The sequence below is a fragment of the Bufo gargarizans genome, chromosome 1, assembly GCF_014858855.1.
Source record: "Bufo gargarizans isolate SCDJY-AF-19 chromosome 1, ASM1485885v1, whole genome shotgun sequence".
Classification (NCBI taxonomy): domain Eukaryota; kingdom Metazoa; phylum Chordata; class Amphibia; order Anura; family Bufonidae; genus Bufo; species Bufo gargarizans.
In genome coordinates, this window is record NC_058080.1 from 74027493 (window position 1) to 74099581 (window position 72089).

Below are 72089 nucleotides of genomic sequence, written 5' to 3' on the forward strand. Positions count from 1 at the left end.
GAACAGGAGACCGGCAGCTGCGCGAACAATTGGAGGAGGTGAGTTAATTTTTTATTTATTTTTTTAACCCTCATTGGCACTTCCCACTGCGCCACCAATGTATATTATACTGGGGGGGTCCGCACTGAATGTATATTATACTGGGGGGGGGGTGGCCGCACTGAATGTATATTATACTGGGGGGGGTGGCCGCACTGAATGTATATTATACTGGGGGGGGGGGTGGCCGCACTGAATGTATATTATACTGGGGGGGGGGTGGCCGCACTGAATGTATATTATACTGGGGGGGGGGTGGCCGCACTGAATGTATATTATACTGGGGGGGGGGGTGGCCGCACTGAATGTATATTATACTGGGGGGGGGGGGGCGCACTAAATGTATATTATACTGGGGGGGGGGGGGCCGCACTCAATGTTTATTATACTGGGGGGGGGCGGGACCTCACATACGGCTCCATGTGGATGACCTCATACACATGAACGAGCACGCAGGGTGAGTCATGAGGAGGCGTGGCCTTCACTCAACTGCCTGAGAACCAGGAAGTTATCAGGACATCTACTGCTGATAAGATTAAAAAAGCAAAGTGGGACAACCCCTTTAAGCTCATCCAGAGTGTTGGGTCTTGCGTCTCTCAACTTTCTCTTCCCAATATCCCACAGATTCTCTATGGGGTTCAGGTCAGGAGAGTTGGCAGGCCAATTGAGCACAGTAATACCATGGTCAGTAAACCATTTACCAGTGGTTTTGGCACTGTGAGCAGGTGCCAGGTCGTGCTGAAAAATGAAATCTTCATCTCCATAAAGCTTTTCAGCAGATGGAAGCATGAAGTGCTCCAAAATCTCCTGATAGCTAGCTGCATTGACCCTGCCCTTGATAAAACACAGTGGACCAACACCAGCAGCTGACATGGCACCCCAGACCATCACTGACTGTGAGTACTTGACACTGGACTTCAGGCATTTTGGCATTTCCCTCTCCCCAGTCTTCCTCCAGACTCTGGCACCTTGATTTCCGAATGACATGCAAAATTTGCTTTCATCCGAAAAAAAGTACTTTGGACCACTGAGCAACAGTCCAGTGCTGCTTCTCTGTAGCCCAGGTCAGGCGCTTCTGCCGCTGTTTCTGGTTCAAAAGTGGCTTGACCTGGGGAATGCGGCACCTGTAGCCCATTTCCTGCACACGCCTGTACACGGTGGCTCTGGATGTTTCTACTCCAGACTCAGTCCACTGCTTCCGCAGGTCCCCAAAGGTCTGGAATCGGTCCTTCTCCACAATCTTCCTCAGGGTCCGGTCACCTCTTCTCGTTGTGCAGCGTTTTCTGCCACACTTTTTCCTTCCCACAGACTTCCCACTGAGGTGCCTTGATACAGCACTCTGGGAACAGCCTATTCATTCAGAAATTTCTTTCTGTGTCTTACCCTCTTGCTTGAGGGTGTCAATGATGGCCTTCTGGACAGCAGTCAGGTCGGCAGTCTTACCCATGATTGCGGTTTTGAGTAATGAACAAGGCTGGGAGTTTTTAAAAGCCTCAGGAATCTTTTGCAGGTGTTTAGAGTTAATTAGTTGATTCAGATGATTAGGTTAATAGCTCGTTTAGAGAACCTTTTCATGATATGCTAATTGTTTTAGATAGGAATTTGGGGTTTTCATGAGCTGTATGCAAAAATCATCAATATTAAAACAATAAAAGGCTTGAACTACTTCAGTTGTGTGTAATGAATCTAAAATATATGAAAGTCTAATGTTTATCAGTACATTACAGAAAATAATGAACTTTATCACAATATGCTAATTTTTTTAGAAGGACCTGTATATTATAGTGTATTTGTATTGTGCTGCAGTTGTGTGCTGTTCTGCTACGATAACACAGCTATACAGAGGGACAAAGGCTATAGAAACAACAAATTGCAACGGGTGTGTTGCCCCAAAAAAAACTGATTGAGAGGTGTGATATACCTTCTTCCAAAAAATACTGATTGAGGGCTGCGATATACCTGTTGCCCCAAATAAACAGGGTGGTGTGATATAATTGTTGTGGAAAAAATAATAATTGAGGGGTCTGATATGCCCACTTCCACAAAATACTGATTAAGGGGTTCGATATACCTGCTTCCACAAAATACTGATTAAGGGGTTTGATATACCTGCTTCCACAAAATACTGATTAAGGGGTTCGATATACCGGTTTCCACCAAATATTGATTGAGGGCTGCGAAATATCTGCTTCCACAAAATACTGATTAAGAAGTTTGACATACCTGCTTCAACCAAATATTGATTGATGCCTGCGATATACCTGCTTCCACAAAATACTGATTAAGGGGTTTGATATAACTGCTTCCACAAAATACTGATTAAGGGGTTCGATATACCGGTTTCCACCAAATATTGATTGAGGGCTGCGAAATATCTGCTTCCACAAAATACTGATTAAGAAGTTTGACATACCTGCTTCAACCAAATATTGATTGATGCCTGCGATATACCTGCTTCCACAAAATACTGATTAAGGGGTTTGATATAACTGCTTCCACAAAATACTGATTAAGGGGTTCGATATACCGGTTTCCATCAAATATTGATTGAGGGGTGCGATATACCTGCTTCCACAAAATACTGATTAAGGGGTTTGATATAACTGCTTCCACAAATACTGCTCTTCTCTAGGGACTTAGGCACAGGGTCATTTTGAAAATGACAGGCAGAGGAAAAGGCAGGCTGTTCCGCAGGGGTGGTAGGGGTCAGGCAGGTGCACCAGGCCGGAGCCTAAGTGGGTAGTTGGAGAAGGCGAGTGCGATTACTTCAAAGAGTTGGTTGAGTGGTTCACTCAGCCTTCCGCTTCTGCACCCTCCTCATCCTCTGTATCTGCACCGTCCTCACTCTCTGCTGTGTGCACCGCCAAATACACCACCACCACCATAGCTCCTCCACTCAAGTCAGAGGAATTATTTTCCCATCCATTCCCAGACCTTACCGATGCGCAGCCATTCTTGACATCGGATGAGAAAGAGGAGGTAGCAATGGCCGCCAACCAGCGGTCCCACGACAGTACCCAGATCATCCCAAGGAGGGTGGTCCCCGCTTTTGCTGCCTACTCCGAGATCTCAAATGTCAGTGGTGGTGAAGGTGACGATGATGACATGTTGATGGACATCACGTGGGTGCCCACAAGAGAGGAAAAGGAGGGAAATTCAGAGGGAGAGACGGAGCAGCAGAGAGGAAGGAGAAGAAGCAGGCAGTGCTCGCAGGGCACAGTAGGCAAAAAGCAGACTGCAAATGTATCTGGAGCGAGCCATCCACCATGCACGGTCACTTCTGGCACTCTCAGGACGCCGGTACATAGCTCTGGAGTGTGGGATATTTTTTAACATGTCAGCTGCTGAAAATAGTGTTGCCATCTGCAGCCTGTGCTGTCAACGTATAAGTCGCGGTATGCCCAACACTCACCTAGGGATGACCGCCTTAAAATGGCAACTTGCCTCCCATCACCGAGCCCAGTGGGAGCAACACCGCCAGAACACACAAAGCCTCACTCCCGGCGCTCCATGTCCTACCTCTTCTCCTCTCTCCTGCCATTTGTCCTCCATTCCACCTTCCACCGTGAAGTTGTCGCGTTCATCTGGCAAAAGACAGGCTTCTGTGGCCCAAATGTTCGAGCGTAAAAAGTTGATGACGCCGGATAACCTACTTGCCTAATGGCTGAAAGCTGGTTTGTCGGAACTGCTAGCCTGCCAACTACTGCCATATAAACTCGTGGACTCAGAGGCCTTTAGAAAATTTGTGGCCATTGGCACATCGCAATAGGAGGTCCCTGGAAGGAAATATTTCTCCCAGAAGGAATCACAGAGCTATATGGCCACGTTCAGCGGCAAGTGAATATATCTCTGGCACACAGTGATATATCTGACCACAGACACGTGATCTAGCAAACACGGGCAGGGAAGGTACATAACTTTTACTGCCCACTGGGTGAACCTTCTGATGGCCGTCAAGCATGTAACCCATGGCACCCGTGTGGATTTGGTGTTACCGCCAAGGATTGCACGCAGGCCTACCTCTTCTTCTCCTCCTCCGTCTCCTCCTCGGCTGAATCCTCCTTTTTCATTGCTACCGCCTCTTCCGATGTGCAAAGCTCCCCAGAACCTATCTAACGTGCCAGGTGAGACGTTGCCATGCAGTACTGCGGCTGCTGTGCCTGGAAGTTAAGAACCACACCAGTCTTGCACTGCTTTCAGCTCTGCAGTCAAAGGCCAATCAATCGCTAACCCCGCTCAATTTGACAGTTGGTAAAGTGGTGTGCGACAACGGTGCCAATCTGCTGAGCACGCTGAAACAGGGCAAAATGACACATGTGCCATGTATGGCACACATCCTGAACTTAGTCGTGCAGCGATTCATTGCCAAATATCCTGGGGTCCAGGACATCTTGCGGCAGGCCAGGAAAATCTCTGGCCATTTTAGAAGATCTTACACGGCCATGGCTCGCCTTGCTGACATTCAGCGGCAACACTGCTTGCCCGTCAGACGTCTGATTTGTGACAGCCCGACGCACTGGAACTCCATATGCTTGATAGATTGCTCCAGCAGCAACATGCCGTTAACGACTACCTGTACGAACTCTGCAGCAGGACAGGTTCTGGTGAGCTCGGTTTCTTTTCACTGCGCCATTGGCTGCTCATGCGTGACGCATGCAGACTTCTGCGGCCATTTGATGAGATCACCTAAGTCAGGGGTGCACAACCTTTTTTGGTCTGGGGGCCGCATTGTCACATCGCTCTATTTCAAGGGGCCGCAAATAAAAAAATGTTGATCGGCGCTCATCTGCCTATTACACAAGCCAGTGCAAAGTGACTGGGGAGGAAAGATCGCTACCACAGTCGTGCTGCAGATATTCGGACATCTTTCATCCTGATAAAATATGCAAATCAGCCGACAAATGAGCGATTCCTTGTTTATCGACTGATCAGCTGCCGATTTTACTTGCCAGATATAAGATATGAGCGCTCCTTATGAACAATTGTTCCCAGTAATTGTGCCAAATATCATGCTGCAGCATAGCCCCTGAAACCGAAGAGTTATATTTACCTGCTCCCCGCTGCTCCGGTCCTTCGAACTGCCCCCGCTGATTACACCTGGCAGTGCATGGACATGGTCATACACCACTCCAGACAATGACTGGCTTAGGCGGTGATGTGGTCACAAGCAGCATGTCACTGCTGAAGCCAGTCAAGAAGCCTGTAAACAGAGCAGGAACCGGAAGATAAAGGGAAGCGCAGAGGACCAGAGCGGAGTGAAGCAGGTAATTCTGAATTTTCTATTTCAGAGGCCATGCTGCAGGAACTTGTTAAAAATCATTTTTACCGGAAAAGTGGTGACATTTCCTTCCATCCTGCCTCCTATTTAAAAATCTGCATTTTCCTTCACTGCAGAGGACGGAGCTCACTGGTTATCACCATCTCCTGCCAATCCAGTTATAGGCGTCCTGCAGTAACCAGTAAGCACATTACCTTGCTAGTGGGGAAGGCGCCTATTGGTTAACGCTTGATTGACCAGGCCCGAAAAGGACTTAATGACCAGACACATTTTTGCGATTTAGCGCGCGTGGTGGTTCAAACGATTGTAACTATCTTATTTGTTGGACTACCAAGATCATTTTTACAACAATTTTTATTTGGGGGAAACTGTACAAAATATTTTTTAAAAGTATATATTTTTTCAAACTATAGCTCCTTATTCTTTAAATTTGCAAACTGACACCAAAATAAATTATTATAATTAGTTCTCTATTTTGTGTATTTTGCTATATAATATGAAAAGTTTCACGTGAATGGGGCGGTAATGGTGACGGTTTTGATTGGTGTGGGTGTTTTTTCTTTTATGTGCCCCAAGAGGTCATAAAAATACCTTGGGGGACACTGTCACTTATTTAAATTTTGCACTTTTTCATAAAAAGACTGGGGAGGGACAGTAAACACTCTCTTTTATTAAGCACTTTTCCTTTTTATTTTTATATATTTTTTTATTTATTTAGTTTTCAAATTTTTTTAAATAACTTTTAAACTTTTTTTTAAATATATTTTTACCACATAATTTGTCCCCAAGAGGTCACTGAAAGACCTTTGGGAGATAATAAGTGACTTTATTTGTACTATTTCCACTGTAACTCGAGCATCCAAAGGAGCCCCAGTTACAGGGAAACCAGCCTGCTGCGGAGGCTTTGTACCAGGGCAGCGCTCACGTGATCGCTGGGTCTACACTGCAGAGCGCTCATAGAGGAGAAGGCAGAAGCGCTAATAAAGCGATTCTGTCTTCTCCTCGGCTTCCCTGCTCTCACTAATAGCCGGGGACCCTTTCTGCTCCTGCTACAGGGCAGGAGCAAAACCTGTGATCCATCTGCTGTGCGGCGCTCTGTGCAGAAACACAGCTGATTGCAGGATCAGCTGTGTTTCTGCCCAGCAGGGCGGGGGCCGCAAACCATGGCTCTGGGGGCCGCATGCGGCCCGCGGGCCGCAGGTTGTGCACCCCTGACCTAAGTGGTCAGTCGCAGCTCGGGCGCCATTAGTGACATTGTACCTTACTCCTTCTTTTTGGAGTGTGCATTGCATTGTGTCATTGATCAAGCTGTCGAGGAGCAAGAGCTGGGAGGAGATTAGGAAGTCGCTATGCTGAATGAATTCCCAGGGGGCGCAACTCCATCTGACACAAGTCAGCAGCAGTCTGAAGAAGAGTCAGAGGAGGATGGTGGCTGGGGGGAGGAGGAGCAAGAAGAGTAGGCTTTGGGGGGGACTTTAAACTTTTCGGAGATCTCTGGTGTTGTTCGTGGCTGGGGGAGGAGACCGAGGATGACATTCTCCTGGGTGATGAGCAGGAGCCAGGGCGCTCCATCGCTTCCAATTTAGTGCAAATGCGGGCCTTCATGCTCCAGTGTTTGAAGAGGGACCCTCGTATAAAAAGCATAAAGGGCAAGGACCAGTACTGGGGAGCAACGTACTTAACCCCCAGTACAAACACAAAATGGTGGACATGTTACCAGCATCACAGAGGACTGGCAGAATGCAGCATTTCCAGGCCGAGATGCTGCTTTCTGCTGTTGCGGGCAATGGCAGCGGAATTTCCACCCACAGAGAAACAGGTGCGGGTACCAATCCTACCGCGCCTGCAAGAAGAGTGCAGTTTGAAGATGTGTTGGTCACTTCGGATTAGGGCTGCAACGATTAATCGATGTAATCGATTATATTCGATAACTGGATTCGGGCGGGCGGGCGCTGCATCTTTATTTTACCTTTTTACAATGACGCTCCCGCTCCTGTAACAGCCAGGCAGAGCGGACGGCGGCGTAACGTCACTCACTCACGTGACACGCCTGCTCCGCCTCCTTCATTCATGAAGTGGGCGGAGCAGGCGCGTCACGTGATTGAGTGACGTTACGCCGCCGTCCGCTCTGCCTGGCTGTTACAGGAGCGGGAGCGTCATTGTAAAAAGGTAAAATAAAGATGCAAGCATCGGGGCCGGGGCTGTTAGGGGGAAGGGGGAGGGGGGATCTGTCTATGGCACTGCTATGGGAAGGGGGGGTCTGTGTATAGCACTGCTATGGGGAGGGGGGAGGATCTGTCTATGGCACTGCTATGGGGAGGGGGGTCTGTGCACTGTTATGAGGAAAGGGATCTGTGCACTGTTATGCCCATAACAGTGCACATATCCCCCTCTCCATAACTACGCCGTCCACAGATCCCCCTCTCCATAACTACGCCGTCCACAGACCCCCCTCTCCATAACTACGCCGTCCACAGATCCCCCATAAGTGTCGTCCACAGATCCCCCATAAGTGTCGTCCACAGATCCCCCATAAGTGTCGTCCACAGATCCCCCATAATAGTGTCGTCCACAGATCCCCCATAAGTGTCGTCCACAGATCCCCCATAAGTGTCGTCCACAGATCCCCCATAATAGTGTCGTCCACAGATCCCCCATAATAGTGTCGTCCACAGATCCCCCATAATAGTGTCGTCCACAGATCCCCCATAATAGTGTCGTCCACAATTTGTTTTAATATGGCCTTTGAACATAATTTTTCAAGTAAGATCATATAAACCTCTCTGTTTTGTAATTTTGTCGTTTTTTCCGATTAATCGATTAATCGTAGTAATTAATCGGCAACTAATCGATTATTCAAATAATCGTTAGCTGCAGCCCTACTTCGGATATGAGATCATACTTGCAGCCAACCTATCCACAGCCGCCCTCCGGATCCAGCCTCAGGGAACGCCTAGACCGACAGGTGTCGGACTACATCGGGTTAGCGGCCAATGTGGACGCTCTGAGAATCGAGGAACCCCTGGACTACTGTGTGTGCAGGCTTGACCTTTGGCCAGAGCTGACACAATTTGCCATGGAACTTTTAGCTTGCCCCTTGTCGAATGTCCTGTCCGAAAGGATGTTCAGCACAGCAGGGTGTATCGTGACCTATAAGCGCACTCGCCTAGCTCATGACTACCTCACATTTCTTGAAATGAATGAGGCATGGATCTCGGAGGAGTTCAACACCTGTGACGACCACGTGTAATTTAATTTCCTCATGCCAGCCCACACATATCCGCCACCACACAGAACAAAGAATGGTCCTTGTATTATGTATATACAGTGGCATAAAAGGCCTTTTCACAAGTTTTTTTCTGTCAGGTGAATGCCAAATTTTTTGGGCCTGTACTCCAGTGGCCTACAGTAAAAGTTTTATCCAGTGAATGCCTAATGTACCTCCAGCCACATCATTACAAGTTCTTTTCTGTCAGGTAAATGCCTAATTTTTGGGGCCTACACTCCCGTGGCCTAAAATAAATTATTTCTTGGCTCTAGCAGGGCACATTTTTGAGAGTTTCCCTTTAAGACGCATAAAAATTGCCCCTGATTAAAATACATATTTTTTGTGGAAATTTTTGCCAATGATCCCCCTATGGTATGTCATTGTCCATGTTGTGGAACTATTTGTGCACTTCTAGTAAGTATTTGGGGCCCACCGCCCTGCCCAATGTTCGTCCATCAGTACTGATGTCCCCCTAAACCGTCTCAGGGCCAGAAGCCTGATCGCTCACAACACCTGCTCCCACGTGACTCTCATCATCAACTACTTAGAAACATAGAATGTGTCGGCAGATAAGAACCATTTGGCCCATCTTGTCTGCCCAATATACTGAATACTATGAATAGCCCCTGGCCCTATATTATATGAAGGATGTCCTTATGCCTATCCCATGCATGCTTAAACTCTTTCACTGTATTTACAGCTACCACTTCTGCAGGAAGGCTAGTCCATGCATCCACTACTCTCTCAGTAAAGTAATACTTTTAAACCTTTGCGCCTATAATTTTAAACAATGTCCTCATGTATCCGTTTTTTTTTTCTTTTAAATATTCTCTCCTCTTTTACCTTGTTGAATCCCTTTATGTATTTAAGTTTCTATCATATCCCCTCTTCTTTCTTCCAAGTTATACATGTTAAGGTCCTTTAACCTTTGCTGGTAAGTTTTATCCTGCAATCCATGTACCAGTTTAGTAGCTCTTCTCTGAACTCTCTCCAGCCGACCGGAGGAAGCAGCGGATGTTTCCTCCAGATCTTGGCTGGGCAGTAGCTGCCGACTATGCTCTAATAGCTCGTCCTCGCTGTAAAGTGGAGCCCAGCCTATGGCATATAATACTTCTCGCGTTGAGGGAACTGAAAATGACACAGAAAGGTTCAGGACAGTGGGGGAACAGGGCCAGCTCCCAGGCCATGACAACTAAGCATCGTGTCATAGGAACCCACGACTCTTGGCTGGGGTTGTCTGATGTCACTTGCAATGAAGTCGAAGACAGAGTTAGCCATGAAAGCACTGCTGAGTTGCTGGTCCAGACACGACCACTAGATGACACCACAAGCTCAGACCTCTCGCTGCGACTCCTGCTGCCACTCCCCCTTCTTCTGCCTGTGACAGAAACATTTTGGCCACTGCCCGTTTCCTTTGAAGGGCCTGTCACCTGTCTGTCTGACATACTGATAATAAAATAATTAAATTAAAATAATACCCCCCAAAAAGCCCGTAGTATAATGTAACTTCACTGCAGAACGGTAATTAAGACGTATTATTTTTCCTATTACTACTAAAGAAATATAACAATCACTATTTACTGCAGAGCGTACGTATATTTTCTTTTAACACACCATGTAATAAACTGTAGTACAATGTAACTTCCCTGTAGAACGGCAATTAAGAGGTATTATTTTTACTATTAATAAACCCCCCCAAAAAGTAAAACAATGTAAAAGCAACGCAGAATGGCTAATAGGACGTACGTATCTTCCCTCTTTCCTATTAATACACTCCATAAATGGCTGTAGTACAATGTAACTTCACAGCTGAACGGCAATTATGTCATATCCCCCCCCCCCCAATTAATACACCCTAAAAAAAAAGTTAAACAATGTAAAAATCAACACAGAAAGGCTAATAGGATGTACGTAAACTTCCTATTCATACACCCCGTAAATGGCTGTATCACACAGAACTTGCACCCCAATAACAAGCAAGGTTTGTTGGAATTAGTGATGTATCATATAGTGCAAACAGCCTAAAAGCAGTATAATAACTGCAATTTGGATCCCCAATTAGTGCAGTAAGGTGTAATAGAATCGCTCCTATTACTCAGGCTGTACACTATTGCACCCTGTTCTCTTTTTATAGTGTAGATGATTCCTCCCTATCCTTTCCCTACACCTTGACTAGTCTTTCCCTGAACTTGTAAATCGTTTTTTTAGCACAATGAAGTCTTTCCTCGCACTGTCCCTAGCGCCTGCTGACGTCTCTCCCTGCACAAAGTACACTGGAAAATGACTGAATCCAAGATGGCTGAGGCTATTTATAGGGCTGTGACATCACAGGGCTGGCTGGCTGCTGATTGGCTGCAGGCATGGCATTGTGGGTGATCCCTCGTTCCCAGAGTTCTTTGCTCCATGTCCTAACACGTGCAGCAGCCATTTTAGTAAAAAATGTGATTCGTTACCACGAAGCCTGAGGAAATTCGGCTTCGGTGCGAATAACATTTTTCCAGAATTTCGGATCAAATTCCACTTTGTCAACTTCGATTCGCTCATCTCTAATGCCATTTTTTTTTTTTCTTACTGAGTAGGATGGAGTAGGCCCTGTAAAAAAACAAAGTGATCGGTCCACAGTATGATGGATGTCAACAGCACCCAACAGACACCACTGACTTATAATGGACCCCGTTGTGTCCGGCTTCGTGATGGTGTCCAGCGAAATACTGTTTCTTGCAGTGCTATTCTTCTCAACTAGTGTGCAGGATCTGCTGAAAGAGACTCTGATGAACTCAGTATGAAGGTACCCTACTAAACATATGCCCCAGCAGAGTACTCCATTTATTTATTTTTTTGCATGCTTCTATGTGTGCACTGTGTGTAAGAGTTTAACACTGGGTTTTAGCAAATTCTTTTAACATGGTACAGAGTGTTAGTGCTATAGATGATGGATACAGTGCAGGACAACAGAGATCTTCAGACTCCATGTACCGCGCTCACCCTGCAGGGGCTGCCAGCAGAATGCAATATTATCTGGATGCACTGCAGACACCGTCTATCGTGATGTGCTGACAGAAGATCATGACAGCTTGTATCTGCAGAGGCAGACACAGGATTAATGGTAATGGTGCCTGCTGCTGTGTCCAGCAGGGGAAACCCTGGGGATCTCAAATTCCTTAAGGATCTTAATGTGTACTTCAAACATGTGAAAAAAGAGCAATTCAAATGAGAATATTTTATCAGAGAATTGCTCTTTATGCCTTACTTTAAAATTGGTTTGTGAATGAAGCTTCAATACAATGTGCTATTTCCTCATTTTCTATCAACTCATTATCTAATATAATGTATATCTTCTATCTATATAGCTATCTAATATCCATCTCATACTATATCTATTTATCTCACATCTCTCTAATATTTATCATCTCTATCTCATCCATCTTCTCTATCATATATATCCATTTCCTATCTATCTTATACCGTATTTATCTTGTGTCTATCTCATATCCATTTATCTATCGGATATCCATGTATCATGTCATATATCTCTCTCTCTACCCATCATATCTATCCATCTAATCTCTATCTCATATCTCTCTCTCTATCCATCTATCATATCCATTTATTTATCTGATATCTAACTTCTCAATTTTTCTTTCATCTAGAGAAAGAGTCACATCTTGGAGAAAACTGCATTCTGTGATATTCTTTATTATGTAAGTTCAGATTACTTTAAAAAAAACAATTCATTGCTCAAAGGTTACAAGATGATTTTCAAGTACCCAATTTACTGTTCTCACATCAAATTCCAAATCTTTATTCATTGCTCAGGTAAGATGAATTTGACAACTTCCCAGTGCCACATGCACATAGCCTGTACTTCAGCACACAGAGTCCCTACTGATCTCAAAGCTTCTAGGGTAGAGTACTTCCAAAATACAGCATGGACCGAGGTACATTATGGGCCTTTGGCACTCTATGTGGGCTGTGTTGCAGATATGTACACCACAAATCCTGCACAGAACTGAGGTCAAAGCACTGAAAAATGTATATCAAAATTGGCAAAAATCGATTTACCCTTCATTTAAGAATTTTTACTTGCCTAGTAATCTGCAAAAAAAAAAAAAAAAAAAGCTACTGTGCCCTCTAATTGCTTCGCTTTTGGATATTGTCAGGTTAAAACCTTGCATATCAATCTAGAAACATTAAAGATGGAAAATAAAATCTAACAAGACAAATAGAAAAATAGTTTTTTTTGCAACAGAAGTATAAAAAAAAAATAGGATTTTGTTATATTCCAAAAATTATCGTTTATTATCCAAGAAAATCTATACAAAGAGTATTCACAGTTACAGTATAAAAATATAACTAGCTTATTTCTTCATATCCGAGTCCTTTCCAGAAGATGCAATTTATAAATAACTTATAGCTTAAATATTCTTATTAAATACAATGTAACATTTCTAAAAAAAGTTAATGTTACAACCTAACCTCTTATCTACATCCAATCGAATGTCCTCCCGACAAGCTCAAAGAATTTCTTATTGGGTTCATAAAAGTAGTCACATAGTTTCCCTAAAAGAACGGAGCTTATGTGTGGGTGAGCCCGTCCTTTGGACTCGTGTAAACAGCGCTCCCGACCACTGTCCCGTAAGCAGTAAAACCCTTTGGTCTTATTGAAGTAAAAATTGGATGCGTTGATTTGAGGGGAAAGGTTCAGAAACCTCTCTACCTTCTGAATTTCGGGGAACGGATCCTTAATTAAATAGTCACCATCAACAATGTGAATATTTCGGAGTGGGAAGTATTTCAGCCAGTTTTCCATATAACTGTAATATAAACTCCTGTTTATGGCTTTGTAGTCGATATTGAGTTCACCATTTCTTAGAAGTAGGCTCTCCACCGGAGGATAGGTCTTATTTTTCTGCAAGTGATTATAATAGACTTGGGTATAGTCTGATAAGACTCTCTCAATAGGGTCTCTTAAGATAAGCAAGATCTTAATGGTGCTGTTCATATTGTATATGCGTTCAGGAACATGAGTTGATGTGAAATAGGCTGGAGTCTTCTCCACTGTAAGTTGGTGAGAGTAGGAGAAAGGCATTTGGCTCAAGTACCAAGGTAGACCTTTTACATACTGGTTTTCCCAGTCGAAGAAATGTATTTCACTCTCAGCCACCGCAATATCGGAATGTAGGCTGAGCATTTCTAACAGAGCCCTAGTCCCCCCTTTACGTACTCCAATAATAATGGTGTGCGGCAAATGCTGGTAGGTGCCATTGAGATGAGAGGTGTCCTTCAGCTCGTAAGCTGGAGAGGGTGATGTAAAGATCCTTACATTAATAGAGGTTGGCCGAGACAATACTCCTTGAGGCTGAATAAAGAAGAAGCACGCTCCAAAAAGTAGCAAGGCCATGTCTAATTTCGAGAGCTTGTTCTCAGTTAAAAAGTTGGTTCTCCATAGGTCTGGAACTGTAGAATTAGTAAAGTCTTCCTGCTTCTTTGTGCCTAGAATCTTTTTGTTAGTCACCTAGAAGAAATAAAACATATAAAACATAAGAAAGCAAGAATGTTTATGTAACTTTTTTTTTTAACAAAGAAATGAAATATGGACACACTATTACTTTAAGACTATGTCTATAACTATGTGGTCAAATAACCATGTCTTGCTACTATTCTCTAAGGTCGGATGGTTACCATCATTACTATGGATCCAATGGTCGTTGGATTCCACAGAAGAGAAATGGGCAACAGGTAATGGAATGGACAACTTGTATGTTATGACTTTTTTTTTTCTTACAGACTGAAAATACAGTGTGACACCGATTTTAAGAAAAAAAGAGCACATCAGAAATCAACTAGCATATTTTCATAGTGTTATTCAAGTTTGTACTCTTACTGTATTTTGCCAACTATTTTTACATCCCACAGACTGGCAAAATTTGGTGTGTAATTACATTCTGTTGATTTTTTCATGTACGTAAAAACTGTGTTTCTCTTCGTAGACCTGTTTTTTGGGGTAGGATCACCACATGACTAAAGGTGCCTATACATATAAAAGGTCAAATCGGCCAAACTCGCCAATTTTGGCAGGACTGGCTGACCATTTTATGTATAGGGGAGTGTGTGCGCCAATGCCAAGCACATCACCGTACATTGTATAGTGGCTGTGCTTCGTATTGCAGCTCAGACCCATAGACTTCAATGGGGCAGAGCTGCAAATAGGCCAAGTTACCGATGTATGGTGACATCACTGGCCTAGGAAGAGGCAGAGACACTCACAGCGCGCTCGGGTGTTGGACCTCTGCCAATATGATATTGGTGACCTATCCCGAGGATTGGTCATCAATATCTTTTACTATCCACAGGACAGGAGATGTGTCTTCCCCCTTTAAATGGAGCAGCAGCCACCCATACGCACTGCTGCTCTATGGGACTGATGGAGATAGCCGAGTCGGTTATCTCCAGCATTCTCAGAGGTCAATGGAGCAGCAGTGTGTATGTGTGACCACAGCTTCATTTAAATGGAGGAACATGGGGCTCACAGTTCTCGTGTTTGGTAGGACTCCAGTGAATAACATATGCTGTATCCAGTGCATGGGGAATGTGTGTCATGGTACAACCTCTTTAAGGAAATGCACACTTTTTCTTCTTATTAAAAGTTATGCAACTCTAATAATTGAAGGATCGCATGAAAGAGTTGTCTGGTTTAGAAAACACATTTTCAAATAATCTATCATATTCCAGTATAAGTTAAAAAGGGAGGAAGACCTGTTCAGTATCTTCAACTATTAGCCAGAGTGGAGGAGAAACCTCTCACTTTGAAAGATCTGACACATCCATAAGCTACAGAGGCATCAACCGTTACCTTGTAATGCTTCATTTCACCTGTGGTGGCGCTGCAGGAACCTTCAGCCAGGTTTCTCTGCAGATTACAGATGGTAAATGGGGGTCCTGTAATCACCTAATGGTGGGGCTCTTCTAACAAACCTGATTATATAAAGCAAGCGGATAATCCTTTTAAGTTATATTTGTACCCAAAAAAGAAATATCTATTGCATGTAATGAAAAATGTAGCATAGCCATTGAGTTATTCAATACAATGTATCTATATAGCGCTACCCATTGATTGTTCTTTTCCATGTTTATTTGTCCACCTGAGGTGGTCCCGCATGCTCAGTTCCATGCTCACCCCCAGCTGCAACTACTGTTAGAAGCTCTGATAAGCTGCAGCAGAAAAGACCAGCCTCCTGAGAATGGACACGCCCCCTGAGCTGTGATAGGGAGACAGCTGCAGTGGAAAGGACACACCCCCTGAGCTGGCAGCCTGAAATAAGCTAGCAGATCAACTGGAACAATGAATGAGGAGATCTCTGGATGCATGCGAGGTGCAGGGCTGGTTCTAGTTTTGTTACAAAAAGATGCTAGCATGGTGTCATGTACTATATGATGTCCGATTTTTTTACATCACTCCTGGTAGGACCCCTTTAAGGTTTGCTATTTGTGCAGAGTGGATTTTATTATTTTTACAACAAAAGAGTCACTAATAATGAGCAATGTGTGGAATCCCGTAGAGCGGCTATTTTATGAACCGGAAATAAACATCTACTGTCAGAATGCCTTTTGGCGAGATATTTGAAATTCTTTCAGCTCTCTGATCCTTACATGCACAAGAACCACTCTATACATAGCTTGGTCTAAAGAATGGAAGACACCAGCAATTCATGCTTTTCATCATAAGATTAGACCACAGCTTCTTAAAAGAAAGAACATTTGAAAAGCAAATGTGTAAGTACTACGTTTACTAGGTCTAGATGTTCTAACACAGGGATCAGCAACCTTCAGCACTCCAGCTGCTGTGAAACTACAACTCCCAGCATGCAAACAAGCTCAGCTGTTCTTCTAACTTCCATAAAAGTGAATGGAGCACTCTGGGAGTTGTAGTTTCAGAACACCTGGAGTGCCAGAGGTTGCTGATCCCTGTTCTAACATGAACATGAGCAGAAGAAATGTCATCATCTCACCATCCCGCAGCATTGTGGATTAATGTCTTTATTTCATAACTGGTTTCTCTACTTGCTGTGAAGTTGTAACTTTTCTGAAGTTTATTTTGGTCAAATAAATTACACTGCAAAAACTAACAGATTGATGGACATGTATTTACATTTATTCATTGTGTTGCAAACGACAATAATCAAGGGAACCTGTCATCAACTTTATGCTGCCCATACTAACAGCAGAATAAAGTAGAGACAGGCGAGCTGATGTCAGTGGTCTGTCATTTATAAGTTAATAGTAAGTAGTTGCCGAGAACCAACATCACAATCATTGCAGACTGGGCCTGGAAAAGAGTCCCGGCCACCTGAGAAGAGTCCTGGTTATTCATGACTTCCTGCTCTCCTGCCCACCTGCTGATGATGGACGTCTTCTACCTGGTTTTCTCCCTTTCTCTCTAGGAGAGAACTGCCAATCATCAGCAGATGGATGGGAGAGCAGGAGATTATAATAACCAGGACTCTTCTCGGGTAGATCTGACTCTTTTCTAGGCCTGGGCTGCAATGATTATGGTGCTGGTTCTTGGCAACCACTTACTTTTAGCTCCTGATTGACACATCACTGACATCAGCATTTCTGTCACTAATTTATGCTGCCCTCAGTGAGGCTAGCAGAAAGATTAAGACAGGTTCTCATTATAAGGGATTATCCAACCCCCAAAATGTCCCCCCAAATGTTCGGGCCCCTTACACAGACTGTACTTACCTCGCTCCTGGCACCAAACGCACCTTCTGCTGCCCTAGCGTCACCTGCGATGCTAGGGAGGCTCGTTCCCGTCGCGGCCTGCTATTGGCTGCCCCCCACCGGACTGTGAGATGCAGCGGAAGCAGAAGTGACACGATTGCCGGGGAGCAAGGGAAGTACAATCTGTGTGAGGTTTGGTATTTTGGGGGTTGGATAACTCCTTCAAGTAAAGGGAAGTGTTATTAGAAAATGACCTAGTGTTTAAGTCAAGTTTTTATGTTACATATTATTTTTTGGGGGATTTTAAAAATTTACCATGTCACTATATTTAAAAACAATCTTACAATTGTGCAGTATTCACACTGGCCAATAGAACTAATAATATGCAAAGACTTCTGGTTGGAGATATGCTTTACAGCAGCCACATATCCCCTGGACACAATGGTCAGGATGGGACCTCTTTGACCTATCTGGGAGAGTTTTTCTAGGCATGCTCTGTGGCCTGTGCAGAGGTTAGGATGGAGCAGATAAACTGTGATATCACCTCTTGGGAATGGAGGATACTGTGTTATCTATGCAGAGGTGATATCTGTTGTTATAATTCTGCCTGTGATAATGAGCTGACTGCTAAAAAAAAGTGATCTTTACAGAATAGGAAGTCTTGACGTATCGTTAGGTCAAGTGGCCCTTTTCTGATGACATAATCCCTTTAAATCTAGGCATGCATCTAAGAATAGTTGTCAGCTGAAGACTTGTGCTCAGCCAAATCCTCAAAAGAGAGGGAAATAAGTCCCCGCTAGACTCCTATGGTGGCGGCATATCTCCTGTAAGAACAAAGGATCGGCATGTTGAAATGTAAAACGCAAGATCCATTGCTTCCCCAAAGTCGAGCACCCCATGCACATTCGATGGTCGGCTGAGGTCACTGAAATCACTGGGTACCACCTACCTCCGGCGCTCCAGCTGTTCTGAAACTACAACTCCCAGAATCCTCCTTTTACTTTTATGAGAGGTAAAAAGAACAGACAATAAGTGTACATGCTGGGAGATGTAGTTTCACAGCAGCTGGCGTGCTGAAGGTGGCTAATGGCAACTTAAAAGGGGTTCTCCGCTTTGTAAAATACCTACTTGTTAAAGGGGTCTCATGCAGGGGCGGATTGGCCATACAGGGAAGTTTCCCGGTGGGCCAATGCCCAGGGGGCCACCTGGATTTTGTGCTGCTGGCACAAAGGAAGGAAGGAAGCAGTCTCTCCCTCCCCCTGTGCCGCTGATGCCACCAATGAGAGGAGAGAGGGGAGGGGCTGTGGCCACTGCGCCAGAAATGAAGATAATTAACGTTTAATACAGATACAGGAGGCGGGTGCCGGCGGCAGAATGACATTGCCGGCACCAGACCTCTGACCGGGAGCTGCGATCAGCGGCAGTTAATACCTCAGGTTTTTTTGGTGCTTTATTTTTTTTTTGCATGGTGTTGAGTATCGCAATACTTTTTTATGGTATCGAAATCGAATAAAAATGTTGTCCTGTCCCAAGGATAGGTCATCATGATGATAATCCCAGAAAACCCCTTTAACCATTAAACCAGGAGTTTCCTAATGTTTCGGGGCTGTGAGACACTTTCAAATATGACAGGTGTTGTTGGGCTACATTAAATACTACTAGTGCACAATAGAATTCGGAGGTGCCAATAACGGAGGAGCCACATCCAGGGGCCTAGGAACATGTACTCCCAAAGAATAGTTTGGGGGAACGCTGCATTACTAAAGCCTATATAAATCAATGGGTTATCATACAGATGAGTGAATTTCTTGAAATTCGTTTCATGTCAAATTCAGCGATTTCAATACAAAAATAAAAAATTCTATCTGAATGAAGAGTGCCCAATTGCTCAGAAAATTGTTAGAAATTATAATAGCGGTCTCACTCTTCTCTCTCCCTTAGGGCTCATGCAAAGGAACGTATTGGCTTTCCATGTCCATTTCTTTTTTTGCAGCCCATATGTGGAACAATTCACTTTAATGGGTCCACAAAAAAACAGAAATGACAGTGTGCATTCTGTTTACACATGTCCGCAAAAAAATAGAACAGGACAAGGACAGATATTGTTACAATGGATCCGCAAAAAAAAAAAAAAAGGGATGCACACTTTTTTTATGCAAATCCGTGTTTTGCAGACCGCAAAATGCAAATTGTCCTGTTCATGAGTCCTTGCTCTTCTTATTCTCCCTCTCTTTTTCGGGGAATTTGTGACAAATTCCAAAACAGCAGAATTGATTTGCTCATCTGCAGCTTATTTGTAAAATACTGGACATAAAGAGCAGGAGACGGTCCAGGTGACTGCTCTCCAATCTGGCCAAGAGCTGAGGAACCTGAGCAGAAGGCTCCGTACATTATATATATCTAGTACAGTCCCCCTTACTACTGTAATCCACCCAATGATATAATTGAATGTAATTACTAACAGAAAACGGACTCTCATGGGATCGGCACACTTCAGTCATTATTTATGTTTAGTCCGGCCACACATATCTACCGCAGTGCCCACTACAGGGGAAATGTGTTATTACATCATGAACTCTCTTACTTAATGGCTCTCGGCCAGGGCTACTAGAAGGGGTTACAGGTGGAGGACCCTGTTACAGGATATGAAAATTCCCTAACCCTAAGTTCACACAACACATGAAAACCAATGCTTCCCTATGGCCCTGGTTCACACTTGAGCGTTTTACAGCGCGTTTGAACGCGCTGTAAAACGCCCAACGCATAAACAAGTTCTTGAGCTTTTTTGGGGGCGTTTGTCACGCGTTTTGGCCATAGACTCATTGGACAACACTGCAGTCAATCACACAAACGCGCGTTTACTATTGCAAAAAACGCGCATAAAAACGCGTGACAAATACGCGCATAAAACGCGCGTCTCAGAAACTCTCAGGTGTGAACCCAGGGTAAGTGCAGAGTTGGTAGAACTGCTCTGCCTTGATAAATAGTGCTTGGACCAAACCAGTAATTTAGACTACACACACTACGGCACACGCTCTCTGCTGGTATTTAGAATCTGAATAAAACTATGTGTCAAATGTCAAACACAATGGGGGAATTCTATCCTACTTTCCCCAGAAGTCAATGATTCTTTAGCAAAGAAAGTAAATATCAAGGCACTTAACCATTTCAAGATTGTGTAATATCCCATAGCGAAGCAGGCTCAAGAGCGCTCTGGTGAGTCACTAAAAGCTTAACCATAAATTAAAACTTTTTGCCTTCTAAATAGAAAATATTTCTACCACAATCGTGTCCTAAATAGAACCCTGTTAAAAGCTCTTCAGTTATGGAAGTCAAGTTTTAGATGAAGTCCCATAATACTTTGAGATGTTATCAGCGTCAAACTGGCCTACCATAGTACCAGAAGATCCTCCGGTGGGCCCAGGATGTGATACCTTAGTGATACAAAGGTCCAGGAGAAAAAAAATAATAATAAAAAAAAAAAATTGAAGTTGCCGTTGGAATTGGAATTAAGGCCCCAAGAATAATTTCCTCTCCCTAATCTGACCTTTGGTGTCAACAACATTGACATTAGTAATTTTGTATTTTAACTCCAAGGATAAACTAAAAACTCATGGTACTTTCACATTTGTTGACCTGTAAAGTTTCAGTGACTGTTGAGCTGTGGTCTCCAAGCTTTGACTTGCCAATTGCTAAAAAACAAAACCTACACTGAGCAGACAATTCCAGGCCGTGCAACGCCTGGAGAGATTTCAAGGGGCTATCCAACAATGTACGGGTGATGGCCTATTCTCAGGATAGGCCATCACTATCTGACTGGCTGGGGTCAAACACTCTGCCCCCGGGCTGTTTCTGAGCAGCTCTTTTTAGGACACATTGTCTAGTGGACGGAGCTGGTTACTGCAGCGCTGTTCTCATTCACTTCATTGGGAGCATCGCAGCAGTTACCAGCGCTGTCCACTACACAATGGAGGAGCCGTGTACTTTCAGTGCTTACTTTCCTGGCTTTTTTCCTAAGAACAAAAGGATCAAGCGTGTTGAAATCCAACAGCCCAATGCTTCTCCAACGATATATGCCTTTGTGGGAGGAGTTGGTAAACTCCCCCATACAAACTAGATGGTCATCTGGTTCCGCCAAATTTGGACTGGTGTGTGGCCATCTTTAGGCTTGGCATTGTTGAGGAACACATCTCTAGAGCATGGTTACTGGAGGCCATCATTGATATGACTTCTGTAGTCATGTTCCATCTGGTGACCTTACTTCCAAAATATATAGATGGGTGTAAATTATAATTATTGCATCTAATAACTGTAAAATGAACTAAAAAGTCTACAGAACAGTGGGAATTCACTTTATCAATGTCCCATAAGTTTTCACGTTCTACAGAACCAATTAATGCTTGACGACTTGGAGACATTCAGATCTCCGACTTTTCCTTAGTACTGTACAAGTGTACATCCTCCCATAGTCTTAAATTACCTTTAACATGTAGACAATCAATAGTGGAGAAACTTTGCCAGTGCTTTACTGGATCGAGTCTCAAAATTGATTGACAAATGACTCCATTGTACATCTCGGTACCGCTGATCCTCATACACATTAGTGAGCTACTTCATTAGAAAGGTTACTAACCTTACAAAAAAAGTTTACTAAGGCCTGAAATACATTTTACATCAACGCCAGTTTTTTTTTCTGTACATACACATTTACTGTTTTTATATGCCTTAAATATATATATATATATATATAACAAGAATATCCTTTTTGATCTGCAGTTCCATGTAGGTCTCCTTCCTTCTGAAATACTTTCTTTTTATAGTGGTACGTTATCTCAGGCGTGTCCGAGTCTCCTGTATTTTGAAGTGGACAAAGCTATAAAGGCCTGTTTCCTGGAAGATAGTAGATAGTTTGACAGTGACAGATTATGGTGCTCATGAACATTAGGTAAATGCTGATAAGTAGCCCCTGTCAATGGAATCACTAACACAAACCTCTGGCTACTTACATACTTGATCTTGAATATCTCTAGCTCTACAAGCCTCTAGAAATTGCAGAACATATAATGGAACAACCTCTGACCCAGCAATTGGCTGCTGTCACCTTAGAAAAACAATGGTTAGCCGTTTATCTATATAGGAAGGTAGAAAAAGTCCGCCCAGTTCAGAATAAAAAAAAAAAAAAAAAAAGTCACCCAGTTCAGCATTAAAAAAGTCCGCCCAGTTCAGCCTATTCTTCTGCCATGTTGATTCAGAGAAAAGTAAAAAAACAAAACAAAAAAAAACTAAAGAGATAGAAACAACCAGCTATCTAAGGTGTATGGCTACCTTAAAGGGGTTGTCTCATTTCAGCCAATGGCCTTTATCATGTAGAGAAAGTTACTACAAGGCACTTACTAATGTATTGTGATTGTACATGTAGCTTCCTTTGCTGGCTGGATTAATTTTTCCCATCAAATTATACACTGCGTGTTTCCATGGTTATGACCACCCTGCAATCCATCAGTGGTCGTGCTTGCACACTATAGGAAAAAGCACTGGCCTATGTGCGCTCCCACGGTCTTAACTGCCAGAGAGGCCGGCACCTTTTCTTATAGTGTGGAAGCACGACCACCGCTGCTGGATTACAGAGTGGTCGTAACCATGGAAACCAGCAGTGTATAATGTGATGGGAAAAAGAATCCAGCCAACAAAGGAAGCAATATAGACAATCACAATACATTAGTAAGTGCCCTGTATTCACTTTCTCTACACTATAAATGCCATTTGCTGAAGTGACAACCCCTTTAACTACAACATGTTCAGTGTAAAAAAAAAAGAAAAAAGTGATTAATACACATCGGATTTTGCATATCTTTTTCTGCAGCGTCTGGATGAAACTTGGTAAAATCCACTTGCCGGAATTACACGCCGGATCCGGAAAAACGCAAGTGTACTGAAAGCATTTGAAGACGGATCCGTCTTCAAAATGCTTTCAGTGTTACTATGGCAGCCAGGACGCTATTAAAGTCCTGGTTGCCATAGTAGTAGTGGGGGGGCGGTATACTTACAGTCCGTGCGGCTCCCGGGGCGCTCCAGAATGACGTCAGAGCGCCCCATGCGCATGGATGACGTGCCATGCGATCACGTCATCCATGTGCGTGGAGCGCCCTGACGTCACTCTGGAGAGCCTCGCTGGAAATTACTCAAGGCTGGTCTGGGGCCTACACGAGACCCCAGCCAGCCTTCACACACATCGGCTCGCCGTGATCGCATTTGATGAGTGCCGACGGGAGATGGAGTATTATCCTTATAATCTTTATCATTCATTATGGTTTAGCAATTTGTCAGTAAAATTTTTGGGATGTCTGTGATTTTTGCATAAGTTATCCAGAAAAAAGATAAAATTCTGGCTGGCAACCCTGTGCCCAAGAAGTAGTCAAAATCCCAGCAGAGACCATATTCATGTATCTGATGTCACTGACGTACGCGGCATTGCATTGCTACACAAGATCCACAGCACCAGCAGGGCTTACCTTAACCTACCACCTGAGATCCGGACAACTTACCTTAACCTACCACCTGAGATCCGGACAAATCCCCTTTCCTAGGACACAACACCTTTAACTGTTGGCTACAAAACACACGCTGCAGCTGGGACAGGTTTAACACTGGGTAAACTTGGCATTGAAGCCTCACACTGGGCACGGACCGCTTGCAGGTGTGGAATTATCGTTCCGGAAAAAAATAAAAGTAAATAGATTGATTTATGGGAAGATTTGTGTAATGACCTGAGTGCACACGGCTTGTCCTGTAACTAATCGACACTAACTGGCTCTCTTTTTTTTAACCCCTTCTCACTCAGTGCCGTAATAGTACGTGGCAGAGCGCTGCCTATTACAGTAAGATGGCTCTGAGGCTGTACCAGCATCAGCTGCATTATATTATATAGATTATGTCTGTATTATATAGCTGGCCATCCGCTGTCACCCCCAGGATCGGAGATGACTCCTTAGGCCCCTTTCACACGGGCAAGTTTTCCGTGCGGTGAACTTATTGCACCCGCACTGAATCCTGACCCATTCATTTCTATGGGGCTGTGCACATGAGCGGTGATTTTCACGCATCACTTGTGCGTTGAGTGGAAATCGCAGCATGCTCTATATTGTCCGATTTTCACGCGACGCAGGCCCCATAGAAGTGAATGGGAAACGTGAAAATTGCATAGCATTCGCAAGCAAGTGCGGATGCGGTGCGATTTTCACGCACGGTTGCTAGGAGACGATCGGGATGGAGACCCGATCATTATTATTTTCCCTTATAACATGGTTATAAAGGGAAAATAATAGCATTCTGAATACAGAATGCATAGTAAAACAGCGCTAGAGGGGTTAAAAATATAAATAAATAATTTAACTCACCTTAGTCCACTTAATCGCGAAGCCGGCATCTCCTTGTGTCTCCTCTGCGCTGAACAGGACCTGGGGTGAGCTGCTGCATTAAATAGAGGTTAAGGACCTTTGATGACGTCACTCCGGTCATCACATGGTCTTTTACCATGGTGAATCACCATGGTAAAAGATCATGTGACGTACCATGTGATGACCAGAGTGACGTCATCAAAGGTCCTTAACCTCTATTTAATGCAGCAGCTCACCCCAGGTCCTGTTCATAAGCAGAGGAGACACAAGGAGATGCCGGCTTCGCGATCAAGTGGACTAAGGTGAGTTAAATTATTATTATTATTTTTTTAACCCCTCTAGCGCTGTTTTACTATGCATTCTGTATTCAGAATGCTATAAGGGAAAATAATACAATCTTCAGAACATCAATCCCAAGCCCGAACTTCTGTGAAGAAGTTCGGGTTTGGGTACCAAACATGTGCGATTTTTCTCACGCGAGTGCAACGCCTGACAATGTTTTGCAACGCACCCGCCTCTTATCCGGGCAAAAAAACTGACGCCCGTGTGAAAGAGGCCTTATAGACTGTATGGCTGAATGTGTGACCTATGGATATTGTGAGGATTTCCTACGACCCACTGTAGTTTCAAGCACTGCTGGGATCTCCTCTCCTCCTCAGAGTACAAGCTTGTGAAAACCTAATGGTATGGCGAGTACCTGTGAACAGACACCGAGGGCAAGGATTTAATATAATTAGATTATTCCACCCTAAAGGGGTTGTCTCACTTCAGCTAATGGCATTTATCATGTAGACAAAGTTAGGCCTCATGCACACGACCGGAGTTATGGTCCACATGGCTCGGATGCGGACCCATTCACTTCAATGGGGCCGCAAAAGATGCAGACAGCACTCCGTGTGCTGTACGCATCCGTTGCTTCGTTCCAATGCCCCGCAAAAAAAAAATATAGCATGTCCTATTCTTGTCCGTTTGCGGACAAGAATAGGCATGTCTACAATGGGCCGCCCATTCCGTTCTGCGCGGTTTGCGGACTGCAAAAAACGGCACGGTCGTGTGCATGAGGCCTTAAATGCTGTGGATTTTTTGCGCCTCTCACTGCAATCCCATAAATATCTATTATGGGATCATTGCTATACTTCAATCCTGGCCATGACCAGTGTCGCCATGTAGCCGGAGCCGTAATGCTACTCGGAAGCCAAGTTGGATCCAATACCTGTATATGTTACTGACGGATGTGTGTAATTGCAGGACAGTTACCTCCTTGATTTGGATTAGTGCAGTATTCACACACAATTCATTGACTTATCTCCATGAAAGACTAAAAGCGCTGAGATTCTGCACACCCATCGGCCATCAGTGGACCTAACACTGCGGCATCAGAACTCTTACTGACGGAGATGCATGGCAGCGATCTATCACCGTTATGATTATTATATGCATCCCCGTAACTTTTTAATCCAACAGCCTGGACAACCTATATCTCTGGTTGGATGTGTAAGGATTGATTAATCCCTGGGGTTCTCAGGCCCAATGTGACTTATTTGGGTCAATAGGATATTCATCACTTTGATTGTTACGTTACAAATAGGTTTCGTTACAGTTTACAAAATCTTTACTACTTCATACTGACATGGCGATAGATGAAGTCTGAATGCACTTTACCGTCAATTCCATTCATTTATAGAGGTCATTTTAATATTTTGTACAATAGGAAAGCTTTCATGTGCACCCCCACTTGCAGAGCTGCCCAAGGGCCTCACTACACTCTACAATAGATGTAGATGCCACCCTGGCTGAGCAGCCTGGCAGCTAAATCCTCCGGCGACCACTTCAGTACATGTAGCATCATTGACTCAAATGGTTGTCACCCAGACAGAAAGTTAAAGGGAACCTGTCACCAGCGACTTCCCTATCAAAATGTCTGCACAGACACATAGCTGTGGTTCACCTGATAAAAACACTGGTGCAAAGGTGACAACCTCATTGCACCAAAGGCCTAATCTGCATATTAAAGTAGCTCTGTCACCAGGATCAACCCTATTAAACCAGAAATACTGCTAAACTCGTTTGTATTCATATGCAAATGAGCAAGTTGGAGCACCAGGGGGTGGGGCCGAATCATTTGAGCACTGCTTTGTAACACCCCCTGTGCTCTGCACACTCCTCCCTTGACTTTGACTGACAGGGCTAGACATGTGTCCTAGCATCTACATATCATACACTCCATGTACTAAAGCTTCACCACACTGAGATCTCCTCAGAAAGCTAATCTACATATTACTGCTTTAGGCTACATGCACACGACCGTTCTGCAAATTGCGGATCCGCAAAACACGGATGGCGTCTGTGTGCGTTCCGCAGATTGCGGAACGGCACGGACAGCCATTGATATAACTGCCTATTCTTGTCCGAAAAATGGACAAGAATAGGACAGGTTATATTTTTTTGCGGGGCCATGGAACGGAGCAACGGATGCGGACAGCACATGGAGTGCTGTCCGCATCTTTTGCGGCCCCATTGAAGTTAATGGGTCCGCATCAGAGCCGCAAAAACTGCGGCTCAGATGCGGACCAAAACAACGGCCGTGTGCATGAGGCCTTGGGCTAGTTTCACACTAGCGTTCGGCTGTCCGCTCGTGAGCTCCGTTTGAAGGGGCTCACGAGCGGACCCGAACGCTTCCGTCCAGCCCTGATGCAGTCTGAATGGAGCGGATCCGCTCAGAATGCATCAGTCTGGCAGCGTTCAGCCTCCGCTCTGCTCAGCAGCCGGACACCTGAACGCTGCTTGCAGCGTTCAGCTGTCCGCCTGGCCGTGCGGAGGCGAGCGGATCAGTCCAGACTTACAATGTAAGTCAATGGGAACGGATCCGCTTGAAGATGACATCATATGGCTCAATCTTCAAGCGGATCCGTCCCCCATTGACTTTACATTGAAAGTCTGAACGGATCCGCTCAGTCTACTTTCGCACTTAGAAATTTTTCTAAGTTATTAATGCAGACGGATCCGTACTGAACGGAGCCTCCGTCTGCATTAATATGATCGGATCCGTTCAGAACGGATCCGATCGAACGCTGGTGTGAAAGTAGTTTATCCATGTAGAAATCATAACTTCAAATCCCCAAAATAGGACTCAACAAATATATATATATATATATCTCTGATCAGGTGAACCATAGCTATATGTCTATCCAAACAGTTGGATAGGGAGGTCACTGGTGGCAGCTTTCCCTTTACGACATTTGTAGGTACTGTATATAGGAGTAAAAAAAAAAAGAAGTTTAAATAATTTATGGAAAACATGTAGAGGACATAACATTAACTGAATGAATGTCTCTTCTGCTTAAAACGAAACAAAGAAAATTCAGATAATATTGAATTTACAGAAACACAGAATGAAGAAAATACATAAAAATACTATCAAAACTGAGAAACATATGGAGGATTCTTCTATCTAGTAGATCAGCTTTACCTCTCCTCACGGTCTGGCCCTCTGGCTGCAGAAAGAGCTTTCCCACTATTGTCTGCAATAGGAGGCAAATAATGGGAAGCCTCTCCTTTGGATATACCCTACCCCTTACGCTGGGTTCACACCTGAGCGTTCTGAAAGGAGCGCTCTGTATGCGCGATTGTACCGGCATTTGCAATCGCGCATACAGAGACAAGTTAACGCCCATTGTCGCGCGTTCCCGAAAGTCTATGTACGGGAACGCGCGACAAGACGCCCCAAAGAAGCTCAAGTACTTCTTGGGGCGTCGGGCGTTTTACAGCGCGATCGTACGCTCTGTAAGACGCCCAGGTGAGAACCATTCCCATAGGGAATCATTGGTTTCTCCTTGTTGAGCGTTTTACAGCACGTAGGAACGCGCTGTAAAACGCTCAGGTGTGAACCCAGCCTTAGGGTACTTTCTTTTCCGGCATTGAGTTCCATCCTAGGGGCTCTATACCGGAAAAGAACTGATCAGTTTTATCCTCATGCATTCTGAATGGAGAGCAATCCGTTCAGGATGCATCAGGATGTCTTCAGTTCAGTCTTTTTGCCTTTTCAGGACGGAGATAATACCTCAGCATGCTGCGGTTTTATCTCCGTCTAAAATTCCAGAACACTTTTTCCCATTGACATGCATTAATTCCGGATCCACCCCGAGTGTTCTGGGAAAAACTGATCCGGCATTGCGGTTTGCGCATGCTCAGACTGCAAAAAATGTGAAAAAAAAAAAGCTGGATCCGTTTTTCCGGATGACACCGGAGTGACTGATTTGGCATTTCAATGCATTTGTCATACGGATCAGGATCCTGACCCGTGCCACATGCTAGTCAAAAATGTAACATCAGAAGAAAGAACTAAAATGTACAAATGTCTTTATGGCAATGGATGCACTTCCAACTAGTCAGTATTTCCAACAGGGAACTTGTACTTTACTTAAGCCTCATTCACGGACGTGTGCTATACGTGTTCTCCACGGACAGCACATGTCCCCATTCAATTTAATGTGTGTATTCAGACATCAGTGTTTTAGCACGATCCGTGTTTTCAGCACGGATGCATGCTCTATTTTGTTCACGGATCCATCACGTCTATTATAGTCTATGGCTCCGTGAAAACCACAGATGTCATCCGTGTTGCATCTGTGCTTCACGGATAATTAGGAAGAGATGCTTTGAAAATTATTTTTCAGCTGTTCAGTGTCAAGGACAGCATAAAACGGACATGTGGACCCAACACGGATCCTTCACGGACAGCGTCACGGATGCATCACTGACCACCTGCTCACGGATTTGAGCATAGACACGGATGTGTGAATGAGGCTTAACCAGGTCTTGAAGCCCCCGTATACCAGGGTTCGGAGATTTGCTGTACTCCCTAGTTGGTACTGAATCTAAAATAAATCTGAAAGTTACTTCAGCCACATACGGTAATTTGTCCTTGCTTCATTGCCAAAACTGAATCAGGAGCCGATACGACTAAAACCGCCATTGTCTCGTAGCTTCCAATGTTGCACTCTGTACTGAGCTGCATTGCCGCCGCGGTGGGTCGTGCTTGAAGGTCACCGTAGACAAGAGGTCTTACATTACACAAGCGCAAAGATGCTACTTGTAAAGTACAGTTATTGATTTGTGCTCCAGCCTGTTACAGTTTTCTTTTCCATTTCCCACACTATGAAATGGATGTTCTGCAAATACATTTCCAATTTTCAGCCGAGGTTATTTCATTGTGCAGGATGTGTACTCTGCTCAGAGGCTTCAGAGAACAGTCTGATGTCTGCACGGGATCTCTGACAGCAAAATCTAACCGTTCCAACCATCATAAGAAGAGATTGGAAAGAGGGGGAAATCTTTTAGAACCTGGACCCACAGAAGAAGCCTCTGGTAGCCTCTCTGGCCAGTCTGACCCTACAGAAGGGGGTTTTAGCCTCTGAAACGTGTTGTTAATCATTGCTGAAAAAATAAATAAATAAAAATAAATAAAAGAGCCACTTCTTCTTCGTGTCCTCTTCTGGTTCCTAGCACGGAAGGGTCCTCTGTGTCTTACAGTCCCCGTATACATTAGTTGTACTGTCAGCTGAACATAGCGATTTTGTCAGGACTGGCCTATGCACGATTGTAAAAGGGGGACCAACGATTCTCCCCTGGAAAGAGAAGGGTTGGGAAAATGTAATTTTTTCACCCAATCCTTTGGCTCTCTCCTTCAATAAACCACCGCCAGAACTGTCCTTCAGCGGTTTTCTCCTCTCTCCCCATTCAGAATACATACTTGTATATACACGTGTAGAGCTAGTCAAGGGGGGCGGAGAGGCAGTCCGGGGGCACACGTGAACTAGCGGCAGGACGGATCCGACAGGCTGTTCCGCCGCCAGACTCCCCTGAGGCCTAACTTAGGCTGGATGATAAAAGGTATGTGTATGGGCCAACTGAAGATGTATGGGCACCTTTAATAATAAAAAATTAACTATTTCCAGTTGTAAGAATAAGGCTACATGCACATGACCGTGCCGTTTTGCGGTCCGCAAACCGCGGATCTGCAAAAAACGGAAGGCGCCCGTGTTGCCTTCCGCAATTTGTGGAACGGAATGGCAATATAAATGCCTATTCTTATCCACAAATCGCGGACAAGAAGAGGACATGTTATATATTTTTTGCGGGGCCGCGGAACGGAGCCACAGATGCGGACAGTACACGGAGTGCTGTCCGCATCTTTTGCGGCTCCATTGAAATGAATGGGTCCGCATCAGAGCCGCAAAAACGGCGGCTCGGATGCGGACCCAAACAGCGGCCGTGTGCATGAGGCCTAAGACAATGTTCTACTCCAAGACAAGACAATAAAACACAAGCAGGATCCATAATTTAATCTATGATGGACACCCATCAAAGATGAAGTTTTTAGGTCTGTGCTGATTTTAAAGCAAGCAATACAGATGGTGAAATCCATGGTAAGGCATGTCGAGGATAGATTAAAAAAAATAAAAAAAAAATAAAAAAAATATAGGTCACCCTGTATGTTTTTATTTTTTCTTATCGAGTCTAAGCATCTCGCCACTTTTTGATGAGACATATAGCTTGTCACGCATGACCAGAGTGGGGTCTTTTGTTTGGAGGGATATCAGCAAATATAGAAATCAAGGGGTGGCAGGTCTCTTCAAAAGGAGGTACAGTAATGTAATATGGTCTCCTATTACAGCACATAAAGCTGCTGTCCACTGCTGAGGAGACCCCCTGCCCCCATCTAAGTCAACTTTATTCAGGGGACCCATGCAATCCAAAAGGGCCGTCAACCCCTTAACCAGCTGCTGCAGATTGACAGCGAGGCCCCTAAACCTCAGCATCTAATGATACAGATGGCTTCCATGTTGGCAGAGCTTGCTGACTGCATTTCATGTAATCGGTTAAGTAGAAACAGATCTTACGGCGGCGGAGGTACGACTTCCATGTCCTGTCAGCCAACAATAATAATCCTATTTCCATCCTCATGCAAAACGGAAATCTGATAAGTGCCACAAATGATGTAAAACATGACAAGCTAAAAAAAAAAATATTGCAATCAACAATAATCAGTGAAATAGTCTGCTATGGAGAGCTTTGTGGGCAAAAAAAATAATAGAAAAGAAAAGGCAATAAATGCAGCAACCCCCATCAGGAATGCTGTCAGTGTAGGAATGTCACACACATTCCAACCCCCAGCATCCCTACAAGCCCGGGATGCCTACATGAGCCCAGGTTACAATGTATGCAAACCACACTAGGCAAGTTTACTTGCTGGAAGCGTTATGGAGTAAGGCTACTTCCACATTAACTTTTTTTGCGGATCCGTCATGGATCTGCAAAATCACTTCCGTTACAATAATACAGGCATCCTCAAACTGCGGCCCTCCAGCTGTTGTAAAACTACAACTCCCACAATGCCCTGCTGTAGGCTGATACCTGTAGGCTGTTCGGGCATGCTGGGAGTTGTAGTTTTTCAACAGCTGAAGGGCCGCAGTTTGAGGATGCCTGCAATAATACAACCACATGCATCTGTCATGAACGGATCCGGTTGTATTATGTCTTCTATAGCCATGTCAATGAAAGTCAATGGGGGACGGATCCGTTTTCGATTGGGTCAGAGAAAAAACGGATCCATCCCCATGGACTTACATTGTGTGTCAGGACGGATCCGTCTTGCTCCGCACCACATCGCGGACAGAAAAACGCTACTTGCATCAGACTAATTAAAACGGAACGCATTCTGGTGCGCTCCGGTTTCGTTCAGTTCAGTTTTGTCCTCATTGACAATGAATGGGGACAAAACTGAAGCGTTTTCCCCGCTATTCAGATCCTATGACGGATCGCAATAGCGGAATTGAAAACGCTAGTGTGAAAGTAGCCTAATGCTTTACATGCCTGGAGTAGTGAGAAGTATTATGGAGGAGCAGTACAGTAACATAATAGTAGTACGGAACAATAGCCAGACACTAAGGCCTCACGCACGCGGCACATTTTTAGCAGAACAGATGCGGATACATTCATAGCAGACAGCAGACCCGTGCTGTCCACATGCACAGGCCCGTTCTGTGACCATGCAACAAAAAGGAGAACATATCCTATTTTTGTCTATTTGTGAAGGGTATAAAAAGGCAGCCGATATCAGAGTTTTGCGGACCACAAAGACGGCTACGACGAAGCTGAGCGGAGCAGAACTCTACAGCAGCCATTATAGCCAGGCTGAGCAGGCGGTTTCGCAACGACTTGTTCTTCAAGGGTTGGTCTGTGACAGTTCACATTTTGGATGACAATGCCGTGAGTTAATAAATCGACAACTTATCAATGGTCATAGCTTCTAGTCATGGCGATGGATACACGTAGCCTTACAGACTATTACGTCAACGCAGAGGTCATTTGGCATAAACGACTTTTGAGCTAAAGCACCTGACAACCGCCAATATTGCCATCGTTTGGCATCTGTCACGCCTGTCCGGCCGGCAAAAAGTGGCCAATGGCCAACAAGAAATGGTCTTAATCACTCTTTTTCCGCTGCATGGTCGGCTTAAAGGGATCCTGAAGGTTGCATGTGCAGCATGTTATGGAGCAGGAGGAGCTGAGCAGTTGGACATATCATTTTTTTGAAAAATAATTAATCGATTTAAAGGTTTAGGAGTCCACTCGGCGGTCCTAATCTGTTTGCCGGTCGTGTAGGGAAAGCTGTCAATCACGAAGTAGGACCACCCACTGGACTCCTAAACCCAGAATAACCAGAGATCCAGATGAATAAAATACAGGGTGGCCTACGAAAAAAGTAGCCCGCCTCCAATAAGTCTTTCTGCCCACTTTGATGCTAGTTTTCATGCCCAGAACCTGTTCAGGCCGTGCTGAACTCCACTGTATCTGATGCTAGACATCACCGGCTGTATGTTGGCAGTGCGAAATCAGTGGTCCGATTTCATTTAACCCCTTAAAAACGCCAGTTACTTATTCAGATCAGTGAAAAGTGTCCGTCTGCCAACTTTGATGCCAATCTTCAGGCCCAGTTAAAGGAGTTATCCCATCTTAGACAATGGGGGCATATCGCTGCAATATGCCCCCATTGTCTGATAGGTGCGTGTCCCACCTCTGGGACCTGCACCTACAAGGAGAACTGAGCTTCTTTCTCCTTGTAGGTGCGGGTCCCAGAGGTGTGACCCGCACCTATCAGACAATGGGGGCATATCCTAGCGATATGTCCCCATTGTCTAAGATGGGATAGCCCCTTTAAGAATTAACTGTTGAAGTGCTGCAAGCGGTATCGGCCAAGATAATCCGACGTGATGTAAACGGGGAGCACTTTCGGCATCTTTTGTGACTTGTGGGTAATTAAACAAAAACAATCCACTTGCTCGTTCATCTTGCCATACTATTGCTGGAGGCGGGCGACTTTTTGGGGGTCCACACTGTACAAGTAATTCTGAAATGTTTCCCACAAAACTGTATATCCGTCTGCTCAGCTCCTCCTGCTCTCTAACGTGCTGCCCAGAGATAGGACTGTATGTAAACCATGGCGGGGGAGAAGATGACGGAGAGGATGGTCCTACCTCCACATCTTCAGTTCTCAGAGCCTCCAGAAACACCTCCATACATTAGCAGCTCCTCTCCACAGGCTGGATTCTTGCTGGCAGAGCAAAGGTCCGCTCATGATGAATGATAGCAGATTTACTCACACAAGGGCGAACGCCGTTTTACAACTTTTGCACAGTTGCATATTAACCGCCATGTGTTTGTGCTAAATGATAAGTCCCATAAAGTAAATGAACAGCCAACTGCAGGAAAAAACCTCTTAAAATGAACCGCGGCTGGTGGAGACCCAATGTTCCCAAAATCTGCTGGACCATACATGACACAGACCTCGGTGCCCCATACACTCAGCACGGTAATGGGCAGCATAGTGGAAGGACTCTATGGCTTAATGAGGACAATCTCCACATTGTTTTAGGCTTCACATTCTGGGCTGATAACATTTTAATTTCAATCTTTATAACGAGGTTGAGCTACACAACTCCTGCATGGAGATAAATGATACAACTCTGGCTTCTTGCGGCTACCACTAGGGGGCGCTTATACGTTTACTGCATGTTGTGATGTTGTTGAAGTCAATGGGGGTCATTTATCAAACTGGTGTGAAGCAGAATTGGCTTAATTTCCCACAGCAACCAATCAGATTGATCCTTTTATTGTGAAAAATGAAAGGTGGAATCTGATTGGTTGCTATGGGCAACTAAGCCAGTGCTACTTTACACCAGTTTGATAAATCTCCCCCAATGTATACCTATATGCAGTTAGCTCCATCTAGTGGTGGTACCAGGCAGACGGAATGCCATCATCTAAATTTGTTTTCTCATGAACATGTGTCCCCTATTAGATGATAATAGTTAATAAATGTGTGATCACTGGTACCCCCAACGATCATGAAAACAGGGGTCTACAAGTCATTTGTGTGAATGGAGCAGTGATAACTCATGGAGACCACCCCTCCAATCATACACAGGACTCGTGGACCCCCCATTCTTATAATTAGTGATGTTTCCAGCACACAAATCCCTAATGATCATATGTTTCACCTACTCTCTCTATCTCTCTCTCTCTATATCTATATATCTATCAAATATTCACCTGGGAAAATGACGGGCGACTATGAACACAAGTCACGACCCCTTTATTGGCCATTTTGGTACAATTTTAGAGAATCTACCTCCCCTAACGTGCATTTACCCTTCAAGGATGAGTTAACGATAAGTCATTAGGCTTTCTACCTTCCTCCAGATCAGTCAGTGTCTCCTGCACTTGATGCCCACCTCTTTCTGTTACCCCCTATAGGCTTGGCATGGTTTGCTATGGGCATGCACTGGCACCTCTCCACTCAATCCATGCAGGGGGTCAAGGTGTACCCACTCTCCCGATGAGTGGAGGTCCCAGAAGAGATACCCATTGGCTATGCTATAAATGCATTTGGTGAGGAACCCTCTTTACTTAACAGGGTTGGTTAAAAGTTAGTTAAAAGTCCAAATCTGCCTTAGAAGTTCCCCGCCTGCCGTAGGGGTGGCAGACCTCACACCCCGTTCCCCGCCTGCCGTAGGGGTGGCAGACCTCACACCCTGTTCCCCGCCTGCCGTAGGGGTGGCAGACCTCACACCCCGTTCCCCGCCTGCCGTAGGGGTGGCAGACCTCACACCCCGTTCCCCGCCTGCCGTAGGGGTGGCAGACCTCACACCCCGTTCCCCGCCTGCCGTAGGGGTGGCAGACCTCACACCCCGTTCCCCGCCTGCCGTAGGGGTGGCAGACCTCACACCCCGTTCCCCGCCTGCCGTAGGGGTGGCAGACCTCACACCCCGTTCCCCGCCTGCCGTAGGGGTGGCAGACCTCACACCCCGTTCCCCGCCTGCCGTAGGGGTGGCAGACCTCACACCCCGTTCCCCGCCTGCCGTAGGGGTGGCAGACCTCACACCCCGTTCCCCGCCTGCCGTAGGGGTGGCAGACCTCACACCCCATTCCCTGCCTGCCGTAGGGGTGGCAGACCTCACACCCCATTCCCCGCCTGCCGTAGGGGTGGCAGACCTCACACCCCATTCCCCGTCTCCCGTAGGGGTGGCAGACCTCACACCCCATTCCCCGTCTGCCGTAGGGGTGGCAGACCTCACACCCCATTCCCCGTCTGCCGTAGGGGTGGCAGACCTCACACCCCATTCCCCGTCTGCCGTAGGGGTGGCAGACCTCACACCCCATTCCCCGTCTGCCGTAGGGGTGGCAGACCTCACACCCCATTCCCCGCCTGCTGTAGGGGTGGCAGACCTCACACCCCATTCCCCGCCTGCTGTAGGGATGGCAGACCTCACACCCCATTCCCCATCTGCCGTAGGGGTGGCAGACCTCACACCCCATTCCCCGTCTGCTGTAGGGATGGCAGACCTCACACCCCGTTCCCCGCCTGCCGTAGGGGTGGCAGACATCATACCCCGTTCCCCGCCTGCCGTAGGGGTGGCAGACCTCACACCCCGTTCCCCGCCTGCCGTAGGGGTGGCAGACCTCACACCCCATTCCCCGCCTGCTGTAGGGGTGGCAGACCTCACACCCCATTCCCCGCCTGCTGTAGGGGTGGCAGACATCATACCCCGTTCCCCGCCTGCCGTAGGGGTGGCAGACCTCACACCCCGTTCCCCGCCTGCCGTAGGGGTGGCAGACCTCACACCCCGTTCCCCGCCTGCTGTAGGGATGGCAGACCTCACAACCCCGTGCCTCCGTCACACAGGCTGCGGCTCAGCAGTGGGATTAGTCCACTGATCCATCAGTCCTGAAAAGTGACATAATAAAAGCCATACGGCCAATAAAGGTATCGTTCACACAGTAAGGACGCAGCAGCTGTCAACCACTGGGGCTGCGGCTGTCAGATTTACCGTATTAATACAGCAGGACATAAGAAAAGGCGTAAGAAACTATAAGTGCTGGATAATAAACGGGCTGAGCGCTCCATAAGCAAAATGATCATCGGCAGCCGTCGGTATGTGGCGTCCAGGTCACTGACTCATCCGTCACACACAGAACTATTGCACAATTATACATTTCCAAACAGAAAAACGTGCAATAAAAGAGCCAATAATAAAACTTGAATGGATTTATAGAATTAATGTCCGGTCATTATAAGAGATGATGGGAGCGCTCAGCAACCTCCCGCACTCCACGCTAATCACTTCTGTGGGAGTTATAAGCACAGACCAGCATGTCTGCATGCTGAGAGTTGTAGTTTCACAGCAGCTGGAATGCAGGAGACCCCAGGTCTATGGTATATCAATGTGTCTGTATATGTATGATAGATTGATAGATAGATAGATAGATAGATAGATAGATAGATAGATAGATAGATAGCACATATATGATAGAAAGATAGATGATAGAAAGATAGATGATAGACAGAAGACACATAGATAATAGATAGATTGACACAATAAACGTACGGAGAGATTGATAGATAGATAGAATAAATGTACAGATAGATAGATAGAAGACACATATATGGTAGATAGATAGACACAATAAACGTACGGAGAGATAGATAGATAGATACATAGATGATTAATAGATAGATACATTGCCTGAATTAAGTGGAGTCCCATGTAAAAAGCTCTACAAAGATGTTCTGCAGCAGCCACATAGCTAGCCCTGGCTGTAGGTGTGCCGTGTGTGTCCAGTGAGCCGGAAAGTTACTCCAAGAACTTACCTGGTGTGCTGGGAGCAGTCTACACCGGGGCTGTGTTCATGGCTGGCACCTCTCCTGGCACCTCATGCAGGTGCCCTTGTGAGCGGCGAGCAGACGTCCGCCCTCTTCTAGGTCCGGGCTGTGTGACGTGCGCGGCCCCCCGCCCCTCCTGTCAGCCCCGCACCTCAGGAGGCCGCCCCGCCCCCTCCTGCCGGGAGTGCCGCTGATACACTGCGCACAGGTGACAGTGGCCGGTGACTGAGGGAGTCTTCTGCTCATGTGCTGCCTTCCTGCCTGCTGACTGACTGCTGCCTTCCTGCTTGCTGACTGCCCCGCTACTTCCCCGCACTCAGCACTAGTGTGTACCTCTGCGGGGTGCTCCCGGCTGTAGCCTCCTCTACTACCGTAATGTGCGGGGTATACGCGCACCACAGCAGCGGGAGCACAAAGGCAGGACTACACCTGTGTGCGGGGGAGCGGATGCTGAGCGTTCACACCCTGCGTCTTGTGATAATGCAAGTTATCAGTCATGTAGAGAGGCGATTTATACATAGAATGATAGTGGTAGTTATAGAGGTACAAAACTCCAAGTGCACTGACCGAGACTGAGAACTGTGCACCTGGCCGTGCGGAGCCAAACAGATCCGTCTTGACTTACAATGTGAGTCAATGGGGACGGATCTGTTTACATTGACACAAAATGGTGCAATTGTAAACGGATCCGTCCCCATTGACTTTCAATGTAAGTCAAGACGGATTTGACTTAGACTTTTTTTTGACAGAGTAATGCAGACGGATCCGTTCTGAACAGATTCCAGCGTTTGCATTATAGGTGCGGATCCGTCTGTGCAGATACCAGACAGATCTGCACCTAAACACAGGTGTGAAAGTAGCTTAATCCCTGCACCATCCATATAATACAGTATAATCCCTGCACCATGCTGTGTAATATACATGATAATCCTTGCACCATGCTGTGTAATATACATGATAATCCCTGCACCATCCGTATAATACAGTATAATCCCTGCACCATCCGTATAATACAGTATAATCCCTGCACCATGCTGTGTAATATACATGATAATCCCTGCACCATCCGTATAATACAGTATAATCCCTGCACCATCCGTATAATACAGTATAATCCCTGCACCATGCTGTGTAATATACATGATAATCCCTGCACCATCCGTATAATACAGTATATCCCTGCACCATGCTGTACAATATACATTATATACCCTACACCATGCTGTACATAAAAACATAACCCCACAGTGTAGGTGTTATACTGTATATTGAACGGCATGGTATATGGATTATAATGTATACTGTACATCAAATGTATGGAGGTTACACCATGCCGAACAATATAACCTCTATGGGATAGAAACATATAGAAACATAGAATGTGTCAGGAGATAAGAACCATTTGGCCCATCTAGTCTGCCCAATATACTGAATACTATGAATAGTCCCTGGCCCTATCTTATATGAAGGATGGCCTTATGCCTATCCCATGCATGCTTAAACTCCTCCACTGTATTTGCAGCTACCACTTGTGCAGGAAGGCTATTCCATGCATCCACTACTCTCTCAGTAAAGTAATACTTCCTGATATTACTGCTAAACCTTTGTCCCTCTAATTTAAAACTATGTCCTCTTGTAGCAGTTTTTCTTCTTTTAAATATTCTCTACTCTTTTACCTTGTTGATTCCCTTTATGTATCTAAAAGTTTCTATCATATCCCCTCGGTCTCGTCTTTCTTCCAAGCTATACATGTTAAGGTCCTTTAATCTTTCCTGGTAAGTTTTATCCTGCAATCCATGTACCAGTTTAGTAGCTCTTCTCTGAACTCTCTCCAAAGTATCAATATCCTTCTGGAGATATGGTCTCTAGTACTGCGCACAATACTCCAAATGAGGTCTCACTAGTGCTCTGTAGAGCGTTTCCTCCCTCTTTCTACTGGTAATGCCTCTCCCTATACACCCAAGCATTCTGCTAGCATTTCCTGCTGCTCTATGACATTGTCTGCCTACCTTTAAGGCCCCTTTCACACGGGCGAGTTTTCCACGCGGGTGCAATGCGTGAATTTAAACGCATTGCACCTGCACTTAATCCTAACCCATTCATTTCTTTAGGGCTGTGCATGCTCCTCTTTGTGCGTTCTCACGTAACGCAGGCCCCATAGAAATGAATGGGGTTGCGTGAAAATCGCAAGCATCCGCAAGTGCACAGTTGCTAGGAGACGATCGGGATGGGGACCCGATCATTATTATTTCCCCTTATAACATGGTTATAAGGGAAAATACTAGCATTCTGAATACAGAATGCATAGTAAAATAGGGCTGGAGGGGTTAAAAAAATAAAAAAAATAATTTTACTCACCTTAATCCACTTGTTCGCGCAGCCCGGCTTCTCTTCTGTCTTCATCTGTGAGCAATAGGACCTTTGATGACCTCACTGCGCTCATCACATGATCCATCACCATGGTCTGAATATACTACATCAGCCACTGCCTAATCCATTCAACAATATGGGAGTCCAAGCCCAAAGACTGCACTTTATTGATAAGCCTTCTATGTTGGACAGTATCAAAAGCCTTACTAAAGTCTAGATAAGCGATGTCTACTGCACCTCCTCCATCTATTATTTTAGTCACCCAATCAAACTATTCTGTTGGATATGATCTCCCTGAAGTAAACCCATGCTGTTTTTCATCTTTCAATCCATGGGATTTTAGATGTTCCACAATCCTCTCCTTAAGTATGGTTTCCATTAATTTCCCCACTATTGATGTCAGGCTTACTGGCCTATAGTTGCCCGATTCCTCCTTACTACCTTTCTTGTGAATGGGCACAACATTTGCCAATTTCCAATCTTCTGGGACGACTCCTGTTGCCAGTGATAGGTATGTATATATATATATATACATATATATATATATATATATATATATACATATATATATATATAAAGAAAAATGTATGGCAGCACCAATCTGTACCAAAGAAAGAAAATAGGGTGCTAGGTCCAGGGAATTCACTGCTTACCCTTGTATTTAGACGAAAACGGACAGCAACTCCAAGTAGTACAAAAATGTATAATTTATTGGGCCACAGTGGCACAGAGGCGACGTTTCGGCTCAAAATCCAGAGCCTTTCTCAAGCATCACAATACAAAGGTGAGTGCACATATAAATAGGTGTACACAATTATAGCATCACAATCAATTAGATTTCACAATTAATATCAAAAATAGCAAATACATCAACGAATAGTGTTAAAAAATATAATGACATACAGAAATGAATCTAGTAATATATGGTAATGAATGTGATTCATAATAAATACATGGAAAAAATATAATTCATAGTGTAAACATAAGTGGCTCCAATGTAAATCATCTGTTTCACATCTTCTTTAATGAACTATAATTAAAAACAAGGAGGTGCCAGAGAGATAAGGGTGACGTACCACAGAGTTCGCTTGTATCCACATCCTGATAATGGCCACACTTGGCGTCTAGCTGAATGAAGTGCGCAGGCGCCAGTATCCGTCCCTACAATATCGCGTCATGTTACGTCCTGCTACGGCGCGCCCGCATCACACCTTACGTCATCAACTGCACGTCACTGGCTCAGCATCAGTGCGCATGCTCAAGGCGTTCTATGCCGCGCCATATTTGGTTCTGGACGGATTGCCCATAGTTCCTAAATCTATACTTGAGATGGCTAATGGGAGGCGAGAGTAGGGAAACCATAACCCTCTGTCAGGGGATCATGGTAATCCCATGCAGGGCATGCTTTATGGTCCCGACCGGCACCCCAGTATCGGTCGTGTACCAAGTGCCGCCTCTATCTCGTCACTCATAACCACTCATAAGGGTTCTCCTTGATGTTGCATATTCTTAAAGGAAACAGGTATATATAATATGTCGGAACATAATCCGACACCAACACGCAATCCAATCCAGATCAGCCCAACAATGTGGATATCATCGGACGTAGGATATAGCACACTTCTATGTGGAAAAACGACACCCAAAACTTCATGGCTCCTTTCTTTCTATGTTCATTGATCATCTGTAATATAACGACAATGACAATTAATAATATTCAATTGAGAAAGAACAAAGAAAGTTAAATCTCATAATAACCTTTGTATAGGATCGCCACCTACCATTAGATGAAAGACATGTAACAAATAACACAAGATCTACCAGGGGCAAACCACCTCTTCAAGTACATACCCCTAAATTAAAATCTACATTAAGACCATTTGGTCTTAAGGTGTTTAACCTATGTATCCATAATAATTCTCTCCTTTTTAATAATAAGTTCCTATTGCCCCCCCGTCTGGGCATGGGAATGTGATCAATAATCCAGCATTTAAGTTGGTATTCCGTATGGTCCATCTCAATAAAATGTTTGGGGATGGGTAAATCCCAACGTTTTTTTCTTATGGTGGAGCGGTGATTGTTTAGTCTGGTTTTCAGATCAGTAGAAGTCTCACCTATATATAATAAATTACAAGGGCAACTCAAAATGTAAATCACATAGTTGGAACTACAGGTGAGGTAAAAAGGAATGGGATATTTCACATTGGTCACCGGGTGTATGAAGGTTTTTCCTTTGCAGATATATTTACAATTCACACAGCAGAGACATGGGAAACATCCCGTGCTCTGCTGTGTCAATGTTCTCTGTGTTAGACCAGGTCCTGCACCTATATCCGCATGTACCAAATGGTCACGTAAATTTTTAGATCTTTTGTAAGAAAACAATGGGGGGGATTTAAATTCAGGTATTTGACTGAGGCATCCCCCCAAGATGCCCCAGTGTTTGACAATAATCCGGTTGATAATACTACTGTGTTCTGTGTATTTTGTGATAAAAGGGATTCTATTATGAGGACCCTTTCTTATCTTCCTCAACAAAGTGTCATCTCTATTTAAATCATGGACCCGGTCTATCTGGGATACTAGTAGTTCAGTCGGATAACCCCTATGTTTAAATTTGTCTACCATAGTATCCAATGTTTTCTCTAGTACATCAGGGTCAGAGGTAATCCTCTTGGCCCTGAGGAACTGCGAATAAGGGAGAGATTTCACCATATTACGTGGATGGCTACTCAGGTAGTGTAAAAGGGTATTCTTATCCGTAGGTTTTGTGAATAACCTAGTTGCTAGACCTCCTTCATCAAACTTAACAGTGGTATCCAAAAATTGGATTTCAGTACTAGAGTGCACAAGGGTAAATTGTAGTTCTTTATTAACACTGTTCAGATAATCCTGAAACTCCAACAGTTCCAGGCAGTCACCAGTCCATATGAGGAAGATGTCGTTGATGTATCTCCACCACCTCAAGATTTTGTTGCTGTGGTGGGATACATGGACGACATCTTCCTCAAAACACCTCATAAAAATATTTGCGTATGTGGGGGCCACATGGGACCCCATCGCTACGCCTCTGATTTGTTTATAGAATGTATCCTGAAACAGAAAATAGTTCTGTCTCAGGATAACATTCAAAAGATCAATCACGAATTCACATGCCTCTATAGTGAGAGATGACTTCTCCAACATGTGTCTAACTGCTCTAATCCCTAGGTCATGATTAATTGAAGTGTAAAGCGATGTCACATCAAACGACGCCAATATCAGATTGTCATATCCCTCACACTCCACCTCTCGCAGTTTACACAGAAAATCTGTGGTATCCTGGATATAGGACTTCGCTCCACAGGCATAGCTATTCAAAAGTTTGTCTAGAAAGATGGAAATGTTGCTGAATATGGAATCTGAGCCTGACACTATTGGACGACCAGGAGGGTCGACCAAAGATTTGTGTACTTTAGGCAGTACGTAAAGTACCGGTGTTACCGGATGATTCACAGTACAGAAATCAGCAAGATCACTGTCAATGATGCCAGCCATAACAGCATTATTTAAACATTTTTGGATGATCCTGGCAATATCAAACTTAGGATCAGATTGAAGTGCTAGATACACTTCAGTATCGCTCAGTTGTCGTCTGATCTCCGCAATGTATTTAGCGGTATCTAAGACGACTATACCACCCCCCTTGTCTGCAGGTTTTACTGTGAGGAGGGGGTCATCCCTCAATTGTTCAATCGCCTCAATCTCCAAACGAGTGAGATTGGGGTTCTTGAACACATTCACATTACATGATTGTTTATATTGTAGTATTTCAGATTTTACAGCTGTTATGTATGCATCAACGGCAGACTCGCCAATCACAGGGGTAAAATTACTCTTGAGGTGCAGATCAAAACTACCCAGCGCAAGCTCACTATGCTGGGCAGTGTTGGTCTGCATCCTCTCACTGAACCAAGCTTTAAGTTTGATCCTGCGAAAAAAAGCAGCCAAATCAACATCTAAATCAAACATATTCAATTTTGTCGACGGACAAAAAGTAAGACCCTTATTTAGGACACTTACTTGCATGGGGGTAAGTATTTTAGATGACAAGTTAATGACAGTTATTTCTTCTTCTGTGTCTGTATTTTGTTGCCTTGTACACGAATTTTGTTGTTTCGTAGTTTTGGCGGTTCGTCGATGTCTACGACCACCGCGTCTGGTGCGGCTTCTTTTTTGTGCTGGTGACTGCCTCTGTATCCTAAAAAAGGTGTAGAATCCTCTGATACCAATGTTTGTCCATTTCTCTTTTTCTTTCTGTCTTTCTGGTTGGACTGATTATTGTCAAACTGCCATGTATAGATGAATCCCCTTTTTGGAGTCTTCCAAGTCTCGGATCCATTTGGAGCGTTTGCCTTCTTCCAATTCACTTTTAAGTTTAGTTGTGTGTGACGTCACATTATCAGAGAATACCGTGAAATCTTCCACAGTGAGAGAGGCCTGTAAAGTACGCTCAATATCACCAATCTCCACAGCCGTAGTGGTTAAGAAAGGGTCCTCATAATAGAATCCCTTTTATCACAAAATACACAGAACACAGTAGTATTATCAACCGGATTATTGTCAAACACTGGGGCATCTTGGGGGGATGCCTCAGTCAAATACCTGAATTTAAATCCCCCCCATTGTTTTCTTACAAAAGATCTAAAAATTTACGTGACCAATTGGTACATGCGGATATAGGTGCAGGACCTGGTCTAACACAGAGAACATTGACACAGCAGAGCACGGGATGTTTCCCATGTCTCTGCTGTGTGAATTGTAAATATATCTGCAAAGGAAAAACCTTCATACACCCGGTGACCAATGTGAAATATCCCATTCCTTTTTACCTCACCTGTAGTTCCAACTATGTGATTTACATTTTGAGTTGCCCTTGTAATTTATTATATATAGGTGAGACTTCTACTGATCTGAAAACCAGACTAAACAATCACCGCTCCACCATAAGAAAAAAACGTCGGGATTTACCCATCCCCAAACATTTTATTGAGATGGACCATACGGAATACCAACTTAAATGCTGGATTATTGATCACATTCCCATGCCCAGACGGGGGGGCAATAGGAACTTATTATTAAAAAGGAGAGAATTATTATGGATACATAGGTTAAACACCTTAAGACCAAATGGTCTTAATGTAGATTTTAATTTAGGGGTATGTACTTGAAGAGGTGGTTTGCCCCTGGTAGATCTTGTGTTATTTGTTACATGTCTTTCATCTAATGGTAGGTGGCGATCCTATACAAAGGTTATTATGAGATTTAACTTTCTTTGTTCTTTCTCAATTGAATATTATTAATTGTCATTGTCGTTATATTACAGATGATCAATGAACATAGAAAGAAAGGAGCCATGAAGTTTTGGGTGTCGTTTTTCCACATAGAAGTGTGCTATATCCTACGTCCGATGATATCCACATTGTTGGGCTGATCTGGATTGGATTGCGTGTTGGTGTCGGATTATGTTCCGACATATTATATATACCTGTTTCCTTTAAGAATATGCAACATCAAGGAGAACCCTTATGAGTGGTTATGAGTGACGAGATAGAGGCGGCACTTGGTACACGACCGATACTGGGGTGCCGGTCGGGACCATAAAGCATGCCCTGCATGGGATTACCATGATCCCCTGACAGAGGGTTATGGTTTCCCTACTCTCGCCTCCCATTAGCCATCTCAAGTATAGATTTAGGAACTATGGGCAATCCGTCCAGAACCAAATATGGCGCGGCATAGAACGCCTTGAGCATGCGCACTGATGCTGAGCCAGTGACGTGCAGTTGATGACGTAAGGTGTGATGCGGGCGCGCCGTAGCAGGACGTAACATGACGCGATATTGTAGGGACGGATACTGGCGCCTGCGCACTTCATTCAGCTAGACGCCAAGTGTGGCCATTATCAGGATGTGGATACAAGCGAACTCTGTGGTACGTCACCCTTATCTCTCTGGCACCTCCTTGTTTTTAATTATAGTTCATTAAAGAAGATGTGAAACAGATGATTTACATTGGAGCCACTTATGTTTACACTATGAATTATATTTTTTCCATGTATTTATTATGAATCACATTCATTACCATATATTACTAGATTCATTTCTGTATGTCATTATATTTTTTAACACTATTCGTTGATGTATTTGCTATTTTTGATATTAATTGTGAAATCTAATTGATTGTGATGCTATAATTGTGTACACCTATTTATATGTGCACTCACCTTTGTATTGTGATGCTTGAGAAAGGCTCTGGATTTTGAGCCAAAACGTCGCCTCTGTGCCACTGTGGCCCAATAAATTATACATTTTTGTACTACTTGGAGTTGCTGTCCGTTTTCGTCTATATATATATATATATATATATATATATATAACCAATATACAGTCTATATACCTATATACAGCCTATAGCTATACACAGTCTATACCTATATACAGCCTATATCTATGTACATATATACAGCCTATACCTATATACATTCTATACCTATATACAGCCTACACTGATACACAGCCTACACTAATACACAGCCTATGCCTATATACAGTCTGTACATAGGTGCAGACTGTATATAGGTATAGATTGTATATAGGTGTAGACGGTATATAGATATAGGCAGTATATAGTCGTAGGTTGTCTATAGATTGTATATAGGTGTAGACTGTATACAGATATAGGCTGTATATAGGCAGTATATAGTTGTAGACTATATACAGATATATAGGCTGCAAATAGAAATAGGCTGTATATAGGCAGTATATAGGTATAGGCTGTATATAGGCAGTATATAGGTATAGGCTGTATATAGGTATAGGCTATATATAGGTGGAGGGTATGCTTTTGCAGAACACAAAGTCTCTTGAAATGGTGAAACCACTGGCAGGAACACACCATCCCAGTGGTAGACTATCACTGGGATGGGATGGTGTGTTCCTGCCAGTGGTACTTTCACAGTTTCACCCCTTGTGTTCTGCAGCAGAATGCCCTTCAGGACTGTCCCCAGAATACTTATGTAGCTGGCAGCTCTGAGACTCAGGAGAAGTCTAGCTTCTAAGATGGCTCCAATGCCGCCTCCACGTTACCTCTCCCTGTGCACTGCAGCTCCTCCTCTTCGGTCGGAAAAAGGAGGAGGCAGCAGTAGCACCGGAATATGTGGTAGGCGGCGCCCCGCTTACTACGCACACAGAAGGTGGAAGTTTGGAAAAACTCATCACTAGTGTGGGCATTTTGGAAGAAGGGTGAGCGGGCACTGAGCGGACTTAGTAAACTTGTGCGCGGCAGCACAATAAGAGGGAACACTGCCCCCCCTCTTTGTGCCCTATAACAATTATGCCCCTCTGTGGCCCCTATATAGTAGTAAAACCCTCTGTGCCCCCTTTATACTGTAGTAGTAAAGCCCTCTGTAGATATTTATATATGTATATGTATCAGCATACTCCTGTACATGTGTCTATATGTATCAGCATACTCCTGTACATGTGTCTATATGTATCAGCATACTCCTGTACGTGTATCTATATGTATCAGCATACTCCTGTACGTGTGTCTATATGTATCAGCATACTCCTGTACGTGTGTCTATATGTATCAGCATACTCCTGTACGTGTATCTATATGTATCAGCATACTCCTGTACGTGTGTCTATATGTATCAGCATACGCAATCTGTGCGTGATGACGTAGGTCTGCTACGTCACTCCTCCCTCCGACCGTCCTACCCCGCCGTACTATGCAGGACACAAACTGCTCTATCTGAATTGCTGCTTCGTTGGTGGATGGTGTGGTTGCCCCTCTCTCGGTGTTCTGGACCCCGCCGCTCACTGACTTTTCCCTCTTCTTATCTTCATTTCCTGACGAGACCTGGTTACAGGTTTGAAATAACAAATATATGTTACCCTGTGTCCTCCTCTGCCTCTATGTTTAACCCATCCTCCCCCCGCTCTGTGTAATCAGCTTCTTGATCTCACTGCCTCCTGTATTCACTCCCCTGATTTGTTTGTGGCTATGCTTTCCCCCCTGCCTCCTTGAATCTAACATCGGCTCCTTGTTTGTGGCTGTGGATGAACTGTTGTAGCCTTTTTCTGTTTTCTCCCTCATTATAATAAGACTGCTGGGACTTGATCGTTATCTTGGCCATAATAACGGGGAGATATTCAGAATTATAAAATAAAGACGTAATCTAAAGTAAGAAGGAACCAAGAGAAGAAGGAGAAAGGGAGAGGAGAAAGAGGAGAAAAGAAAGGAGGAGAGGGATAAAAACAAAAGGGAAAAGAGAGAGGGGAGAAGAAAAGAAAGGAGAAAACGAAGAAGGAGAGAAAGGAGAAAAGAAGGGGAGGAGGAAAAAAGGAAGAAAAATAAATGGCTCCAAAGCAAAATAGGTCGATCAGCAGAATATTCATCCTCCAAAATGAGGCAAAAACTGCTAGAATCTGCCAAAATTTAACACTTTTTGAAGTCCTTAAATGGGATTACCAGAGCAGGACAAAAAGGAATAGATGAATCGAATACTAAAAAATCTGTTGGATTAGGCGCTGAAGGAGTTTCAGATCCCTGCTCCCATGAGGAGGGGGCGAGAGAGAGGATGAATCGTCCTCATTAAAGGAAATTCTGATGGTGGTCAAAAAAATGGGGAATTAATTCAAGATATTTCAATCAAGCTTGGACTAATTCAGTCTGATGTGGTCCTGATAAGAGATGACGTTCGAAAAATAAGAGAAAGAGTGACAACCATAGAAAAAAACGTGGGAGCATTGGAGAAGGAGGTAAAAATGTTTAAAACCGAAATCCCCACGCTGAGAATGGAGGCCAAAAACTTAAAAAAAAAGGTTGTGGAATTGGAAGATAGATCTAGACGAACTAATGTGAGAATCATCGGTCTACCAGAAGGCATGGAGGAAGATAATCCCTCCATAGGATTTAATATTGGAGAGGTTTGGAAGGGAGCATTTCTCTCCATTATTTTATGTGGAAAGGGCGCATCGGGTCTGAGGGGGTAAACCAATCCCTGGAAGGCAGCCACGGACATTCCTGGTCAAGATATTGGTCTCACGAGATCGGGACATGATTCTGAGAAGGGCAAGGGAGTGCCCTCCTATTTTATATAATGGGAACAGATTGTCCTTTTTTCCAGACTTTTCTAAGGATATTCAAGATAAAAGATGTAGTTACATGGAAGGTAAAAAACGTCTTCAGAAAAAGGACATTAAGTACTCATTTGTTTTTCCGGCAAAATTGCGGATAATCTTTAATAGTGAGACCTTTTTTTTTGACTCACCGGATCTTGTGGTAGATTGGCTTGATGGGAATTCTATATAAGCAGTTATGGCTGGGAGGAGCGGGAGGAGGGGGGGAGGTCTTAGTTTAGAGATCTGTTGTGGCGGATCAAGAAGTTTGGGAGAGGGGTTAAAGCTATTATTGGGGTGGGTTGCGATGCTTCTTCTGTTGGGGGTAGGGTGGTAGGAAATATGGATAATTTTTGTACAGGGGGAATCTATGGTTTGATTGATGTCGGTTAGAATATTAACTTGAAATGTCCAGGGACTAGGTGATAGGCTAAAAAGACAGGCGGTCTCTGATCTGGTTCGGAGACACCTACCAGCAATTGTTAGTTTGGTGGAGACACATTATACGCAGGGCACGAACCCCCCCCCCCCCTTGATGGAGGTTCGGCCACGCAGATCTATCACTCCATCTATACTAGCTATAGAGTGACAGTATCAATTCATAGGCAGATTGATTTTATATGTTTGCCATCCTCTATTGATAAATAAGGGAGATATGTCTTTCTCTATAGAAAGCTTGCTGGGAAATTTTGTATTTTGGCTTTTTTTTATATTCCTCCTCCGTTTTCTCTTTACATACTCAATTGCTTACAGACTTTTATGGATCAGTGGCCTGAATGTCTTTCCTTAGTGAATGGGGACTTTAATTGTGTTATTAACCCAAAGACGGATAGGATATCCATGGGAGGGAATACTTACAATGCCTTGCAAAAGTATTGACTTTTTTTTGTGTTTTGGTGCCTCACAACCTGGAATTAACATGGATTGTTTGAGGATTTGCATCATTTAATTTACAGAACATGCCGACAACTTTGAAGATGTTTTTATTTTTATTTTTTTATTGTGAAGCAAACAACAAATAGGACAAAATAACAGAAAAAGTAAATGTGCATAACTATTCACCCCCTAAAGTTAATACTTTGTAGAGCCACCTTTTGCGGCAATCACAGCTCCAAGTCACTTTGGATAAGTCTCTATGAGCTTGCCACATCTTACCACTGGGATTTTTGCCCATTCCTCCTTGTGAAACTGCTCCAGCTCCTTCAAGTTGGATGGTTTGTGCTTGTGAACAGCAATCTTTAAGTCTGACCACAGATTTTCTATTGGATTGAGATCTGGGCTTTGACTCGGCCATTCCAACACATTTACATCCCCTTAAACCACTCAAGTGTCGCTTTAGCAGCGTGTTTGTGGTCATTGTCCTGCTAGAAGGTGAACCTCCGTCCTAGCTTCAAATCACGCACAGAGTGGTACAGGTTTTGCTCAAGAATATCCCTGTATTTAGCACCATCCATCCTTGCCTCAACTCTGACCAGTTTCCCAGTCCTGGGAGCTGAGAAACATCCCCACAGCATGATGCTGCCACCACCATATTTCACTGTGGGGATGGTGTTCTTTGGGTGATGTGATTTGTTGGGTTTGCTCCATACATAGCGTTTTCTTTGATGGCTGAAAAGTTCAATTTTAGTCTCCACAGACCAGAGCACCTTCCTCCATACATTTTGGGAGTCTCCCACATGCCTTTTCACAAACTCACAACGTGCCTTTTTGTTTTTAGCTGAAAGTAATGGCTTTCTTCTGGCCACTCTGCCATAAAGCCCAACTCTATAGAGCGTATGGCTTATTGTCGTCCTATGTACAGATATTCCAGTCTCTGCTGTGGAACTCTGCAGCTCCTCCAGGGTTACCTTAGGTCTCTGTGCTGCCTCTCGGATTAATGCCCTCCTTTCCCGGTCCATGAGTTTTGGTGGTCGGCCGTCTTTTGGCAGGTTTGCTGTTGTGCCATGTTCTTTCCATTTGGTTATGATAGATTTGATGGTGCTCCTGGGGTTTATCAAAGTTTTGAATTTTTTTTTTTATAACCTAACCCTGACTACTTCTCAACAGCATTGTCCCTTACATGTTTGGAGAGTTCCTTGGTCTTCATAGCAGTGTTTGGTTAGTGATGCCTCTTGCTTAGATGTTGCAGCCTCTGGGGCCTTTCAAAAAAGGTGTGTATATGTAATGACAGATCATGTGACACTTAGTTTGCACACAGGTGGACACCATTTCACTAATTATGTTACTTCTGAAGCTAATTGGTTGCACCAGAGCATTTTATGGGCTTCCTAACAAAAGGGGTGAATACATACGCACATGCCAATTTTCTGTTTTCTATTTCTAAACAATAGTTTTATTTATGTATTTTTCTCATTTAACTTCACCAACTTAGACTATTGTGTTCTGATCCATCACATAAAATTCAGATTAACAAAACATTGAATTTAAGTCTGTAATGTAACAAAATATGAAAAAAGTCAAGCGAGTGAATACTTTTGCAAGGCACTGTATACCTCTGTTCAGGGATCACTATTGGCACGATTCTGTCAGAAATCAGGTTTTGAGGATGTATGGAGATTCTTGGCGAAGGGGAAAAGAGCCTATTCTTGTGTAAGTAAATTTAGTAATTCTATGTCCAGGATAGATTTGGTTCTGATAAATAAAAAATACTTGAACTGTATTAAAAGGATGAAATATGAGGCAAGATCGCTATCAGACCATGTACCTCTTTGGGTGGCGTTATGTATGGCTGAAAATAACTTTAATGTAAGACCACCATTTAGATTGAAGCCCCATTGGATTTCCATAATGGACAATCATGATTTGATAAAAAACTAGATAAATTTTTTCAGGGACAGACATTATGGTTCAGTAAAGACCCATTCGGTGTGGGATGCATTTAAGACCTTTATAGGGGGTCTTTATTAGCAAAATATGCAATTTAAGAGGCATTCGAGGCATGAAACTAAAGAATAGGGGAATTATGCAGGAGACAAGTCGGGCTTATTCTGATTTTCTCCTGGATAAGGCCCAGCAGAGGCTTTTCTTTAAGGACAAAAATATTTTTATGAATCGGGTCGCCCTGGAAAAATGTTGTCTAGGGTGGTCTCCAATCAGGAACAAAAAAAATAAAGAGATTCTTAGTATTCGTTCCCCTGATGGTATTATTACTGAAGATCAGGATTGTATAAAGGAAATATTTGTGAATTATTTTTGGGAATTATATAAATCAGATAATATTCTTTCAGATGAAGCGATTGATTCATATTTGGAAACCATCTAGTTTCCAGGTCTAACAGACAGTTCTAAGAATCTCTTTAGGTTAACTTCCCCTGTCTTTTGAAGGTATTTACGGATTCATTAGAGGAAAGTATCCTTCCAGAATCAATGACAGAAGCTGTGATAATAGTTTTACTGAAAGAGGGTAAAGATACCCTTGATATGGGGTCTTATAGACCTATCTCTCTTCTTAATACTGATGCTAAGCTTCTCTCAAGGATTCTGGCTACAAGGCTCTCTAAGGTTATTTCATCAATTATACATCCTGATCAAAATGGTTTTATTCCTAATAGGGTTACCTACTACAATTTGCACAGTCTCTTTGCCAATATACAGTCTCCTGGTGGGGTCTCCCGGTCCATCCTTTCTTTGGATGCCTCTAAGGCTGATGATAGGGTGGACTGGAGATTCCTCTGGAGAGTGTTACAGAAGATGGGATTTGGTAGTAGATTTATTAATATGATTAGGCTTTTGTATAGATCCCCTAGGGCGAGATTTAATATAAATGGCTTTCTTTCAAGGAGTTTTTCTTTGAGTAGAGGCACACATAAGGGAATTCCTCTTTCTCCGCTCTTATTTGATATCTATATTGAGCCCCTTGCTGCTCGGGTTAGACAAGACCCTCAGATTGAAGGCTTTGGGGTATTAGAAGTAGACAATCGGATTTCCTTATATACCGACGATATTTTACTTTATATACAACATACGAATATTACACTCCCAAAAATTATTCAAATTGTTAGCTCTTTTGGGGAAGTTTTGGGTCTTGATATAAATTGGTCAAAAACTAGTCTTATGTCTTTTTTAGTCTTATGCCTATGACTCGAACCTCCCCAAGATGGGACCTCAAATATCTATAGGATCTCTGATTCATTTCAATATCTAGGTATAACAGTATCCCCTAAGATCCAAGATTTTTTACAGCTTAATCTTCCATTCCATTGATAAATAAATTGAGGTCCAAAATAACGATTTGGCTCCTGCTTCCGTTATCGAGAGCCGATAGAATTTCCCTAGTGAAGATGGTGATTTTGCCCCAATTACTGTATACCCTTTAGGAACTTCCCAGTGTGGATAGAAGATAAGTTCTTCAAATTAATCGAGAGAAATATTAATGACTTACTCTGGGGGAGAAAATGGGTAAGGCTAAAATTGGAGCATTTCTTTAAGCCGATGGAACAGGGAGGGCTTAACCTGCTTTAAGGGATATTTTATAGCTACACAGCTGTGTTTTTTTTTTTTTTTTTGTGAATGTAAGAATAGCCCACTTTGTAGAACCTTGTTGAGAAAATCTCATTATGATAACATGTTTACCTTATTAGAATCCGGTCAATTAATTAATTCCCAAAAGGATTATAGAGCCGCTGGGAAGCTATTTATTAACTCCTGGAGTCAGGGGCGTTGCTCGGGTCTCAAAAGATCCGGGGCCCCAAGCACAAATTAATACTGCCCAATTCTCGAAGTCAACCAATCGCCCATCCTCCACCCTCCCCCCTGCAAACACTAGCACTAAAAACATTTTACTGTACTTGCTACACAGCAGCACGTACCTTTCACATCTAGTGCCACCCAGGTGACGTCTCCTCTGATATAGATCTTTTGTCATCATCTTCTCCATTTGGTCCAGACAACTTCTCTCAGTCGCGCCTCATCTCTGCAGAGTGTGAAACACAGATATCTTAGCTTCCTCACTTTTCTCTACCCCCAAATACTATCCTGAAGAAATAATACTGCCCCCATAGTAACAGTGCTCCTCATAGTCCTACCAATAGTAATACCCTTCTAGAATGTCCTCATTAGTAATACTGCCCCCTACAGTGCCCCCAACAGTGATAGTGCTCCCAAGAGTGCCCCCATATTAGAGAAGAGCCCTCCGGTATTAATAATGTCCTCAGAGCCTCTAGTAGTAATAAGGCCCCCCATAATGCTCTTAATAGAAATAATGTGGATCTATAAGTCCCTCCCATAGAGCCCTCAGTAGTAATAAGAACGTTTATTGTCCCCTGGATTTAAAATGCTCCACAGTGAACCCAGTATTATATAATACTATATAAAGTAGGGGGTATTATTATATAATACCCCCTACTGTTATAATGCTCACCCTGAAGTTCCCCAGTATTTATATTGCCCTCTACTGTTATAATGCTTACCTTGAAGCTCCCCCAGTATATATAATGCCCCCTGCAGTGCCCCTTGTAGTTATATTCCTCCGTTTAATGTCCTCAAAAATTATAATTCCTCAGCCCCTCCACCATACAGTCCCATGTAAATAATATTAATTCTCTCCTCCACCATAGACTCCCATGTAAATAAAATCACACCATCTCTCCAGTCCCCTCCAATGAACAGTCCCATGTAAATAACATCCCTCTCTATCTACAGCCCCCTCGAAAATATGGTCCCACGTAAATAACATTACCCCTCAATATTCAGTTCCAAGTAAATAACATCACTCCACCCAACTGTCCCACGTAAATAATTTCAGCCCTAACAATCAGTCCCAGTTAAATAACTCCCATCATTGCTCTGCCTCTCACACTGAGTAATCTACCCCTTCACTTACCTCTCCTCATGTAGCAGACAGCTTCTTCCCAGGACTTCTCTTCACTACTGTGCTGTCCTCTCCTGCACTGGTCACATCATCGCAGGTCCCTTTCAGCTACTGCATTTAGATCTAATCACATGGACTGTGATGTCATCACAGGTCCTTCAGCTCTTGTAAGGCATTAGACTTAATTGTATTGTCGTCCTGAGGATGGCAAGGCAGTACCTTCGGGGCCTGGGACAAAACATCAGGGGCCCATGCCCCGAATGTTTTAACCTAGCAACGCCCCTGCCTTGAGTACCATCAGAGTTTGGCTGGGAATAAAGGGCTCTCTTTCCTGTACACTCCTTTGGTATAATTACCACTTTCAAGCTCTAGATGGACTGGCTAGTAATCACTAGAGGCAAAAAAATTATATTTTTTATGTTGCACAAGTGGTTGGGAATGGGGATATACTTTCATTTTTGGAGCTAGCACAAAGAGAAAATATATTGAATTGTTATCTTGGTTTAGATATTTTCAGCTACGATCGGCACTGACGAGTGTAAAGAAAAAAGTGCTTTTTGAAATAGACACTTCTACATCTTTGAATCACTTTATAAGGAATATGGGTCAGAAGGTTAAGATTTCTCAACTTTATAAAGTTTTGATTAAAACACGATTGAATAACACACGTTCTCCGGGACAAAGGGCTTGGCAAACTGACTGTCCAAAGATTTGCCTTAAAGATTGCGATAGCATATTGGGGAATTTAAGTTCAGTATCTGATCATTTTAATCACATTTTGGTTCAATTTAATATTTTGCACAGAATCTATATTACACCTTCATGGCTTAATGGTTTAAGGGATACTTCTAACTGTCCATGGTGTGATTTACCTGATGCGGATCACTTGCGCGTGTTTTGGTCTTGTATAGAGTTGAAACAAAATTGGGGGGCAATATATAATCTTATTACTCGGAAATTGAAAGTTGAGATTCCATTGGGTATTGAGTGACCTCTCCAAGGTAGTAAGTCAAAAATATAAGGATTCTTTTGATCAAAATAATTTTTGGGCGAGACTTTTGATTGCACGGGCTTGGTTTTCTCGAAATACTCCAAGTATTATTTCATGGCTAAACCTTGTTAGGGTACTTTCACACCTGCACAGAGGATTCCTGGCATGCAGTTCTGTTGCCGTAACTGCAATCCGGACGCAAAGGGTTGCATTTGTGAGACGGATCCGGATGTGTGCCTCGAAGGGAAGAAAGGTGCGTTCTTCCACATGACTGCATGAGTCCAAGGAGCATCACAACAGTAAGTACTATTACTACTCCCATCTGGCCACCCACACTCACGAACACTCGTGAGGCACATTGCACATGCCATTAATGGCACAGTATAGACAAAAAAATGGTTAACAGCCTGGCAAATTGTGTTAGGTTGTCAGAGGACAGACAAGGTCCACCCCCTGACTAGTTAGTGTGTAGGGAGTCTAGTCTGATTAGTGCGAGGGAGAAGACGGGTGTGTTGTAGCTCCTGCACAGCAGGGCCGTCTTTAATATCGATTGGACCCTGGGCAAAAATTTTCTTGGGCCCCCTGTATCCCGCCTTCCCACACCTTAGCAGGCAATCACGCCCTCCACCACAACACACACACAAAAAATCCACACACCAGGTAGAGTACAGTGAATGACTGTAAATACTTCCAGTTCTGAAGACTCCAGCGGCTCAGGATCAGTGCTCTGGGCTCAGGCTGGAAGTGGGCACCGCTCTGCAGGAAGGAGACCAGGGCTCGGCTCACCCTAGTGTTACAGTGCACCCCAGCACCCCACAGTATGCAGTATAGCACCCTATAGTATACAGCACCACACAGTATGCAGTATAGCACCGCATAGTATACAGCACCACACAGTATGCAGTTTAGCACCCCACAGTATACAGTACCCCACAGTATATAGTAGAGCAGTATAGCAGCCCACAGTATACAACACCCCACAGTATACAACACCCCACAGTATACAACACCTCACAGTATAGCACCTCACTATATACAGCACCCCAAACTATACACGATACAGCCCCCCACGCTATACAGTACCCCACAGTATATAGTAGAGCAGTATAGCAGCCCACAGTATACAACACCTCACAGTTTACAACACCTCACTGTATACAGCACCCCAAACTATACACGATACAGCCCCCTACACTATACAGTACAGCAGTATAGCACTCCACACTATACAGCACCCACAGTATACAGCCCCCCACAGTATACAGGCCCCCACAGTATACAGCCCACCACACAGTATACAGCCCACCACACAGTATACAGGCCCCACAGTAAAAAGGCCCCACACAGTATACAGCCCACCACACAGTATACAGTCCCACACAGTATACAGCCCACCCCACAGTATACAGTCCCACACAGTATACAGCCCACCACACAGTATACAGTCCCACACAGTATACAGCCCACCACACAGTATACAGTCCCACACAATATACAGCCTCACACAATATACAGCCCCACACAGTATACAGCCCACCACACTGTATACAGTCCTACACAGTATACAGCCCACCACACTGTATACAGTCCCACACAATATACAGCCCCACACAGTATACAGCCCCCACAGTATACAGGCCCCACACAGTATACAGCCTACCACACAGTATACAGCCCACCACACAGTATACAGTCCCACACAATATACAGCCCCACACAGTATACAGCACTCCACTATACAGTAGTTTACAGTATATTAACATAACAGTCCCTGAGTGTCACCTTTTTCTGATGTAATCTTCACACAAAAAAGCTCCACAGTTAACTTCTGCAACACTCCACAGGACCTGTGATGACCTCATAGCCATGTGACCAGTAATTGCTAGGTTACTAGTCACATGGTGATGATGTCATTAAGGTCCTAGATCACATTCACAGCTCTAACACAGTACGATGCCTGGACACCCGGGGCAGCCTGGACACAGCTGACAACCTGACACCCGGGGCAGTGGCTAGCAGGGCTCAAGAGGCAGCTGCCTAGGGCCCCCCAGGAGCAACTGGGCCCGGGGCAGCTGCCCCTTTTGCCCCTTGGTAAAGACGGCCCTGCTGCACAGGTAGGTCCTAGTTCAGAGAACCCTAATCTCTGATTCTACAAGTGCTGTGGAAGTAACCCTGCTACGAAAGTATCCCTGACAAGAGAGAGACCAGACATCTAGGAAGGTCTAGAACTCACAGGGCCGTGCAAGCTTCATACAGCAAGGTACTGTATAGTGCTCGTTTATGGGAGAAAGACTTTTCTGCTGTGGAAGAATTATTGCTGAGGCAACCTCCATACTTTAAGACGGATTGGCCGCCTCAGTCTGAGAACTGCAGAAGGGTTTAACAAGAACCTTATTGCATGCCTGTGATTCTTCTGAGAGAGACTGCAAAGTGTTCTTTAGAGAGAAAGAGGAGTACTATACCCTCCATCATTATGGTTGTCCATACGCTGCTACTGATAGAATATTGCTCTGTGACATATTGTGGAACTATGTTGCTATCTGTACTACTACCCCTGTGATCCACTTAGTAAAAAGAGATTTTGGGGGTCATTTATCAAACTGGTGTAAAGTAGAACTGGCTTAGTTGCCTATAGCAACTAATCAGATTCCATCTTTCATTTTGGACAGCTCCTTTGGAAAATAAAAGGAGGAATCTGATTGGTTGCTAATGCAATACGCCAGTCCTGCAGGGTGAGTGAACGTGAGGTCACAGGGGACAGTTAACAGACCGAGGGTTGCTATTGGTACTCACAGTTTTTAATATACCCTGGGCAAGTGTACAGCAGTGATGGAAAGGCTGGCACGTAGATCCTCTGGGGCACTCTCTGTGTATAGGGACCAGGCCTGGTGGTAGGTGAGGTGCCTTGGGTGTTGTAGGTTTAGTGTGCCGGTGACAAGATCCCTTATAGTTCGTGACGCCAGTGCCGGTAACGGTGGCACACCGATTTGTTGTAGGAATAATTGAGGTACACACAGGGAAACCTTCCTCTGGTATAAATCCTCTTGCTGTAAATATCCTTCTGCCCTTCAGCTTTCTACTTGGCTGGATAAAAGTGGCTCTGCTCTGTACTTTTCAAGGTGCTAGATATCTTCAGGGGGCAACTTCTTCTCCTGGATGCAAGCTAGGAACCTGGGCTATCTAGCTGCATGTTAGAAGCTGATCTTCAGCTGCTCTCTAGCTAAAGTGAACACTGGCTTCTAACCACACACTGACTCTCCCTGGACTGGACCTGACTATATATACTAGGGGGTTCCCTAGCTCCCTCTACTGCCTAGGAGGAGGAACTACACCCCTAACAGGCCTGGTACACAGGAGATAATATGACAACATACATTAAAATGCAATACAAAATACCATGACCATGTTCCACAAAAGGTGGGGAATAACGTGACCCAATTGACCATTGAGTAGTGCTCACAGTTACGTAGTGGGACACTACACTAAGGGCAACTAAGCCAGTTCTACTTTACACCAGCTTGATAAATGACCCCCTTCATTTATTGCAACTTACGGGACTGATCATTGTCACCACTATTCATCAGTCCTGCCTTGCAGCCAGCGAATCATCCGACATCAAGGGCAGGAGCCCCAATACCAGGGTGACAGGGTGTGTCCTCCAGTCACTGAACCACCCTAAGGAGCAAAAACCACTACTCCCATCCTGTACTCACTCCTCCTGGGCTCATGACGATCAGCTGTTCTGCAGTAGCTGTGGTGCTCTGGCTCTGTGTGTAGTGGATGGAGCTGGTTACTGCAGCTCTGCTTCCATTTATTTCAACACTAACCAGCTCCATCCACTACATACAATGGTGGGAGTTGTAGTTCCAGTGCCGGAGCTACTGTAGAACAGCTGATCTTCTAGGTGTGGGGTGTAGGACCCCCACAGATCAGATATTGATGGCCTGTATTGAGGATATGCCATCAATATAAAATCACCGGAAAGCCTTGTGTTTAGTGGTACAAATAGTATTTTTATCCTGGGTAAAGCCTCATTCACACGTCAGAGTTTCACGGACGTGTGCTATATGTGTTCTCCACAGACAGCACACATCCCTAATCGTTTTATTGTGTGTATGCCATCCGCATTGCATCCGTGTTTCACAGATTCAGCTGTTCAGTGTCGGTGAAACACGGATCCTTCACGGACAGCCTAACGGATGCATCACTGACCACCTGCTCATGGATTTGAGCACGGACGTGTGAATGAGGCTTAACAGGAAAAGGAAATCATAGTAACACTGAACAATACTTTAAGGGTCCATTCACACGTCCGTTGTTTGTTTCCTGATCTGTTCCGTGTTTTGCTGAACAGATCTGGACCCATTCATTTTCAATGGGTCCTGAAAAAAAACGGACAGCACAATGTCAGATTTTTTTTCAGGACCCATTGAAAATGAATGGGTCCAGATCTGGTCCAGATCTGTTCAGCAAAAAAAGGAACAGATCAGGAAAGAAACAACGGACGTGTGAATGGACCCTTAAAGGGGTTCTGCAGTTTGTTTAAACTGATGATCTATCCTCTGGCTAGATCACCAGCATCTGATCGGCGGGGGTCCGACACCCGGGACCCCCGCCGATCAGCTGTTTAAGAAGGCAGCGGTGCTCCAGCAGCGCAGTAGCCTTTTTACTGTTCACCGCAGGCCCAGTGACGTCACGACTAGTATCAACTTGTCTGGGCGGGGCTATGCTCTGTTCACTTGATTGGCGCTTAGCCGCGCCCATGGTAGTTGATACTAGTGGTGACGTCACTGGGCCTGCGGTAAACAGTGAGAAGGCCGCGGCGCTGCTGGAGCTCCGCTGCCTTCTCAAACAGCTGATCGGCGGGGGTCCTTGGTGTCGGACCCCCGCCGATCAGATGCTGATGATCTATCTAGAGGATAGATGATCAGTTTAAACAAACTGCAGAACCCCTTTAAGCATACAAAGTCCTAATAAAGTGAAATCTATCTATGGGCAGGTGCAAATCCGTGACTCCAAGGCATAAGCAAATTAAAATAAAGTCCCGACTCACTTTGCATGGTAATACAATATATGCAAATAGAGAACATTTGCATCATTTTTTAGCATTACTACTATAATTATAATATTTTAAATGTGAGATGCATTGCCTAGTGCCCACCTGCCACAAAGCAATGTAATTTAGATGGATCCGTGCACTAACAGTTATACCTGGACAACAGGAAACTTACATCTCCCTTTGGCCTACAAAGTTCACTCAGTGTGGTAGATTTATCAAAACTGATGTTTTGGTGGCAAGCAAAAAGCAGCAATTCTGAATTTTTATTTATTATTATTTTTATTTTTTTTACAGCATTCACCATAAGGGATAAATGACATAATAATTGCGCAGTGCAGGGCATTACAGACCTGGTGATATGAAATATGTGGAGATTTTATTTTTGCAATTTTTTTTCCACTGAAAAGCTTTTTTTCTATATTTTATTTTTACACGTTTTTACCCATTTAATAGTCAGGTAAGGGGATTATAGCAGGCAATCTTTTGATCGCTTCTAAAAATACAATTATTAATATATGCAAATGAACCTCTAGGAGCAACAGGGGCGTTGCCATTACACCTAGAGGCTCTGCACTTTATTGACAGGAACAGGCAGTGTTAACATCATCATGCTTTGACCTGCCAATCAAAGTGGAAAGGGTGCAGCAGTTGCAGAGAGCAGAGCCTCTAGGTGTAACGGCAACGCCCCCTTTGCTCCTAGAGGCTCATTTGCATATACTAAAACATCATTTTTCTCAGCAATGCCGGCACATATGAACATGGGACCAACACAGATGTCTTCAGCTGCCAAGCGCACATGTAACAGGTCAGCCAGTGTCATAGGTACAAATCTGCTGACAGATGCCCTTTAAATGGATTCCCTGCTGCAGGTAATTGCAGGGTGTTGTCACCGCACATTTAATTTTAGACTCTTTCATTGCTCAGTCTATTATAGAATAGATTCTTTTTGGCTGAAGCGAAAAAAATCTTAAGCAAGATGACACTGTGGTAAGTAGGAATGGCATAACTGAAGTCCTGTATGATGGGGCTCATCTGTACCTTTGTCTTTCACGTAGGGCCGTGTAAAATGTGCTTACATTATTTGGAATTTTTTTTAGTTTTTATTGTAAGCAGTCTACTGTAATACAAAAAAAGTTGGTGTTTTTTCAGCTTGTCAATTTACTGTCTATATTAAAATACTGAAATATTACAGTTTTCACATTGGCAACTAAGTCTCTCACTAAGCTGACACTTCCTTTTCCCATCCATCTGCTGTGCTTGAGAAGAGCCTGGTGGCTCAGAGGTTGGCACTGTTACCTTGCAGCACTGGGATCCAAGGGCAATGAGTTTGTATGTTCTCTCCATGTTTGAGTGAATTTCTATCTGGTTTCCTCCCACATGGTGAAACATGCATATGGTTTAATTCACAGGTTAGATTTTGACCCCAATGTGAGTAACACATAGCACTATATAAATTAAATACATCCCTCTAAATGATTTTCTTGGATTCACTATACCATGACACCCTATTAGTGCATTACTATATAGAATATAGACTAATGGCCAAAATCACATGGTACACATACCGTGCAAAAGACATTAAGCATGGCCATATAAAAAGTCACACATCCAATGTATACAAATAATACATACATTTTATTATAGCCAAAAACATAGACATTTTAAATTCTATATAGAAACATCCATAGTGAGGTAGGCAATCAGTACCCCCCCCCCCCCCCCCCCAATCCAGTGCTAGACCTGGAGCAAATAGATATCCATACATTATGCACTAGGCCATATAATATACCAGATTCAAATGCGTTACCTAACGTGCACAATTGTAGAGGGTGACAGCATATGTGCATGTAAAAATAGTCATAAACCAGTTGCAATAAGTTAATGTTCCTAGATCGGGGGGTGAAATCTTAAGCAAGAGGACACTGAGGCAATTGGTATGCTGCTATTTTATATGCATATATGTTGTTATCCTCTAGAATTGCGCAGTTTAACTTTTTGGGATATTCTTTTGCATTGTCTATATTGTATACATACCTGTTTGGTCCAGGTCTACCACTGGATAGGGGATGGCATTTTGGGGAGGGTACTGAATGTCTACCACAGCAAGGATATTTCAGCACACAGGATTTTAGATATTTGTGTTTTTTTTTTGCTAGAATAAAATGTATATAATATTTGTATACATCAGATGAGCTGCTTTTTATATGGCCTTGCCTTGTGTCTTTTGTATGTCTATTATCACATTATTACATGATATAGACCACTCTCCATGTGCCAGAATGGGGAGCTGCTCTTCATCAGGAGGCTGGTGGACCCTAGGTGTCCATGCATTATATTGATAGCCATCTGTTTAAGTGGCTTCCATGTAGTGCAAGGAAAATGTATGGCTTCTTGTGGCTTGTGCCAGGGCTGAAACAAACTAATATTTGAACACAATTGTACCACTATTTCAAATCTATCTCAGACCCTTTTATACATTTTATAAATGTTGTATATCTTTTATATATTTTCTTTCAGTCAACCAAGAAACATCATAACAATTTGATCAAGTGATATCTAACCAAGAACATTCTGAAGCATTGTTTTAAGCATTGCATGGCTCCGAGCCCTGTACTTGAGACCCACGGGGGGACTGAGAACTTATAGTGGCCCTGGAGAAAAAACGAAAACTGGTCCCTATGTTGTAGGTGGGTCCAAATTGACAGAAGAAAGGGCAACACTAGATGGCAGGGCCAACACAAATAGGCTGGATTAGCAATACCATAGTGCAGCACTAAATACCATACTCGCAGATCTAAATACAACAGTGCAGCACAAGATAGCTTCCCGAAAGCGACCATTCAGTGGTGGCCAGCATCAGATGCCATATACCGTTCTCCTCTTGCAATTGTCTCTATATAATATACAGATCAGGGGGATTAGAAGGTGAGATACGGGTCTTAGTACTAAGCCATTCCTACCTTCAGTGCCTCCAGTATTAGTTCCCAAAGTGTCCAAGGAAAGTACCAGGCTGCCATTTCAAGCCACCATCTGAGGTTCAGGCGTCAGTCCTCTTCCATCCTGTGGCCGGAGACACCTTTATTCCTGCTCCATTTGTGGCCTATAATGGTGATATATGGGGCAGAGAGCCATGGGCTCCTGTGCTTTTTCAACTATGCAGTAGTCAACTGTATAAAGGTCCTTGAATGTAGAAAGGCAACTTCAGCCACTTGCTAGGGACATAAGTACCTGATGCTTCCAGTGTTAATTAACACCAAGAATTTCAGATCTTTATGTACTCAGCCAATGGCAGTGAGGAGGGCTCCAGGAGCCCCCTGGGCATCGATCCACCAGGAAATTTCCCTGTGAGATCTATGGCCAATCGACCCTTGTTTAGAGGTAAAGCAGCACAGATGTAGGTATATATATCTTCAATAGTCCTGGAGCCAAACATTATATAGGAATTGATGTTAAGGTCCCCATAAACCTCCAATACATATTGCTCTTTTGGCCAACACCTATCTCTCCCGACTCCCCCATACACATGTATGATTGGCTCGGACATGCATGTACAGTATGTGTTTTCAATGGGGTGAGGAGAAAACTGCAGTCAGACACTTCTGGAGGCAGTATGGTAACTTTCTCCTTTGAGAAAGGTGTTGAAATTCAGTATGTCAGATCATTTTCTCACCCAACATCATCGGTCGAGGAGAGACAGGGATTTACCATATACATTACATTTTTGGACAGTCCCCCTAAAAATAGCATTTTTTGCCAGCAATAATCTTACCGCAGTTGACCAAATACAGAATAACATGGTAGAGGGTAAAGATCCTAACAACATGATAACTTTCTTTAAAACTTTGTTTTTGGAATTCAACATTTTTGTCCCAGTGTTTTATACAATGTACAGTGATATGCAACCAGGCCGACAAACTCTGGGTCAATATAAAAAGTAGTAAATGTGACCCTCCCCCTTCTTTGATTAGAATACTGTGTCCACTAATGACAAATCCTACTATTACTGCACAATGGTTTCTCGCTATGAAGACCTCTTTCAACATCTGGAAGAGGTTTTCACTCTCTACAACCAGTTCAGCAGACACCTCTCTTGCAGACCTCCCTATTAAGTTTTTAGATCTTTACATCCCTGATGTAACCTTTGACACTTGGCAATCCTCTACGTTAACGTCTATATCTCAGCTATTTAATGACAAATCACCGAAATCCTTTGAGCATCTTGTTGTAACCTATAAGGTTTCAAACGGGGACCGAGATAAATATCTAACTCTTGTAGAACAATTATGCTTGACTGACATTTGGTCACACAAATGGAGTAAGAAAGTAATAAATTATTTTAATTCACATTCAAGAACATGTAAAAGAATTACTCTCTTCTATGAGTTACAACAGGTTTATCTTAGGGAACCAAAAACAATCTACTAACTCCAATGGAAACAACTGTTTGAAAGGACATTTTCCCATCTAGACTGGGCACAAGCTCACCTAAGACAATTTCCAAAAATACTTCACACTGGGAAACAGCCATGAAGATTGTTCTAAAGTGGTATCTAGCATCAGATAGACTTGCCAAAATGCACCCTTCCTATCCTAATAAATTCTGGAAGATGTACAACCTTTCATGTATGGTGACTAATACAGTCTTTCTGGAGTGATATATTTAACCTTATAAAAAGGGTTACAGGTGTGACTCTCGCAAGAACTCCTCAGTTAGTACTCTGTTTTATTGGCCTAAATCAAATATCTAGTGATATTCGTACAGTTGCTGAGCATATTATACTAGCAGCTTGTGCTGGTATTTCTAGAAATTGGAAGAATCCAATACCCCCAACAATGGAGGAGATTTAAAATATAATTTCTTATAATTACACAATAGAAAAAATTATATCGATGCGACTAAATAAATATGGAAAATTCAAAGCAAATTGGGGTTTTAAGGAGAAATTCACCCACTTGTAATTGAAGGAAAAGAATCTGAGCGAAATATGGTCCCGGGGATTTGGGGAGCCATCGTTGGACTCGCAGAACTGAAAAATCGCAGAACTGAAAAATGAAAAAGAACGACAAAAAAACATGTTTCTTTTAATAAAATTTGACATTTATTTTTGCTACTTTCCTGCTGTTATTGTTCTACCAAAATACTCGAGGAAAAAAAAAGGAGCCACAGACTTTTATCTCATTTTGTTCGATTTTATTCCTGTTTAATGTTAGATAAAAGTGTCCATACCAATGCAGAAAATGACCATTTATCTGTAACTGATGGATTTGCAATGATAAGTATTGTTGTAATTGTTTAAAACGACTATTTTTTTTAAAATAAAAATAATAATGACAAAAAACTATGTACACGCTGCGAATCAGTCAGCACTGCAGGTATAGCGTGGCTGAGCACGTGTCCTAAGATTGGCATCCCATAGAAACAATTGCAATAAAATACCGGCTCTCGCTGTTCGTAGTCTTGCAAATATTCTCTTTATTGCCACATATCTATATCTGTGACGCGTTTCGGCACAGACTGTGCCTTTGTCAAACAGTCAACTGTTTGACAAAGGCACAGTCTGTGCCGAAACGCATCACAGATATATGGCAATAAAGAGAATATTTGTAAGACTACGAACAGCGAGTGCCGGTCTTTTATTGCAAAAAACTATGTACAGTGATAATGGTAAAGTAACCCTTTAAAAGAAAAAAAAAATATCATGCAATACATTGAGAATCGTATGCATGTTGGGATAATTGATGCATTACTCACTGTATACACTCACTAGACTAAATAGGATGTACAGGTAATTGTTTTTTTTTTGCAGTAGCACGTAAGACAAAGACTCATGAGAATGTTTCGTAGAAAGTTGATTTCCCACATAGTTTATAAGTGAAACATGACCCAGATACTTCCTCACGATACCACATATGAACAAGCATGAATGTAACGCCTTTGTATACTGACAGTGACTTGTCGCCTCTTAAAAGGCTGGTTGCCCTCAAGGTATTTTAACAAATGATCTTTGCACATTTGCGCCTCTCATTTTAAGTGAACAAGAAAAAAAGGAGTAAGAAATAAAAATCTTGACACTTTCACGCACATGGGTTCCCACAATGCTCTATATTTTCAGCATATTTATTCTCAATAAGACAATCCATTTCTACACGCTGTATGATGGCATATGAATGTCCACTTGGGACCTCCTTAAAACTCCATTTTAAATAGGGATTGTTGTGAAGATAAAACTCCCTCAAATTAGGAATTAGCCTACCATAGCCTACTGTTAGGTCAGCGCTCAGCACTTGCCGTGCTACTCACCATGCTGCTCATCATCCTCTACAAGCTGCTGTCTCCATTGCTCTAGTCCAGGCAGAGGGTTCCTGAGCTTTAAGGTTCCCTGTGACCAGTAAAGGTGATTGGAAGACTTAGGGGGTCAATTAGGAAGACTGGCAATTTAGATGCTTGGCCTCGTTCCTCCTGCGCTTGTAATTCATTCGCCTAAGTTATGTACAGGCGCCGGCCTCTACATAACTTACGCGGACTTTACACCTGTCTACTTAGACCATTTTCTACACCTAAAACAGGCGTAGAAAATGATAAATGAGATGGGCCTGCCAGCCAGCCCCTTTCCCTGCCCATGCCACACTCTCTTTTTTAGACCTGGCATGAATGACGGAAAAGGGGAAAAAGTCGCAGATTGTAGTGCAAATAACCTTTGCAATGCAATCTGCGACTTATATATGCCAAAAAGTGGCATATGTCTGTTCCTAAATGACCCCCTTAGTGCTTCTGCGATTCTATTGCTTTTTCTAGTCTGTGCTCCTGCCGTGTACCCATCCTGCCTGGGTGATCCTGACCTCACAGTTCAAGTTCATGTTTCAATTCTCCTTGTCGGTCTCCCTATCTGCACTACAGTCTTGGTTCCTGCCTGCCTTGTTCCTGCATCCACTACTACCCCACCCGCAAGATCTCCTAGTGTCTCAAGTTTAGTGTTGCAGTTATCTGTCCTTCCATTATTGGAAACTGTCCAGACTGCTTCTGCGATTATGGTGCTGTTTTCCTGCATCTCAGCCTTCCAGCCACGTTTCCTACAGTCAAGTTCTTCCAAAAACTACATAATCAGTATGTGACTGTTCAGACTGTAGCTGCTTTTTTTGGTGCATTTTCTTGCACCAGAGTCCCTGACCCCAGCAGGTCAGCTGCCAACTAAACTGGGACTATCCCAAGAAGTAGTGTTCTGGTTGCTCCCCTGCAGCGAAGTCCAGATCCCTGTACAGGGCTTAAAGGGTGAATATTAGGGGAGCACCAGAATGCCGTTCTTAGGGTTTAGCCCAAAGCAAACCAGTTAGTTGGCACAGTGGATCCACACTCACTGATCTGTGACACCTACTAATCTAAATGGTGAATTTAGAATTGAATTGCATCTGAGGCTTTGTCTTATAGTTGTCTGTATTGTATTTATGTTTGTGATGGGTTCAAATTTCTGTTTGAGTTTAGATATTCTGTATACCTGGTTGAATGTAGCAGTTTAAGATCAGATTCTGACAGTTTTTATTCTTACCTTACTTCATTGCTCTGTACACCATTGCAGCGTGTTATCTTTTCCATTGTCAGAGTTCATCTCTTTCATCGTTGCCATCCTCATTCAATTTGCTGTCTTCTATCAGTGAGTTTATTATTCTGTGTTTATCGTCTGATATATGGTTCATATATCTTTTCTTACAGTCATCCGGTTGTTATGTAATTCTGCTCTATTCAAATCCTGGGGATATCAAGAGCCATTGATTCAGACTTTGGGAAAGTGACTACAATAGATGAAGTCAAGGTCTGCCATTGCATACAACTGGCATTGTTACCGCCTCACACAGTCCTGGAAAAGAACTTGATGGCAATTGTAAAAGAAATCATTGTCATAACAAGATTAATATCTTTATGTTTGCATCTCATACCATTGGTTACAACCTTGCTCAGTGTTGAGTCAGCATTTACTGCCATTTTTGATGGTCATACACAATAAATGAATGTCGGCCAAACCAGCCAATTTTTATGGGACTGCCCGACTATGTAATATATATAGAGGATTTTCTCACATGAGGCACAGAAGCTTAGAGGTTGCACTACACTCTAGGTGGAGCTATTTCTTGAACTTCTAGAAAGTAACTGAAACTCTCACATGTCACTGTTGTCTTCATTGGTGGCTCAGGACAGTGATGCCTTCACAAAGACCTCCAAACTATGTTCATTTCACACTGCTTTCAAAACCTGTCACAGTTACTGTAGCTTTCTGTGCACAAGCAGGAGTAAGGTCATGACTACTCCTTCCCTATTGCTGAGAGCCTTTTCTCAACTGACCCTTCCTACCTCGCTTGCATCCACTACACCACAAGACTGAGCCAAACACACTACAGGACTCTGAGAAACAAACCTGATGCCATACATTGCTTGCCAGACACTACTAGGATGTTATCTCATGCAGCCCCTCCAAGACTCAAGTGTGGATTCCTCGGAGTATTATTTTAGCATAATTAAAGACACCTTGGCTCCCTTCTGGGCTCAGGTTTCTCACAGTCCCAACAGATTTCCCAGGACAGCACACTTATCCTCCACTGATACAACAATCCACAAAGATTTCTCTAGTTTAGTTCACCATCACTTATCGCACTCTCCAAGCCATCCTTGGTGATATCTAGTTGACATCTCTCACCTTATGCCAGGCTATCCACCCTCGAACATCTCTATAGGCCATGAATCACACACTCCAGACTCAAATCACAACCTGTCTTGCGATGAACAGACCACCCTGGCCTCCTGGTCACTAATGCACTTCCATAAGATAGTTCCAAGCCCTACACTGGTCAATAGCATGTCTACTTGATACCACAAAAAGCCCAGCACTCCAGTGACCCAATGAACATGCCCACATGAGGATCAGGCTCTTCCTGGGGCTACATTGACGCAGGATACCTCCTCACCCTCACATAAAACATGCACATAGTATAATAAATCACATATACAAGGCAAAAAAAAAACATGTAGAGCAGTCCTTTTCAAACAATGGATCAGTATCTCAGACAATCAAAAAGTATTTTAAAGTAAAGAACATGCTTACCGTGGAGACATAGAAGAAGGTGGCTTTGTCCGATAAATCATGTTTTCTTGTACATAATGTGAATGGCCTGGTGCCTGAGAACTGCTTACTTGAGGAATAGATGGCACCAAGATGCAGTATGGCAAGAAGACGAGCCGGCAGAGGTAGCGTGATGGTCTGGGCTACTACTTGTATTGCCTACCTACACATTGTACAGACCAAGTAGACTCCCTTCATGGCAACAGCATTCCTTAATGGCAGTGGCCTCTTTCAGCAGAACAATGCTCCCTCCCATACTGCAAAAAATGTCCAGGAATGGTTTGAAGTATTATATAATTTATTTATTATTAAGGAATACAAACAGTTAACAACCGATAAGCAAAGTGGAGAATGACACTGATATTCAATACTGTAAAAAATAATATGTAAATCAAGTATAGATGGAAATGTCTAGATGATAATTGTCTACACATGAAATGCTTTTGGAGAACATGATGAGATATTTGTGTAAAGTATCTATGGTGTTGATTATCTTTTTGCAGGACTGTTTTTTCTTTTTATCTATAATCAGGGAATTTGTTTATTATAGATTCAGGCTCAAAGTAAGATAGATGACGGTGCGGTGGATCTTTCATGGAACAGATGTATAGAAAGATACAATTCTTCAAAGTAACACTCATTTATAATTTAGTTCCGATCGGAAGGTGCTTGAAAACGCTATAGTGCCATTTTTTTTATTGAGGTGAGAGGGATCTGAACACTTTCCAAGAGAGCTATAAAAAAAAAAAAAAAAAATATTCTAGCTGGTTGTGTAGATTTGAGAAACAAATCCAGACCAGAGGTGAGACCCTCACCTATAAGACAATGGGGCCATATCCTAGCAATACGCCCCCATTGTCTGTAATGAGACAACCCCTTTAAGGTCGCCACAGCTGTGGTGATCTTCTTCATGTCCTTAGGGGCTCCAATTAAAAACTATTTTTCAACAACATAAATAACAAGAAACTTAATACTGAACGTGTTGTATGGAGGAGGAGGATGAAAAGGCCAGTGTAGTAACACACCTTCTTCTCAACTGTATTTATACAGAAACATCCTATGGCAGATGATTATTAGGTATAATGTAAATTCTCTACTAAATGTCTCCAGGAAAAGTGCAAAGTCATCTAATAAGACCTAAAAGGGACAGAGAAAACAGCGCAATTGATAAACGCACCCCCCATATGTAAGACTGTGTTCTGCATGTGAGGTTCTGTTGCGGACCTCCATTGCAGATGTCCATCCAATATGCAGCACAAAGTGGTCCTGCTTGTGGATTGTTTTGTCCCGTAATATGAAAGACTATCTAACGGAAACCTGATGAACCCCATCATAGTCAATGGGGGTCATTTATTAACACCAGCATTTTAGACGCCGGTCTTAATAGCCCCTTTAGCTGGTGGTGGATCCGCTGAAGTTCTGTAGGGGCGCCGGCCTCTCCATAACTTCGGCGCATCCAGTACCGGTCTAAAAAACATGCGTAGAAAATGGTGACTGAGATGGGCCTATCGGCCCGTCCCCTTCCACGCTATGCCGACTTTTTAAGACCTGTCATGAGCGGAGAAAAGTCGCAGATAGGCGTATTTCTGATCGTAATTGACCCCCAATGTTTTTTTCAACCCTTTTGTTCCTTATGGAACCCTTGCCTCCCG

At 43.6% G+C, this 72089-nt stretch overlaps 1 protein-coding gene across 2 annotated transcripts; it reads right to left on the bottom strand.

The window, feature by feature from the left end:
- Nucleotides 1-12269: 12269 nt before the first annotated feature.
- On the bottom strand, nucleotides 12270-38226 carry HS3ST1 (heparan sulfate-glucosamine 3-sulfotransferase 1). 2 transcript variants are annotated; one of them, XM_044283444.1, is made up of 2 exons: nucleotides 37920-38226; nucleotides 12270-14100 (listed from the first exon to the last, which is right to left on the bottom strand). In XM_044283444.1, exon 2 carries the CDS (start codon nucleotides 13984-13986, stop codon nucleotides 13069-13071), a length of 918 nt encoding a protein of 305 aa, XP_044139379.1. In that variant the 5' UTR covers nucleotides 13987-14100; nucleotides 37920-38226; the 3' UTR covers nucleotides 12270-13068. The 2 variants fall into 2 exon arrangements, with proteins under 2 accessions (XP_044139379.1, XP_044139371.1); XM_044283436.1 differs by lacking the exon at nucleotides 37920-38226 and adding an exon at nucleotides 15439-15984.
- Nucleotides 38227-72089: the final 33863 nt, after the last annotated feature.